This window comes from Triturus cristatus, chromosome 10 (genome assembly GCF_964204655.1).
Source record: "Triturus cristatus chromosome 10, aTriCri1.1, whole genome shotgun sequence".
Classification (NCBI taxonomy): domain Eukaryota; kingdom Metazoa; phylum Chordata; class Amphibia; order Caudata; family Salamandridae; genus Triturus; species Triturus cristatus.
In genome coordinates, this window is record NC_140593.1 from 712,414,187 (window position 1) to 712,486,275 (window position 72,089).

The window sequence follows — 72,089 nt, forward strand, 5'->3', positions numbered from 1 at the left end:
GGATGGGCACTGGTACCTCATTATTTGTACAGGCGCACCTTGGCAGTTTGGCGTACACTCTTGCTTTTTGCCTGCCCCTGTGTGTATCAGCCAGACTATGAGATGTTGGTGCCACCTGTGTCTCAACAATTTGCCTCGTGTAGGGTCTTGTTGGTGCAGGCAATGCCTATGTGTTAAATCCTGATTTCTACTTGCTGGGTCTGGGCAGTGTGTGATGTGTCTGGACACACACGCAATGTGCAGTGACCGAGTCATGTTGGGCATGTTTTCAGCATTACCTATGCAGCATGTGTCTCAAGTTCATGGATATGGTCCCTGGTCATCGGTATTTTCGCCAACGCTGTGTGGTGCAGATGCAGTGCTGGATTGTCCCCAGGGCCTGGGTGCTATGTCAGACTCCGTTTCCTGTGTTTAGCTATTGTCTCATGCTCTCCATGGTATTTCAGTGGCATGGTGGCTCAACCAACTGTGTGTTTCATGCCCTACATCGGTACCTTGTTTAGTAGATGTTAGGGATCTTCCTTTTCAGGCTATGCAGTGTTACCTATGTCGATTGGACTCATGTGACTGATGTGTACAGCTGTCTGATTAATTTCTGTCTCTCCACCCTGCCCACAGCATCGTCGGGGGACACAGAGGGAGACATGGACACAGGCAAGGCGGAGGGACCGAGCACCAGTGCCAGCCGTGACATCGGGGCTGGCACATCGAGTGGGACAGAGGTGGAGGATAGTGCGGCCGAGGACCTGTCGACTGGCACGTCAGAATACGAAGCTGACAGGTCCGAGGAGGATGTCTCCGAGTGGGCGGTGGCTGCACCAGCAGCTGACAGCGGAACAACACCTCGCACCGCCCCCTCAGTTCCCACCAGCCGCCTCCCACTTGCTCGTGTCCCTTCCCAGCGTGCCCGGTCACAGCATGTCTCCTTCCTGCCAGGCACCGCACCCCCTGCCCCTGTCTCCACTGCTGCCGCCAATGCAGAGTCTGTGGACATCCAGCGGTGTTAGAAAGGGTAGACGGACCGGGAGGGTCGGCCGGGGTCAGGAGGAGAGGTCTCCGGGGAGAGCCGTCTCCAGCGATCGTACAGACAAGTAACTTCCCCCCCACAGACAGATACCACACACGGATAAGGTTCAGTGTTTTTTATAAGCACTTCTTAAGGTACGGTTGAATGGTACAAGGAGGTCTGGACTCAGGGGTCCCCTCGATTCAAGTCTCTCAAAGCAGGGTAAGGGGTAGCGGGACAGTCTGTCTACCAGTCAGGTAGTTCGGATGAGATGATGACTAGCTCACAATCCTCGAGCTTGGTGGTTTAGTTGGTACGGGCCGCGGCAGCGCCAGCAGGTCCCGGTTGAGATGGTCGGTACACGGTCCGCGGCAGCAGGTCCCGGAAAGATGGTCGATGTACGGTCCGCGGCAGCGCCAGCAGGTCCCGGTGAGGATGGTCGTTACAACGGGCCGCGGCAGCGCCAGCAGGTCCCGATGAGGATGGTCGTTACAACGGGCCGCGGCAGCGCCAGCAGGTCCCGACGAGGATGGATGTTGCAGAAGGCCGCGGCAGCGCCAGCAGGCAGGACGATGGTTCACAAGAGCGGGCTACGGCAGCGCCAGTAGTCCGTCTAGGCTGAGTTCTCTCGGTGTCTCTCGACTCCAGGATACAACTGCCTTCCTGCTCCGGAGTTGCCCCAGTTATAGGGCAGGCGCCCTTTGATGTCCGGACCCTCGCACTTGGAGGTCGGAGGGCCCGGGATGAAGGTGTCCAGACACCCAGCAGGGGGTGGAGCCAGCGCCTGGGGGAGCTGGAGGCGATCGGCACCTGGCGGGGGAAGAGCTCTTGACACTTCGTTCTCCCATTGACCTGCCAAGTGGTCCGCTCACCTCCTGGGTGGAGGGTGGTGCCGGGATGTCGGAGCCGGCCAGGCCCGGGGTTAGGGTCGGGCCGAGGCCACGCGGCCTCGTGGTGCAGGGCCCAAGATGGCGGCTTGAACCGGCCGGGGGAGCCGGTGGGGCTGGGCCCCGTGATGAGTAGAGGTCCGAGGGCAGAAGATCCGTCGGGAGCCGGGGTACAGGTGCTTTTCGTGGGTTATGCCTGGTGGGCCGGAGCTCGGGCCCTGTCATGCGGGGAGGGAGCAAGCCCTTCGTGTGGCCTGTCCAACATGCGTCCCCCCCAGCTGAAGGCGGGGAGAGTCACCCATCTCCTTGGGGACTCTCTTCGTCGAGGCGGAAAAAGCGGGACAGGCCATCCGCGTTGGCGTGGTCCTGGCCTGGTCGGTGCTCCACAGTGAAGTCCATTCCCTGCAGGGAAATGGACCAGCGCAAGAGTTTTGGGTTCTCCCCCCGCATCTGCATCAGCCACTGCAGGGGTCGATGGTCGGTTTGTACCCGGAAGTGGGTACCGAAGAGATAGGGCCGGAGCTTTTTGAGGGCCCACACCACTGCGAAGGCCTCCCTCTCGATGGTGCTCCAGCGCTGTTCTCGGGCCAGGAGACGTCGACTGATGAAGGCCACCGGCTGGTCATGACCCTCGGGGTTTAACTGAGAAAGGACGGCTCCGATGCCGTGGTCGGAGGCGTCGGTCTGTACCACGAATTCCCGACTGTAATCGGGGGCCTGGAGCACAGGGGCGGTGCACAGGGCGGCCTTCAGCTTCTCGAAGGCCGCTTGACAATCGGGGGTCCAGTTAACCCGCTTCGGCTGGTTCTTGGACGTGAGACCCGTGAGGGGCCCCACGATGCTGCCGTAGTCTTTCACGAACCGCCGGTAGTAGCCGGTGAGCCCCAAGAAGGCTCGGACCTCGGTCTGGGTGACGGGGGGCTGCCAGGACTGGATGGCAGCAATCTTAAGTTGCAGCGGGGCCACCAGCCCGCTTCCCACTTGGTGCCCAAGGTAGGTCACAGACCCTTGGCCAATTTGGCACTTGCCGGCCTTAATTGTGAGGCCGGCCCGCTGGAGGGCCTGTAGGACCTCTTGGAGGTGACGGAGGTGGTCGGGCCAGTGGCGGCTGTATACAGCGATATCGTCCAGGTAGGCAGCGCTGAACTCTTCGAGCCCCGCCAAGACCTGGTTCACGAGGCGTTGAAACGTGGCGGGGGCATTCTTCATGCCGAAGGGCATGACCTTGAATTGGTAGTGGCCATCGGGGGTAGAGAAGGCTGACCGTTCCTGAGCCCTGGGTGTGAGGCCGATCTGCCAGTAGCCCGCTGTTAGGTCGAAGATACTAAGGTAGCGGGCGGCCCCCAGCCGGTCGATCAGCTCGTCTGCTCGGGGAATCGGATGAGCGTCGGTCCGGGTGACAGCGTTCAAGCCCCGGTAGTCGACGCAGAATCTCAGTTCAGGTGCGGTGCCGGGGGCAGCGGCTTTGGGAACCAATACAACCGGACTGGCCCAGGGACTGTCCGAGGGCTCGATGACCCCGATTGTGAGCATCTTGGCCACTTCCTCCTGTATGCAGGCCCGTACCCGATCTGGTACGCGGTAGGCCCGGTGTCGGACAGGGGGACTGTCCCCGGTGTCCACGTCGTGCAAACACCAAGGGGTGACCCCGGGGGTGAGGGAGAACAGGGTAGCGAACTGCAGCAGGAGGTTCCGGCAGCTCTGGCGTTGCTCCGAAGTGAGGGCGTCAGAGAGCCGGACCCCGTCCACGGAGCCGTCATTCTCCTGAGTTTTCAGAAGATCCGGGAGGGGTTCGGAGTCTTCCTCTGCCCCACTGTCCGTAGCCATCAGGAGGCTGAGTTCTGAGCGCACAAAGTGTGGTTTGAGTCGGTTGGTGTGGAGGACCCGGAGGGGGTTCCGGGAGGTCCCCAGGTCGATGAGGTAAGTGACGGGGCTTTTGCGCTCGACCACTTTGAAGGGCCCCGTCCACTTATCTTGCAAGGCACATGGTTCGGTGGGGGACATCACCCATACTTGTTGTCCAGGCTCGAACTCAACGGAGGAGGCATTGTGATCATACCACCTCTTCATGTCCTCCTGGCTGGCCTCGAGGTTCACCTTGGCCATCTCTCTGAAGCGCCGGGTCTGATTGCGTAGGGCCAGGATGTATTTGAAGACGTCTGGAGGGGTCTTTAGGGGGGCCATCTCCCAACCTTCTTTTACTAGGCTGAGGGGCCCTCGCACAGGGTGCCCGAACAGGAGTTCGAAAGGGCTAAAACTGAGGGACTTCTGGGGAACTTCTCGGTAGGCGAAGAGGAGGCACGGGAGTAGTACATCCCACTGGCGACGGAGGGGTCTTCCAATCCCCCAATAATCCCCTTGAGAGTGCGGTTAAAACGCTCCACTAGTCCGTTCCCTTGGGGGTGATAGGGGGTCGTGAATCTGTAGGTGACCCCGCATTGTTGCCAGAGGGACTTCATGTATTTGGATATAAAGTTCGTGCCTCGGTCGCTGACGACTTCTCGGGGGAAGCCTACCCGGGAGAAGATCCCCATTAGGGCCCGGCCAACCACCGGAGCTGTCACGGTCCGTAGGGGCACCGCCTCGGGGTAGCGGGTGGCATGGTCCACCAGTACTAAGATGAACCTGTGTCCTTGTGCCGTGCGGGGGTCCAGAGGCCCCACAATGTCTATCCCCACCCTCTCGAACGGAGTGGTGACCACAGGGAAGGGTTGCAGAGGGGCTTTCAGCTTCCGACCACTCTTCCCGCTGGCTTGGCATGTGGGGCAAGATCGGCAGTGGTTCAGGACGTCGTTCCTCATTTTCGGCCAGAAAAAGTGGGTCACTAGGCGGCTGTACGTTTTGTCCTGGCCCAGGTGTCCAGCCAGGGGGACATCGTGGGCCAGGTTGAGCAGAAAGTCTCTGAAGCGGAGAGGTACCACCAGTACTCGACCGGCCCCCAGCTCGGCGATTCTTTGCTCGCTGTATAGCAGGTCGTTATCCCAGTAGACCCAGTGAGTTCCGGTGGGGTCCCCTGCGTTCTGGGCGCTGGCTTGTTGGCGGAGTCCCTCGAGGGAGGGACAGGTCTTTTGTTCCTGGCGGAACTGTTCTTGAGTGGGCCCCCCTTCTTGACGCCACTGAGCCAGGTCAGGAAGGTCCTGGGGTTGCGCGTCCCCTTCGGTCGTCGGGTCTGGGAGGCTGGCCTCGTCGTTGTCTTCTACTGGGGCGACCGGGGGTGGAGGTGCTGGCCATTCCGGTTCTTCTGATCGAGGGACGGCACGGGCGGCCATGGACCGGGTGGTTATGCAGGCCCAGTCCGGGAGGCCCAGCATCCCCAGGTGCTCTCTTCTCTCAACGGTGGCCCACGGGGAACTCTCGAGGTCATTCCCCAGGAGGCAGTCCACGGGGGCATCGTCCCGGACCGTCACCTTCAACAGGCCGGAGACCCCTCCCCATTCGAATGGGACGCAGGCCATTTGACACATACTTTCAGAGTTGTCTGCCGAGCGGACGGGGCAGAGAATGTTCGGCAGGATCTGCTCGGGCTTCACCAGGTGACAGCGGACGGCCGTCACACTGGCGCCTGTGTCACGCAAGGCCTCGGCTCGCTGTCCATTAATGGTCACCCACTGACCGTATTTCCTGGTGTTAGCGGGTAGGGGAGCCCGCGGGACCATGTCTCTTCCCCCTAAGCACGCCAGGACCATGGCGGCTGGTTCCCACTCTTGCTGGGCCGGCTCATACTCTTCTGGTTCCTCCGATGATCGCTCTTCCCCCAGGGCGGCGGCAGCTACCTGGCGGGGCTTGGGTGTTTGGTTCTGCGGGCAGCTCGGGTCATTGGCGTAGTGGCCGACTCGCTGGCATCGGTGGCACGTGACGTTGGCTCGGACCCCAGGACGCCACGGGGGGTTGCCCCGGCCGGCCGGAGGCGGGGTGCTGGCCACGGGTGTTGCTGGCAAGGCGTCTCTCCCTCGCCCCTGGCCCCCTCCTCCTCCCCGAGGACGGTGCTGGCCTTGGTTGCTTCTGTTCTGTTCGTGTGGCCCCCTCCGGCCCACTCGGGTGCTTTCCCATCGGTCAGCTTCGGCGGCGAGCTGCCGGGGGTCAGTCAGCTTACTGTCGAGGAGGTGCTGCCTGAGCTCGACGAAACAGTTGTTCGACAGGTGCTCCCATACCATAAGGTTAAAGAGTTGTTCGTAGGTGGTGACATGGCTCCCCTTTATCCAACCCTCGAAGGCACGGCTGAAATAGTTCACGTATTCTACCCAAGTTGTACCTGGGATCCGGGTGCAATCTCTGAACCTCTGGCGGTACATCTCGGGTGTGATGCCGTAGCGGGTGAGGAGGGCAGCCTTCATGTGGTCGTAGGACGACATTTGGTGATCTGGGAGCTGCAGTAGGGCATCGCGACCCTCGTTGATAAACCTCCCCCAAAGTCCGGCTCCCCAATCACTCCGGTCGATCCGGTGGGAGGTCATGGCGATCTCGTAGGCTTTAAACCACTGTTGTATGTCGTCTTCTCGGACATACTCGCGGACAACATCCTTGGGGATGTGGACTTTTTTCTCGATTGGCCCCGGGGTGTGTGGTCGCTCAGGCACCCCCAGTTCTTTATTCTGTTTCCGAAGTTCTATCTCCGCTAGTTGGCGCTCGTGCTCGAGCGTTATTTTTTTCTCCTCCAGCTCTCTCTGTCTCTGCTTCTCTTCTCGTTCATCTCGGAGCCGCATATGCTCGAGGTTGAGTTTCTGTTCAGCTAACTTGAGTTCCCCATCCATCTTGAGTCGTGCCATTTCCAACTCGTGCAATCTGGTTCTTTCTCTTTCTCGGATCTCCTCCTGCGAGAGGCCCGTTCCCCGCTCCTCGGGAGCCGTGGCGTTCCCCTCTGGTGTGATGCTGCTTTGGTCGGAGGGTCCGGCGACCCCAGTTTCTGTCCACGACTCTAGGGCATGCTTTAGATCATCCTTGGTACTCAGGCCGGTGGTAGCAATGCCAAGTTCTATGCAGAATTGTCTCAGTTCGCGGTGGTTGTATTCTTCTAATTTATCCATTTGGAATTTCTCGGTGGAGCTGCTATCTTTGGCTGACATCGTGTTTTTGTCGTGGGGTGAGCTACTCTCTGTACGATTACGCGTTGATTCGGATCGCGCCGCTGGCCACCAATGTTAGAAAGGGTAGACGGACCGGGAGGGTCGGCCGGGGTCAGGAGGAGAGGTCTCCGGGGAGAGCCGTCTCCAGCGATCGTACAGACAAGTAACTTCCCCCCCACAGACAGATACCACACACGGATAAGGTTCAGTGTTTTTTATAAGCACTTCTTAAGGTACGGTTGAATGGTACAAGGAGGTCTGGACTCAGGGGTCCCCTCGATTCAAGTCTCTCAAAGCAGGGTAAGGGGTAGCGGGACAGTCTGTCTACCAGTCAGGTAGTTCGGATGAGATGATGACTAGCTCACAATCCTCGAGCTTGGTGGTTTAGTTGGTACGGGCCGCGGCAGCGCCAGCAGGTCCCGGTTGAGATGGTCGGTACACGGTCCGCGGCAGCGCCAGCAGGTCCCGGAAAGATGGTCGATGTACGGTCCGCGGCAGCGCCAGCAGGTCCCGGTGAGGATGGTCGTTACAACGGGCCGCGGCAGCGCCAGCAGGTCCCGACGAGGATGGTCGTTACAACGGGCCGCGGCAGCGCCAGCAGGTCCCGACGAGGATGGATGTTGCAGAAGGCCGCGGCAGCGCCAGCAGGCAGGACGATGGTTCACAAGAGCGGGCTACGGCAGCGCCAGTAGTCCGTCTAGGCTGAGTTCTCTCGGTGTCTCTCAACTCCAGGATACAACTGCCTTCCTGCTCCGGAGTTGCCCCAGTTATAGGGCAGGCGCCCTTTGATGTCCGGACCCTCGCACTTGGAGGTCGGAGGGCCCGGGATGAAGGTGTCCAGACATCCAGCAGGGAGTGGAGCCAGCGCCTGGGGGAGCTGGAGGCGATCGGCACCTGGCGGGGGAAGAGCTCTTGACACTTCGTTCTCCCATTGACCTGCCAAGTGGTCCGCTCACCTCCTGGGTGGAGGGTGGTGCCGGGATGTCGGGGCCGGCCAGGCCCGGGGTTAGGGTCGGGCCGAGGCCACGCGGCCTCGTGGTGCAGGGCCCAAGATGGCGGCTTGAACCGGCCGGGGGAGCCGGTGGGGCTGGGCCCCGTGATGAGTAGAGGTCCGAGGGCAGAAGATCCGTCGGGAGCCGGGGTACAGGTGCTTTTCGTGGGTTATGCCTGGTGGGCCGGAGCTCGGGCCCTGTCGTGCGGGGAGGGAGCAAGCCCTTCGTGTGGCCTGTCCAACAAGCGGCACCTGCAGGTTGGTCAGGCTGCGATCCTTAATGTCCTCCATGCCCACGGCAAAACCCTCACCAACATCGAGGCTTTCTTGGAGGGCATTCATTCATCGCAGGCTGACCAACGCAACTTGCTGAGGTCCATCGACTCCACACTGACTGCAGCAGTGGGTCTCCTGCAGCGCGACCTCCCCCCACCTACCCCTGCCCCATCCACACTTCCCACTCCCATGCCTGTCCCACGTACACCCAGACGTCGGCATGCACCCACATCAACGGACACGGGCACCACACCAGCAGGGATGGTCCACCGCACTCCTCCTGACACGCACACACAGGGTGAGGTAGGCACACCCACTGGGTCGGGGGGCAAACGTGTGACACGCAGCCATAGTGGGAGTCCGCATTCCACCCAGTCCACTCCCTCCAAATCCCCTCCCCTCAGCTCTCCTGGCCACATCTCCCCCAAGGACTCCTTCATGGCCGCTCTGTCCCTGAGCCCCACAGTTACACCACCACGCAAGCGGTCAAGGAGGTCCACGGTCAGGGTGGTTGAGTCTCCCCCCCTGTCTCCACCCTCCCCCGGTGGCGCTGCGACCCATCCCTCTGACCCCCCCCCTCCTTGGGGCCTGAGGTCCCTTCGGGTGCAGGGGACTCCCTGGAGGACCTTGCAAAGGTGTGTAGTGCCATCCTGGCCTCCGCCTTTGGCACTGACCCACCCCCTGTGGTGGAGTCCTCCATCCCTGCACCCACAACGCCGCCCCTTTGCCCTGATGTCCCTGCGGTGCCTGTTGCTTCCCCCCCCCTGATGCCCTCACCAGTGTGGAAGACGATGCCATTTGACTGTGCAGGCAAGGTAGGGGACACGCATCCCACTGTGTCCCCCATCCAGCTGAGAATCATTGACTGCCCTATGGGCTTTGTGAAGATTGAACTGCCTGCGATCCACGGACATTGTGCTCATGCTGAATAAAGCTTAATTTTGTTTTCATTATCACACTACTGCTATGCTGGATTTGGTGTTGGTGGGGCTGCTACATGGTTTTGGGTGGTGTGTAAGGGTTTGGGTGTGTGGGATATGTAGTAGTGTACTGCTCATTGGTGGGACCCTGGGATCTGTGTGCCATCACAAGGTGTTGGCTAACTTTCTTTGTTCATGTAAGCAGTTACTGCATGGGGCACTTGTCCCAGGGTGTATTCCTTTGTCTGTGTACCCAGCTTTCTTCCCTGCAGGGTGTTCCCAATGTTTAGCGCAGAGCTGTGTCTACATGAGCTGTGTGTGTGACGGAGCCCTTCTACTTTGGCCATGCATGCAGGGCCATGTCTCCACCTGCAACAATCGTGGCATCCTTGATGATCACTGTACTTGTGTGTGGAGTCTGTTGACATGAGTTCATGGGGACATGTTCCCTTGTAGCCAGTATGCATGTGGATAATTCTGGCCTCACACACATGTGTTACACCCCTCCTGTCTCAGGGCACTGGTGGGAGGACTCCACACCCACCCCTCCTGTCTCAGGGCACTGATGGGAGTGATAGGCACCCACCCCTCCTGTCTCAGGGCACTGCTGGGAGGACTCTGCACACACCCCTCCTGTCTCAGGGCACTGCTGGGAGTGATAGGCACCCACCCCTCCTGTCTCAGGGCACTGCTGGGAGGACTCTGCACCCACCCCTCCTGTCTCAGGGCACTGCTGGGAGTGATAGGCACCCACCCCTCCTGTCTCAGGGCACTGCTGGGAGGACTCTGCACACACCCCTCCTGTCTCAGGGCACTGCTGGGAGGACTCTGCACACACCCCTCCTGTCTCAGGGCACTGCTGGGAGGACTCCACACCCACCCCTCCTGTCTCAGGGCACAGCTGGGAGGACTCCACACCCACCCCTCCTGTCTCAGGGCACAGCTGGGAGGACTCCACACCCACCCCTCCTGTCTCAGGGCACTGCTGGGAGTGATAGGCACCCACCCCTCCTGTCTCAGGGCACTGCTGGGAGTGATAGGCACCCACCCCTCCTGTCTCAGGGCACTGCTGGGTGGACTCTGCACACACACCTCCGATTTCAGGATATGTACGCTTGGCACATACACGGTGGGGGTACGCTCAATGCATTCGAGGTGAGGGTACGAGTCTACTTACACTGGTGTGGTGGGGGTACGCTCCATGCATACGCGGGTGAGGGTACGGGTCGAACTTACACTGTTGGGGAGGGGGTACGCTCCGTACGTCCGCGGGTGGGGGTACGGGTCGTACTTACACTGTTGGCATGGGGGGTACGCTCCTTGCATACGCGGGTGGGGGTACGGGTCGTACTTTCACTGTTGGGGTGGGGGTACGGTCCGTGAGTCCGCGGGTGGGGGTACGGGTCGTACTTACACTGTTGGGCTGGGGGGTACGCTCCTTGCATACGCGGGTGAGGGTTCGCATCGTACTTGCACTGTTGGCATGGGGGGTACGCTCCATGCATACGCGGGTGGGGGTACGGGTCATACTTGCACTGTTGGCATGGGGGTACGCTCCTTGCATAAGCGGGTGGGGGTACGGGTCGTACTTACACTGTTGGGCTGGGGGGTACGCTCCTTGCATTCGCGGGTGGGGGTACGGGTCGTACTTACACTGTTGGGCTGGGGGATACGCTCCTTGCATTCGCGGGTGGGGTACGGGTCGTACTTACACTGTTGGGCTGGGGGGTACGCTCCTTGCATTCGCGGGTGGGGGTACGGGTCATACTTACACTGTTGGGGTGGGGGTACGGTCCGTGAGTCCGCGGGTGGGGGTACGGGTCGTACTTACACTGTTGGGCTGGGGGGTACGCTCCTTGCATACGCGGGTGAGGGTTCGCGTCGTACTTGCACTGTTGGCATGGGGGGTACGCTCCATGCATACGCGGGTGGGGGTACGGGTCATACTTGCACTGTTGGCATGGGGGTACGCTCCATGCATACGCGGGTAGGGGTACGGGTCGTACTTACACTGTTGGGCTGGGGGGTACGCTCCTTGCATACGCGGGTGAGGGTTCGAGTCGTACTTACACTGTTGGCATGGGGGGTACGCTCCATGCATACGCGGGTGAGGGTACGGGTCGAACTTACACTGTTGGGGTGGGGGTACGCTCCGTACGTCCGCGGGTGGGGGTACGGGTCGTACTAACACTGTTGGCATGGGGGGTACGCTCCTTGCATACGCGGGTGGGGGTACGGGTCGTACTTACACTGTTGGGCTGGGGGGTACGCTCCTTGCATACGCGGGTGAGGGTTCGCGTCGTACTTGCACTGTTGGCATGGGGGGTACGCTCCATGCATACGCGGGTGGGGGTACGGGTCGTACTTGCACTGTTGGGCTGGGGGTACGCTCCTTGCATACGGGGTGGGGGTAGGGTCCGTACATATCCGTCCCCACGCTATGTGATGTTTGTGCGGCCCGTACCCAGGCCTTTGCCACGTGGGTGCGATCCGTCCCGCCATTGTTGGGGTGACGTGTGTGGGCGTGGTCCGACTCGTACCCACGCTCTTCAGGCGTGGGTACGGGACGTACTTGTCTGGTTGTGTTGCCGGTTCGCGTGGTGACGACTTCCGTTGTGGCGGTCGCTGGCTTATCAGGACACGCCCCCACCCCCTCGTGCTGACCAGGGCATGGGAGTCAGGTATGTCCAGGCCATGTGTGGTGTGTGACTTATGTGGTTGTTTTGTGGCCTGCCCTGGTCCTGCCACCCCCACCCCACCCCACTTTCCCCCCTCCCTTAGTTATTCTGACCTTCTGCGGCGTCTGCGTCGTAACCTGTAGAGGAGGTGTACTGCTATGAGGGCAGGGATGACTCGTAGGTTCGGGTCCATGTCTGTCCGTCGCGTACTGGTACTCCTTGCTCGCGTCGTCCTGTCGCGTACGGGTCCTCCTTGATCGCGTCGTCCTGTCGCATACGGGTCCTCCTTGGTGGCGTCGTCCTGTGTGTCCGTTAGGTACTGGTCCTCCTTGTTCGCGTCGTCGTCTGTCCGTCGCGTACTGGTGGTCCTTGTTCGCGTCGTCCTGATTTCCCGGCAGTTTTTGGCTGCCGCAAAATATTCACCGTGCGGGGTGACGTCGGTGCGAATCGTGATTCCTGGGTCGTGAATGGCTGGCTGCGAGCGTCCCGACGTCAGGTCGGCGCTTTCCCGGATCGCATTGGTAGGTGTTTTTTTGTTCGGTCGGGCTTTTTTACGATTCGTACGGTAATGGTGTACCCGTGCGAATCGTAATTCCTTGTTGGTGAAAATTGACGACCGGGTACGCGTCGGGCGGAGATTGTGCTCCGTCCGACGGTTCGTACCCGGTTTTTGCAGGATCGTGATCGGCACCTAAGTGTAGAATATGCCACTAACATAAGTTTTGCACATCAAATAAAACTTCTAACAGCCCTAGCTTATGTACCAACCACAGATGTTGCAGAACATTACAATCTTTTATTAGAAAGTCCATTCTACAAACAAAATGAAGTAAAGTTATCTCCCCTCTTAGATTATTTTGAGGATACCTGGGTGGGGAGACTACACAGATCAGGCCATAGACGTCAGCCCAAGTTCCAAATACCTTGGTGGAATGTATATGTAAGTACACTCAACCAACAAGCCAAAACTAACAACGCCGTCGAGGGCTGGCATAATGCATTCCTAACTTCTACTGGGAGAAGAACTCCAACACTACAAAAACTACTAATTGCCATACAAAAGGAACAAAGTTTCCAAGAATTAAGAATGCAACAATCTGTCCTACAATTAAAACCAAAACAATCTAGACAAACTACTCAAATGCATAATTACCTACAACAACAGGTACAGCTATACCCATCCACAAGAGGACTTGAGTACTTAAATATAATAGCTCAAACTCTCTTCTAAACCCTTTCCTAAATATTAACCCACAATTCTACTAAAACAACTATCACAACATAAAGAAACCACTTTATTATATCACATATTTAATTATGTGGTCTAAAATATATAAATCAATTACATCGACATATATTTAGACAACATAATTAAACAAACCAAGTACACAACAACAATATTAAATATATAAGATTTTGCCACCAACAATTAAAATATTTAAATGAACTTACCTGTGTAGTTGCTCCAATGGGATAATAACATTCCTTCCAAATAAATCCAGGTAGTTCAAAATCCATAGGTATCAAAACAAAATCCAAATAAAATGTAAAAATACAACTGTTTATCGAAAACAACGTGAACGCAAAAAAACGACTATCCATTAACCATAAAAATCCCGAAAAATATTAAAAAGGTAAATAACCGCTCCTGGAAACCCGAACAATAAAGGAAGTGTAAAATAAAGATTAGTAAACACAACTAATACACACTTCCTTTAAAATAAATAAGGTGTTTGAAACCGACGAAAATATCTTCTCTGTAAAACCTACAAAAGAGAAACAAACATTCCCACCCACACACAAACACACATAAGGCACCTAAAAACATCACTACAAACGTTATTCAAACACTATAAAACTTTAACACACCGAAATAATAAAACACTAACAAAGCCACAAACACGGAACACAACGTAAATTATAAAACCGTATACAAACTATTACTAACACCCTAACTTCTAAAACATCAATCCATACACACTTATTACAACATTACTACTTCCACAAAACACTTAAAACTATTTAATAATAAAGAAAATAACTCTTACCTTCTCAAACGCGAAACAGCTCCCGACCGCGACCTGGATTCGACCAAAATAACCCAAAACAACAGCGAGCGGTTACAAAATAAAAGACCCAAACAAACATAACAACTAAAACAATACCAATAAATGCCCTAACTATTTATTTAACATTACACATTACTTTAAAAATTAGTAAAACATTAGAATAAAATACTCAAAAAGAATACCTATTTTTTTTATCTATGTGAAAATATTTAACGTATAATAATAAATATAATAAATAAAATATTTTTATTAATATAATAATAAAACAGTATATATTACCAAAATAAATTGATGAACATGATATAATTAATATATTTTATCTACAACATACCAAAAAAAATAAAAAAATACATATTCTAAAATGTAAACAATTTCAATATTAATTATGTAATATAAATATTAATAATTAAAATATATTAATCATGTATTTAAAAACATACAATTTCTTATAAATTCAAATATATTCTAAAAATTTTGAGAGTACACAATATAAATTTTAAAATATTAAACAGCTATACAAATCATATTTTTTTATTTTTATTTATTTTGTGTGTTCATATATTCATGTCCAAAATATACATTAAACAAATATATATCCATTATAAAAAAATTATGACTATAATACAAATGTTAAATATTAATTATTTTATTACATGTTTATTTCAATGATTTAATTATTAGAATATGCGTAATAATAAACAATATTTTCTCTCTAATGAATATACATTCCAACAACTATAAAACAAATCTTATTTTCCTTTCTACTATTTTATAAAAAAAATTGGAATTTGCATTCTGATATAACTTCTATCTTTTATCCAACCAAAACTAAAATCTACAGATTTTTTGTAAATTAAAACAAATTAATTTAACTGTTCCTATTCAACTCTATATTTAATTCTAATATTTGCTATTTACCAAACTTAATTAACATACTACTCCTACTACAGACTGAACTTAATTAATTTACTATTCTCACTCCAACCTATATTAAATTATAGTAGGTGCTGGACACTGAACTAAATTAATTTACTATTCCCACTCCAGTCTATATTTAATTAAGATAAGTGCTGGACACTGAACTTAATTAATTTACTATTCTCACTCCAACCTATATTACATTAGAGTAGGGGCTGGACACTGAACTTAATTAATTAACTATTCCCACTCCAGTCTATATTTAATTAAGATAAGTGCTGGACACTGAACTTAATTAATTTACTATTCTCACTCCAACCTATATTAAATTAGGGTAGGTGCTGGACACTGAACTAAAATATTTACTATTCCCACTCCAGTCTATATTAAATTAAGATAAGTGCTGGACACTGAACTTAATAAATTTACTATTCTCACTCCAACCTATATTTAATTAGAGTATGTGCTGGACACCGAACTGAATTAATTTACTATTCCCACTCCAGTCTATATTTAATTAAGATAAGTGCTGGACACTGAACTAAATTAATTTACTATTCCCACTCCAGTCTATATTTAATTAAGATAAGTGCTGGACACTGAACTTAATTAATTTACTATTCTAACTCCAACCTATATTACATTAGAGTAGGTGCTGGACACTGAACTTAATTAATTAACTATTCCCACTCCAGTCTATATTTAATTAAGATAACTGCTGGACACTGAACTTAATTAATTTACTATTCTCACTCCAACCTATATTAAATTAGGGTAGGTGCTGGACACTGAACTAAAATAATTTACTATTCCCACTACAGTCTATATTAAATTAAGATAAGTGCTGGACACTGAACTTAATAAGTTTACTATTCTCACGCCAACCTATATTTAATTAGAGTATGTGCTGGACACTGAACTGAATTAATTTACTATTTCCACTCCAGTCTATATTTAATTAAGATAAGTGCTGGACACTGAACTAAATTAATTAACTATTCCCACTCCAGTCTATATTTAATTAAGATAAGTGCTGGACACTGAACTTAATTAATTTACTATTCTCACTCCAACCTATATTACATTAGAGTAGATGCTGGACACTGAACTTAATTAATTAACTATTCCCACTCCAGTCTATATTTAATTAAGATAAGTGCTGGACACTGAACTTAATTAATTTACTATTCTCACTCCAACCTATATTAAATTAGGGTAGGTGCTGGACACTGAACTCAAATAATTTACTATTCCCACTCCAGTCTATATTAAATTAAGATAAGTGCTGGACACTGAACTTAATAAATTTACTATTCTCACTCCAACCTATATTTAATTAGAGTATGTGCTGGACACTGAACTGAATTAATTTACTATTCCCACTCCAGTCTATATTTAATTAAGATAAGTGCTGGACACTGAACTAAATTAATTTACTATTCCCACTCCAGTCTATATTTAATTAAGATAAGTGCTGGACACTGAACTTAATTAATTTACTATTCTCACTCCAACCTATATTAAATTAGGGTAGGTGCTGGACACTGAACTCAAATAATTTACTATTCCCACTCCAGTCTATATTAAATTAAGATAAGTGCTGGACACTGAACTTAATAAATTTACTATTCTCACTCCAACCTATATTACATTAGAGTAGGTGCTGGACACTGAACTTAATGAATTAACTATTCCCCCTCCAGTCTATATTTAATTAAGATAACTGCTGGACACTGAACTTAATTAATTTACTATTCTCACTCCAACCTATATTAAATTAGGGTAGGTACTGGACACTGAACTAAAAAAATTTACTATTCCCACTCCAGTCTATATTAAATTTAGATAAGTGCTGGACACTGAACTTAATAAATTTACTATTCTCACTCCAACCTATATTTATTTGGAGTATGTGCTGGACACTGAACTGAATTAATTTACTATTCCCACTCCAGTCTATATTTAATTAAGATAAGTGCTGGACACTGAACTTAATTAATTTACTATTCTCACTCCAACCTATATTACATTAGAGTAGGTGCTGGACACTGAACTTAATTAATTAACTATTCCCACTCCAGTCTATATTTAATTAAGATAAGTGCTGGACACTGAACCCAATTAATTTACTATTCTCACTCCAACCTATATTACATTAGAGTAGGTGCTGGACACTGAACTTAATTAATTAACTATTCCCACTCCAGTCTATATTTAATTAAGATAAGTGCTGGACACTGAACTTAATTAATTTACTATTCTCACTCCAACCTATATTTTATTAGAGTATGTGCTGGACACAGAACTTAATTAATTTACTATTCCCACTCCAATCTATATTTAATTAAGATAAGTGCTGGACACTGAACTTAATTAATGTACTATTCTCACTCCAATCTATATTTAATTAGGGTAGATGCTGGACACTGAACTTAATTAATTTACTATTCCCACTCTAGTCTATATTTAATTAAGATAAGTGCTGGACACTGAACATAATTAATTTACTATTCTCACTCCAACCTATATTAAATTAGAGTAGGTGCTGGACACTGAACTTAATTAATTTACTATTCCCACTCCACTCTATATTTAATTAAGATAACTGCTGGACACTGAACTTAATTAATTTATTATTCTCACTCCAACCTATATTAAATTAGGGTAGGTGCTGGACACTGAACTAAATTAATTTACTATTCCCACTCCAGTCTATATTAAATTAAAATAGGTGCTGGACACTGAACTTAATTAATGTCCTATTTTCACTCCAACCTATATTTAATTATAGTATGTGCTGGACACTGAACTTAATTAATTTACTATTCCCACTCCAGTCTATATTTAATTAAGATAAGTGCTGGACACTGAACTTAATTAATTTACTATTCGGACTCAAATCTATATTTAATTATGGGATTTGTAAAATTCTAAATTATATTTAAATTTTCTAATTAATTATTTTTTTAAATTAAAAAATATATAAACATTTTTATTTAACTTCCCACCTTTATCCCCTATAACCCAACATTCCGCTCCTAAAATTATTTGTAAAATTCTAAATTTAATTTACAATTTCTAAATAATTTTTATAAAAAATTAACAAATATATAAACATTTTTAAAACACTTCCCACCCTTATCCCCTATAAACCAACATCCCGCTCCTAAAATTATTTGTAAAAATCGAAATTTAACTTACAATTTCTAAATAAATTTTTACAAAATTTAAACAATATATAAACATTTTTAAAACACTTCCCACCCTTATCCCCTATAAACCAACATCCCGCTCCTAAAAATATTTGTAAGAATCGAAATTTAATTTAAAATTTCTAAATAATATTAATAAAAAATTAACAAATATATAAACATTTTTTAAACACTTCCCACCCTTATCCCCTATAAACCAACATCCCGCTCCTAAAATTATTTGTAAAAATCTAAATTTAATTTACAATTTCTAAATAAATTCTTTAAAAATGTAAACAATATATAAACATTTTTAAAACACTTCCCACCCTTATCCCCTATAAACCAACATCCCACTCCTAAAAAAATTTGTAAAATTCTAAATTTAATTTACAATTTCTAAATAATTTTTTTTTTTAATTAACAAATATGTAAACATTTTTAAAACACTTCCCACCCTTATCCCCTATAAACCAACATCCCGCTCCTAAAATTATTTGTAAAATTCTAAATTTAATTTACAATTTCTAAATTATTTTTTTTTTTAAATTAAACAATATATAAACATTTGTAAAACACTTCCCACCCTTATCCCCTATAAACCAACATCCCGCTCCTAAAATTAAATATACATTTCACATTTTAACTTAAATTTACTAATTAAATTTTACAATATATTAAAAAAATAAATTAACTTTTTTAAAACACTCCCCACCCTTATCCCCTATAACCCAACATCCCGCCCCTAAAACAATATAAATATTTCTCATATTATATACATTTTAACTATTTATACAAACAACTTCAAAATATTTACTAAACACACAATGACGATATTTTCACATGTCGATATTATTACTAACGATATTACTTACATCGACATATAAGTAAAAAAAAACCGATATTTTTCACATTGATATTATCTATTTCAATATTTTGTACATTCGATATTTTTGTCTCGATATTTATGTCCCTCGATATTAAAAAGTCGATATATAGACTGCTTACCAGGACCCACACCACAGCAAAGGCCTCCCTCTCTATAGCTGACCAACGTTTCTCTCTAGGGGTCAGCCTTCTGCTTATGAAAGCTACTGGCTGGTCTTCACCTTCATCATTAAGTTGAGACAGTACAGTTCCCACACCCAGCTCTGAAGCATCTGTTTGGACAATGAACTTCTTTTTGTAATCTGGACTCTGCAAGATGGGGCAGTGCACATTGCCTGCTTGAGGTCATCAAATGCCTTTTGACAGCTAGCTGTCCACTGAACCTTTTTTGGCATTTTCTTGGAGGTCAGATCATTTAAGGGGGTCACTATAGATCCATATCCCTTAACAAACCTCCTGCAATACCCAGTCAGGCCCAAGAAGGCTCTCACCTGTGTCTGGGTGGTAGGAGCTACCCAGTCCATTATGGTCTGGATCTTGCTCTGCAATGGATGAACCTGGCCTCCACCTACAAGGTGGCCCAGGTACACAACCTGACTCTGCCCTATCTGGCACTTAGTGGCCTTGACAGTGAGACCTGCTTTCTGCAGGGCCTCCAGTACATTTCTGAGGTGGACCAGGTGATCCTGCCAGGTGGAACTAAAGACAGCAATATCATCAAGATATGCTGAGCAATAGGTTTCCATACCAGTCAGAACTTTATTCACCAACCTCTGAAATGTGGCAGGTGCATTCTTCAAACCAAAGGGCATTACCACAAAGTGATAGTGCCCACCAGGGGTCGAAAATGCTGTTTTAGCCTTGGCATCATCAGCTAACTTGGTTTGCCAATAGCCTGCTGTAAGGTCAAATGTACTGAGATACTTGGCTGAGGCCAAAGTGTCTATTAGTTCATCTGCCCTTGGTATTGGGTAGGCATCAGTCCTGGTGACTGCATTGAGGCCCCTGTAGTCAACACAAAACCTCATCTCTTTCTTACCGCCCTGGGTGTGAGGTTTTGGGACAAGTACTACTGGGCTAGCCCAAGGGCTATCTGAGGGCTCAATAACACCTAGCTCCAACATTTTCTGGACTTCAGTCCTGATACAGTCCCTGACATGGTCAGGTTGCCTGTAGATTTTACTCTTTACAGGCAGACTGTCTCCAGTGTCCACCTCATGGGTGCACCAGGAAGTCTGACTTGGGGTCAGGCTAAACATATGTCTAAACTGCTGTAGCACTTGTCTACATTCAGTTTGTTGATGTTCAGTGAGGCTGCTTGCCAAAGCAACACCATCAACTGACCCATCTTCAGGGTTCTGTGAGAGCAGGTCAGGGAGAGGGTCACTCTCCTCCTCCTGGTCCTCATCAGTTGCCATGAGCAAGCTCATGTCAGCCCTGTCCACATATGCCTTAAGTCTGTTGACATGGAGCACCATAAGGGGGCTCCTGGGAGTGCCAAGATCTACCAAGTAGGTGACCTCTCCCTTCTTTTCAACAATTGAATGGGGGCCACTCCATTTGTCCTGGAGAGCTGCTGGGGCCACAGGCTCCAACACCCACACTTTCTGGCCTGGCTGGTAAACAGTCAAGACAGCCTTTTGGTCATGCCAAGCTTTTTGAGGTTCTTGGCTTGCCTCAAGGTTTTTACTGGCCTTCTTCATGTACTCTGCCATCCTGGAGCGGAGACCAAGTACATAGTCCACTACATCTTGTTTGGGAGGTTTGAGAGGTAACTCCCATCCCTCCTTCACCAGACATAATGGTCCTCTAACAGGGTGCCCAAACAGAAGTTCAAAAGGGCTGTAGCCAACCCCCTTCTGAGGAACCTCCCTGTATGCAAACAGAAGGCAGGGAAGTAAAAGGTCCCATTTTTGCCTAAGCTTCTCTGGGAGTCCTTTAATCATTCCCTTTAGGGTTTTGTTGAATCTCTCAACTAACCCATTGCATTGTGGGTGATAGGGGGTAGTGAATTTGTAGTTTACACCACACTCCTTCCACATTGCAGTTAGATATCCTGACATAAAGTCAGAACCTCTGTCAGAGATGACCTCCTTAGGGAAACCCACTCTGGAGAAGACTCCAATGAGGGCTCTTGCTACCACAGGAGCTGTGGTAGTCCTTAGGGGTATAGCTTTTGGATACCTGGTGGCATGATCCACTACCACCAGTAGAAATCTGTGCCCAGATGCTGTTGGTGGGTCAAGGGGACCAAAAATGTCAATCCCTACCCTTTTAAAGGGAACCCCCACCACAGGTAGTGGTATCAGGGGGGCCTTTGTTGTGCCACCTGTCTTACCACTGGCTTGACAAGTGACACAGGAGCGACAAATCTCCTTTGTGTCTTCAGACATGTGTGGCCAATGAAAATGTGGTACAAGCCTGTCCCTGGTCTTGTTTTGGCCCAAGGATCCTGCCAATGGGATATCATGTGCTAGGGTCAAGAGGAACCCCCTAAACTTCTGAGGCATTACCAACCTCCTGGTGGCTCCAGGGGTAGGATCTCTAGCCTCAGAATATAGGAGCCCCTCATCCCAATAAACCTTATGGGACCCACTAGCACTCCCAGTAGCCTCAGCAGCAGCCAGCTGTCTGAGGGGTTCAAGAGTGGGGCAGCACTGTTGCTCTTGGCTCAGATCTTCCCTGGAAGGTCCCCCTGCCCCCAAGAACTCAACCTGACCAGGCTCAAGTTCCTCTGGGGCAGTTCCTTCTTCAGGCTCTGCTTATCCTCCCTCAGGAGGGGAATCTGAGATCTGAGACAGAGGGGAAGGCTCAGCCTGAACCCTACTGCTCCTCCTCTTGGGTAGCACCTGGTCCAAAGTTTCAGGATCCAGAGCTGGTTCAGCTTTATGCATTTTGGCTTGCGACCGGGTCACAGCAAATACCTCTGCAGGTATGCCCAACATCTCAGCATGAGTCCATAATTCTACTTCAGACCAGGCTGAAGTCTCCAGATCATTACCCAACAAACATTCGACAGGGAGGTCTGCACTGACTACTAGCTTTTTGAGGCCAGTTGCCCCTCCCCAGGAGAAATTCACAACTGCCAGGCAATGGTTGGTCCTGGTGTTGCTTGCATTGGTTACCTGGTACATTTCACCCAGGATGATCTGTGTAGGGTCCACTAGGTCCTCTGCCACCAAGGTGACACTAGCACCTGTGTCCCTAAATGCCAAAGCCTGTTTGCCATTTATGATAGGCTGCTGTTTGTATTTGACCATATTACTGGGGCTCACTAGGAAGGACATATCAAGGTCTCCCTCACAAACTAGCATTGCCTGTGTTGGTACTCTGACTGGGCCAGAGTCCACATCAGAACCCAGGGTCAACCCTACTACACCCTTATTCTGAGTATTACCTCCACCACTTGCTGCACTAGGGGAAACAGTTGCCTTAGGGCTGGAGTGGTGGTGGTTTGGTCTTTGGACTTTGTACATTCAGAAGTCCAGTGCCCTTTCTGTTTACAGAATATGCACCAGGGCTTCTTTTGGCCTTTTCCCTTTGCAGATTGTGACTCCCCACCAGTTTCAGATTTTTGGGGCCCTTGTGAAGACTTCTGATCTTTAGATTTATCCCCACTTTTCTCTGAGCCTTTAGGATCTTGCTTCTTAGTGTCACCACCTTGGTTCTGGTTTTTCTGCCTCACCCTGGTTCTGGCCCATTTGTCTGCCTTCTTTCCCAATTCTTGGGGAGAGGTCAGATCAGAGTCCACCAGGTACTGATGCAACAACTGGTTCTGGCAGTTATTAAGGATCTGTTCTCTCATTATAAGATTATACAATCCCTTAAAATCAGTTACTCTACTACCCACCAGCCAACCTTCTAGAGCCTTGGTTGCACAATCAACAAAGTCAGTCCAATCCTGAGTCTGTGCTTTTTGGGTGTCTCTGAACTTCAACCTGTACTGTTCAGTGGTTAAGCCAAACCCATCTTTTAAAGCAAACTTCAGGGCTTCATAATCATTAGCATCCTCTTCTCTAACAGTGAGGAGCTTGTCTCTCCCTTTGTCTGAAAAGGAGAGCCACAAGATTGCTGCCCACTGTTTCTGGGGGACCTGTTGAACTTTACAGGCCCTCTCCATAGCAGTTATCCATTTGTGGATATCATCCCCACTCTGGTAGGGAGGAACAACCTTGGACAGGTTCCTATGATCTGGCATGTAATCTCTGCCTCTAGGGACACTGTTGCTGCCACCAGGGGTATCTAACCCCTCCTTCTTAGAAGCTCTTTGGAGCTCGAAGGCTTCCCTATCTGAGGCCAATTGCTTGGTTCTGAGAGCAAGCCTAGCTTCCTCATACTGGAGCATCTTGAACCTTGTTTCAGAGGAGGACTCCCTGGGATATTTGGAGTCCCTCTGTGGAACAGATTCTCTTCCAGAGTGGTATGAATGGTCAGAGTCCCTTGACAGGGACCTAGGCCTTTCCCCCACTTTGTTAGTTCTCTTAGGGAGAATTCCTCTGTTCTTTTCAGACCCTTCTGGGTCTGGCCCTTCAATCACAGACTCCAGGTCATCATGATCTTCATCATCAGACCCAGATACTATGTTTGACCCACCCCCTGATGCAGACCCACCTTCTCCTAGAGCTTGTCTCAGGTCATCTGCTACTAACAGATCTATCAGGTGTTGTGATGAGGGACTCCTGCTCCCCCTCAGTTCTCTTTCAAAGCATAAGGCCTTCAGTTCAGTGTAGGCTATATCTTTGTACTGAGATGGTGTGGACCCACTGGCTCCACCATGGTGAGACATACTAGTGTTGTGCAGTGATGTACTACCTACACTAGTTGTGGCCTACTGAACCTAGCTTGAGCTGTAGCAAGGGTGTGCGTATCCCTTCACAAGCAGCTCTAAGTTCAGTAGAACTTATTGATACTAGCTTGACTTTATATGTACCTTGAGTACCTTTAGTGGTTTTCAGTTAGTAATTCAAATAGAGATTTTCTGGTAAAACAATGGCAAGCTTGAATCCCACCATTGCCACCAATGTGAGAAGTTGGCCTGGCATATGCTGGTCACTAGTTATAGTGGCCACCTTGCACCAGTCCAAATCGACTCTTGGTAGATAGGTTTAAAGACAACCTTTTAAAGAAAGCTATCCTAGTGGTAGCTGTGGAGAGCAGCCTTCAGGCTAAGTGTCTGAGGAATGTAAAGCAGCTTGTTTTACCTTATAATCTCTTGAATTACCAAATGAAAAGACACCACACAGTATATATATCAAATATATATGTTTTTATTTCTAAATATACACTACTAATCTCTTTATGAGATTAGAGCCAGGTAAACATTCAAAAGATCAACAGTTCTCAATAAATTACGCACAAATATGGCTGTAGCCCTAGGGGCGTACCAGACCATATACTAAAAAAATGGTGTAACAAACTCGACTTGCAAAATGAAGAGGCCTAGGACCTTGGGAATCGCTGGGGCTTCACTTCTGCAGTGTGAGCAGATAAGTAATCAGCCCACAGGAGGCGCGTGCAGTGTCTAAACACACACGCGGGTTTTCAATACGTTTCAATGGCAAATGTCGCGGTTTGTATTTTACAGTTCTAGGGCACTTCGCAAACGTCAACAAGCAAGCAACTTACAGGGTAAGTATTTCGAGGGCCAACACACACTTGGGCACCGGAGTGCACGAGTTACCTCACCCAGGGAAGCCAGGTGCATCGGTGTCCTTTGGTGTCGGGTCGCGATGCTGTTTTCAATGGAGATCCTTGAAGACTTGCTGCTTGTGACGACTGGAGAGGTGTCTGTTCGAATCCGACGATGGATTGGAGTTGCAGAAGACCTAGACATTGAGGGGACAGAGTTCAGAGTCACTTGCCAGTGACCGGTGGCCAGCAAGATGGATGACCACAGCTGTCGCGTCTCTTTAGGTCAACGATGGTGTTTTGTCTCTTTGCTCACGAGGACCAGGAGGGATCGAAGATGACCAGCAGCTGGATTCTGAGGTTGCCACAATGTCTGCAGCAGATGACAGTGTCGGCACCCAGATTGGAGCCAACAAGCCTTGGCAACTGCAAGTCTTGTGTAGAGTGAAGATTGGCAATGGTGCAGATCAGCAAGGTCTGATGGACTTACCCAGCAAAGGTAAGTGAGGGCAGTCCCAGAGCAGCCTGGCAAGTCCTTGAAGTTGATGTGGGAGTCTTCTGGAGAGTTAGTAGCCAACGGGCAAGCAACCGCAAAGATGCCTTTGCAGGAAAAGTTTACCAACAGTCCACGGTCACTCTGGAAAAGGTAGGCCGCTGATCTTCAGGACTAGACTTGCTCAGGACATGGACAACAAGTGGTCCAAAGCACAACTTCGTAGGACGAAGATTAGGGCTTGCACTCGAAATCATGCACGGTTCCCTGGTATTGCTGTTCCTCGTCACTCGTGGGGTCCAGATGCCACAGCTTCGCTGGGAACTCAAAATGGCCGACGAGAGGTCAGGACATCTGCTTCAGGGGACACAGGGACTTCGGGCTCCGGCGGGAGCAGTAAAGTCACTCCTTGACTCCAAGGGAGATCCTTCGGTCTTCTAGAGATAGTAGAACGTTGAACGGCCAGGATTCTTCTTCGTAGAGCGTCGTCCAGGTGTAATCTAAATTGCATTGGCAATGTTTGTTATCTTATAGTGAAAAGATGGGAGGGACTAGCTCTATGACCACTCCTCTAGGAGGGTCAGGGTAGTGGGTGGTTACACCCACTTCCCTTTGTCCAGTTTCACGCCAGGACAGGGGCAGGCAGCCCCTGAACCGGTTTGAGCTGGCATATGCACAGAGGAGCCTACAGCTCCCCCAGTGCAGGACTTCAAAGCACTCTAAGAGTGCACCCACCCAGCTCCAATAAACTAAATCATGTCTGGGAGGTGGTGACACCTCCCTGTGACAGGAAACCTTTTGTTGGGCTCCCTAAACTGCGAGTTTCGGTCAGCAGCAGGAGGGCAGCCCGGTGTCTGTGCTGGTGGCATCCATTTTGTGATGCCAGGGCTCTAGAAGATTTCTACCGTGTAGTACAGTGGGTACATGTCCCCTCTAGAAGGGTGGGATCCTACTCCCACACCAGTTACTGGTGTGGGGGTAGGATTCCAAGTTGTTTGACACCAAACACAACATGTTTTGATGCAGTCATTCCAAAGTTAGCATTTACCGCAAGGTTATAATGTACTTAAGAGTATATGGTTTAACCGCATCCACAAACAGCAGTAGAGAATAGACTCTGCTAGCTGCAGAGGGGTCCTGCTCAGGCAGAAGCACCCCCTCACATAGTAAACCAAGCACCCTGCCCTTGGGATTGATTGTGCCTACCATAGGGGTGACTGATACGTTTATTTGTGTGTGTATGGTGAGATAAAGGAACCTATACCTCAGTGAGGAGTGCTAACACTACCTCACACAGGCTGCAGTAGCAGGCCTGTGGTGTCAGATTGTGAATGCTTCCCAGGGGTGGCATAATACATGCTGCAGCCCCTGGTAGGCCTGTGAAGTACTAATGCCCTAGGTACCTAAGGTACCATATAATAGGGGCTCACAAGGCACCACAGTATCCAATCTCTAGTGCATCTAATATGCACACCAAGTTGTTTAGAGAGATCAGTGAGACTGGGGCCCTGATTAGCAGGGACCCAGCCAGACTATAGTCAGAAACCAGTGTATACATCAGAAAAAAAGTGGGGGCAACATGAGTGCAGATCCTACTCTCCTACAACAAGTCTCTATGGTAGCGGAATTCTTATATGTGGTGCTGCGTAGAGCACATGCCATCAAGAAATTTGGGCATCAGGTGTTTTTTCCCTCTCCTTCAACCCCAGGCAGCTTTGTGATAAAATGGATGCCACCATGTAAATGGTTTCATACCATCCTCATTAAAAAGGTTTCTTCTCATTCTAATCTTGGGATCCAGAGCAGCTTGCTGCTTGCCAAATAAAAGGTCTTCAATGCCACGTCAGCAGTCGTAAGCGCTACTTTTTTTTTTTTTGGTTAGAATTCTTTATTTTATGATTACCTAAAATCATTTACAAATGCGATACATATTACGTTGATAATTTTAAAAAAGTTGGGTTGGGTTAGAAAGAGAAAATCTAAAAGGGTTGTAAAAACAGCTGATGGCTTTTACATCGTAAAACAGTGCAATGTTAATAATACATCTAAAAGATAAATCATAGTGCAAAGTGATACATTAATCAAGAGGATTATGAAAAAAGCTGACGGCTTTTACGTCGTGAATCAGTGCAATGTTATTAGTACATCTAAAAGGTAAGACATAATGCAAAATACAACAGTAATGATAGTAGAGTTGTAATGCACACCTGCAGGAGTTGTGTGGCCAGTGTGTTATTTTGCTATTGTCTTTTGTTCTTGCGTTTGGCATAGAGTCTTTCCAGCTACCGCAAAGAACTTCCCAAATCGTGCGAGTTGCATTGGCACTGTGGTAGTATAGATAAACATTAGAGCCTCCTTGCATGTTTTGGATGAACATAGTTCTTAGATACAGGCGCCTTGGGCTTAAAAAAACTGGACAACAGCAGATGACATGCTCTGCGGATTGTGTGTGATATTGGCACAAGCGACATCCACTGCTTCCTGTTGGTGTGATTTTCCAGTGTGCCCTGTAGTCCTGTATTGGTAGAGTTAGTAGCCTGGTCCTCAAAACATTCCGAAGAGCTTGTCTGCCCAGACCTGCTTTCAGGTATGGATGGCATAGAGTAGCTTTGTGTGAGTGGACAAGGCCATCTGTGCCACAAATGGGTCTGATCCTTTCGATGTCCTGTTGTCTTGAAATGATCTTTCCCTGTTTTTTTAGCAGGATTTTAGGTCTCGCTAGCGTAAGCTGTGCACATGCGCAGTCTCGCAGGTGAGATTTAACGTTTTGGGGATTTTTTAGTGAAGGGCTTTAGACCCTGCCCCTCTTTCCCATTGGCCGGCTTCACCATTTATGCTAAACGGCAGCCAGCCATTGGGAAAGAGCTGTTGGTGACGTTTTCGCTCCTTTTTTTCTGCTGTCCCACTTGGACGGCCTCACCTGCTTTCCTTCTGAAGTAAAAGGTTTCTTATCTTAATGGGGCCAAACACATGGTCCCATAAAGATAAGAAACCTGTTAGCAGGCGAGGCCGTCCAAGTGGACAGCAGAAAAAGGCAAACGAAAACGTCATGGCGAGCGCATGTTTTCAGTAAGGTGCAGACTACGTTCTCTCACGGAGGTGTTGGAGTTCTCTTAATTTATGCCCTGTTATCTCGTGTTTAAATCTCTGAATGATGAGAGGGGCCATGAGAGGGACCTCAGGTGGCATCCATGCCTGCTTGTTCCGCCAGCTCGGCAGAACCCTCTGATCAGTGTGAATGTCACAGCTGCTGGCGTGTCCCACCGCCAAACCTTGTCACCTGGCCAAGAGACCTGCCTGCAAGCAACCGACGCGAGCCGCCCTGCTGTGAACAATGCGTGCAAGCACGCAGCCAACCCATCTATTTTTACACGTCCTTGAAGCCAGCTCCCTGCTCCGGCAGAACCCAGGCCACGCAGCACATCTGTTCGCCCCTTTATAAATAATAATCTCCGAAGGGGACATGATGGAAATAATATCCCTTCCTTACATTCTCCTACGCGTGTGAACAAAACTAACACTCCACCCGAACACGAGGCTGAAACTGCCTTGCGCTACTGCGATGAATTATTCCTTACTGGGTCGCCATTCGGGGGGTACAACGGACCCCGCCACTGGGGTCCAATTCAGAAGGAGTGAGTATGACACGTGCCCCGTGGGATTATTTGGACTATTTTGTGATTCTCAACATTTCCAACTGTACCCGGAAGCGATAATAGCCATCGCTTTTTTGCAGTGATGAGATGTATTAATATTAACAATGCAGAATTTATACCAGGTGTACACTTCCACAAGAGAAAGGCAACACAAATTTGCATAATTAACTTTTTTTTGGTTTCCACATGGGAAGAACATTTCTGCTGATGGAGAACGTTCTCCGACACCCTGATTAAATGTTGGCGTGCTCTTTTCAAACTCCCAACCCGGAAGCACAGCAATTGTCCCTGGCAGCCTGGAGGCAGAGATAGAGTCCTGTCAAAACAGGCCCAGATACCTGGGAAACGAAATCGCTTAGGACTGTCCATAGGTACCCCAAAAAGGCTGATCCTTTGAACCCTGATTCTCCTGCCTCCCCCTAGCCCTTGCAGAAACAGAATTGTAGGTGTGCAACCAGAAGTTCCCTAGGACCTAACCACTCTGCCAAACTCTGGGCTCAGCAGGTGAATGTATGGGTGAGGAAGCAGAAGGGTCATATGCCTGTGGCACTCTAAGCCAGAGTTCTGGGAACATGGCCACACTGGAGCGGAGAAGATCGGGACCGAGACCCAGCAAACAGAGGACATGAGCACTGGAGATGTGGGGCACTGATACTCACACCACACCCGAAACACAAGATCACTGGTTTGATGAAAGGGCAAGGCCCCAGGACATGGGCACACCAGTGGGATAAACCACACGGGTTGTGATAAGTGAGATAACAGAGAGTTTGTAACTAATTTTCTCCCTTGAAGTGGCTGATTTGTATAAAGTAAAACCAGAAAAACTGGATCCATTGCAGCTTCCCCACTTAAATTGTGTGATCTTAAGCACATATTTTACTTCACCAAAATTCGTTTTTCGTCATTACCCTGTGTGAAAGCACTTTCACATATGTACGTTCAGAATAAGAATACCAGCTGAACGAAAACATATTGAAACCTTGAGACCCTTATGGGTGAGCAGTCGTGCTTAACAAACAATTGATTGATTGATTGATTGCGTTTGATTTATTAGACTTTAATGTTGCTCTGGCTCCCATACTGGGTTCACATAACATCTGTCTTGCTTCTTAGTTCCAGTTTTAATAAGTATTTCGCAGTGTAATGTGACTTATTAATGCCAAAGCTTCCACATGTTACAGGAATAAACGTATTTGACTTTTGAAGTGCTCGGCTCATGCACGGGCTCGAAGAGCCAAACCGACCCTTGGCTTGGCTCTCCTCGTTAACTTGTTAGCTCGCCCGCTTCTACTTATCACAGAGCACTTTCCCACACGCACTTTGTAGCTCTTATTGAACACACATGGCACTAACCGGCACAGACCCCCCTGCTTGTGAGCACCCCACACACACACACAGATCTGCCCTAGCGCACCTTCTCCCGCTCCACCAACAAGAAATAACAAATCAACCAGCAGGGGTGGGGGCTCGGGGGCCTCGCCCCATCCCACAACACAGAGATGGGAGATAAGGTGAACCCCGCCCCCCGCTCTAAACAGACACCCCACCTGATGGAGTGGCGGGAAGTAACCCGCCACCCAGAGACCCCTCTACAACTGCCCCCGCACCCTCCCCCACCTGCTGCCGGCATCCCACGCACAGGACAAGGTACTTCCTGGCTCCTTCTTCAAGGGGGTTTCTCTTCCATCAGTTAGACTCGCCCAGCCACCCACCTTGGGTGCCCCCTCCTATTTAATGCGTTCACAAGCTGAGGCGCTTTGAGGCCCATTAAAGCGCTGCTGGTGGCTTTGTATCACAGGCCTCTGTGCACGTGCAAATCCAATATATTTATTTATTTAAGGACTTTTATAAAGAGGGCATGTCTCCAACAAGTATTTGCAATGCAATAGGTTTCGCATTTATGCGAATATAAGCTATTAGCATTGTAAATGACAATGCCTTTTATTTATGTTTTAAAAACGAAAACAAAAATAAAAGGCATTGTTATTTGCAATGTCAATAGCTCAAACTTGCGTTAATGCAAGACCTATTGCATTGCAAATGCTTGTTTAAGCTGGCTGTTGTCGGTTGGGTGTGCGTTGGAAAGTCAGCTGGCAGGCACAGTGTATTATTGGCTGACACAAGATACCTTGCCCAACGACTAGTATTGTTGGTGAAGACTATTCGAAGTGCTTCCCTGAAGTACCAGGGCTTGCCTTAGTCACATGATGATGTAATTTCACGATATCTTTTTTGCATACTATGTCCATTGCTGTTAAATTAAACTCTAGTCGAATCATTTTGCGCCTTGTTAAGTGTGGCAACCTAAAAACCTAAGCGCTAGATAAATTCATTTGCAATTACAATTTTGAGCTTAATGAGGAGCCAAAACAAAATAAACATTGATGTGCATTGCCCGGCACCATTTGCTGATGATCCAGGGTCACACATTCAGTCACTCTAACTAAAGTGCCATTAAGTGACACACACAAACCGGCATGACACCTAGAGCCTTTTTCCCCCCTGCGACCAATCGGACCCCGGCCCCGTCGCCCATGCAGCCCTTAATTGCTTTAGATGGCCACCACCAACGTAATCACATGGAACATACGGGGTATGCACACGCCAGCGCGTCGCTTTTCCATTTTTGCTTATCTGCAGAGACATAAGGCGGCCATAGCCCTCCTCCAAGAGACTCACATGACACAGCCTGAAATTGACCGGCTGCATGCCCGTTGGAGGGGTCAGCTCTTCGGGACCACATACTCTGCACACGCCCGAGGCACATTGATCTGGGTGAGGGCGGGCACACCATTTACATGCACTGATGCAGTAGGTGACCCAGCAGGGCGATACACCTTAGCTCGCGGGAGGCTTAATGGCCAACACATATTATTAGGCGCCTTATACGCCCTGAACGTCGAGCAACCATCATTTCTTGCCCACTTGTCCACGGTGTTGGCACCATATGCGGGTCTTCCCTGGCTACTGGGTGGGGACTTCAACTCAGTCCTTGACACACACCTCGATAGGTCCTTTCCGCCTCTCCGCAACACACAGGCGGTTTTGAACGCGTGGACCCTCACCGACTGGATGTCGCACTGGGCATTATTTGATATGTGCGCAGCTTGCATCCTGATGACCGCATCTACTCGTACTACTCAGCGGTGCACGGCCTTCATGTGTGTCTCGACAGGGTGGTGGGATCCCATTCTATGACCCCCCTGATAGACCAGGCAGAATATCTGGGTCGGACCCACTCTTACCCTAACCCTCTCAGACTGCTTCTCAGATGGAACCCCGGCCACCGCCCAACCCCACGTGGCGCCTCCAACCGGCTGCCCTGGAGAATGCAGAATTTCATGCATCCCTAGGCACAACGATCGAGCAGTTCTTTGAACTGAATGAGGGGACAACGGGCAGTGAACTGACAGAGTGGGACGCCCATAAGTCCACTATCAGGGGGCATTGTCTGGGCGCGACGAGGAACATTCGCAAGCGGCTTGCACTGTCGCTCGCTAGCCTGGAATCTCGCCTACTCTTGTGCGAACATGGCGAGGGCAGAGGTCGAGATTCTGCCCGGCTGGCGCGGCTTCAGGAGCGCCATGCTGAGCTGCTGGAGCGCTTGCGTTGTCACAGCTATGCGGCTCACTGGGCCCGAGTCCATGCCACGTCAGACAGGGCAGACAGGGGTGCCCGCTCTCACCCCTCCCGTTTGCGCTAGCAATAGAGCCCCTAGCCGCCATGCTCCGCAGGGTGCTGACTGACGGCATCCCTCTGGGCGACGCGATGCATCAAGTATCGCTTTATGCGGATGACCTTCTGGTCTTCATCAGAGATGTGGCTCATATCCCGGCCGAATTGAAGCGCATTCTACTCGACTTCGCTGCTCTCTCAGGCCTCCGGGTGAATGCTGCTAAGTCCTGCCTATACGCGTTTTGAGCTGACACTCAAGATCCAAACTATCTTGGGGGCGTGCAGGTCCAATGGAGGCCGGATACCTTCCGTTACCTGGGTATCCAGATATATTGTCAGCCGGCAGATCTCGTGGAAGGCAGGGCCGTGGCAGCAGTCAAGACACAGATGCGGTTTTGGGGTACCCTCCCCCTCACGGTCACGGGGCGAGTCGCCTTAATCAAAATGGTGATCCTACCCCGACTCCTGTACTACTTCGCCAACCTACCCATTTATATACCGGCATCCTTCTTCACAGCCCTTGCGCGGTCACTTCGGGACTTCATATGGGGTAATGCACACCACAGAGTTGCATTGCCCAAGCTGTACCTCCCCACCGAGCAGGGGGGACTTGCGATGCCGTTCTTTGAGCATCATTAACTGGCTGCGCAGTTACAATGGATAGCCCGGTGGTTGGCAGACAGAGGGCGTGATGATACTGTGACTGCTGCACCCCCCCTCTCTTTAGTTGACATCATCAAGCTATTCCACCCGGCCACGAACATGTCGAGGACTGTGCCCCTCCTCGTGGTGGTGGCCTACAAATGCTACCACCATAGCCTGTACCTCACCCGGGCCCGGACTCCTCACGCCCCGGCCATACCGCTCTAGGGTTCTCCTAGCGGGCAGGGGGTGCTTAGTGCTTTGGAACTTGTGGACTGGAGCGCGGTAGACATACAAGCGCTGGGGGATCTTTACCAGGAGGGTGCCCTCCTCTCGTTCACCTCTCTAGCGGAGGAGACGGGCTGGCTCTCGGCCACTTTCTGCGTCACCGGTCTTTGATGGCGACGCTCACGAGCCGTTGGGGAGATCTCAGGGAGGAACCGGAACAACATCTTACGATGCAATATCTCCATGTAATGGGACGGGGGAGGCATCTGGTTCGGTGGTTTGCGGCCTCCCTGAGCACACATGCGGCGATCAGTCTGGCCTCGCTGTGTCATAAGTGGGAGGCGGACTTGGCCCGGCCCATGGCCGACAAGGAATGGGACAGGGTGCTGCAGGGCCCGACGAAGATTCCTAGGAACATGTGTTTCCGCCAAATACAATTCTTCATCTTACATAGAGCGTACCTCACATCCGAATCCATCAGCAGATACTTCCATCGTACAGATGCGGGCTGCTCTCGCTGTGCGGAGCTAGATGCCGGACTAATCCACATGTTGTGGAGCTGTCCCGCATTGTGTTCGTATTGGCAGACAGTGCGAGAGGCGCTCCGCGCGTGCACAGGTCACAATATCCCGTTTGAATGGCCAGCCTACCTGTTACACCTCTTCCACAGAACTCCATCCATGAAAGTCACCTCTCGGTTTATCGACCTGAGGTTAGTGGTGGCAAAGCGGCTGCTCACTTAACGCTGGAAAGCGGCTGATTCACCACACGCATGGGCATGGTGGGGTTCACTCCTGGTGTGGGCTAAGGCGGAGGGCACGGCTCTCTTGAGGGATGAAACACTAGGCCTCAGGAAGACGCCCATAGCAACCCAGTGAGAGGCACTTTTGCAGACCATGATGCGATTAGATGGGGATCCTGTAGTGATTTGTCAGGTGCGCGACGTGGGCGCTCCCCTAGGGGGGCCTGGCACCAGTCAACCCAGATGAGAGGCATGGCGTACTGTAGCGAGGGCATAGCTGACTAGGTGGTGCACAAAAGCAAATGTGATATTGTCTGCAAAGCAGTTTGTATGAGGGGCACCGGGATGGGGGGATGGACTAAGGGACATGGATAGGCGATATTAGAACACAGGTCGGACTATGCTGCTGTTGTTGTTTTGGTTAGGCACTTGAAGTTCTGCCCCTGTTATTCCATGATTTGCTAACTGTTTATGGAGACACACTGGGAAAGAGTGGGTGGAGTGCTAGCATTCTTCTATCGGGGTCGTCTCTCTGTGGTATTATACCAAAAGTGACTTTATAGTTACCACCACAGTTGAGAGGCCTCCTATGTCGGCATGAGACAAGGAGGTGTATCCACTCCTCATCAATCAATGTACACTTGCCTAGGGTAAATATCAACGGTACACACACTAATGTAAGTTGTTCTGGCTTCATAATGTACTGTAAGCTTCATTAAACTTCAATAAACATATTTATAAATAAAATACAGCCAGATAGTCACATTATTTCGCCCTTACTTCCTCAGGGTTGTAATTCACAAAATTACATAACATTAAAATACAAAAGTATTTACACATTAAAACTAAAGTAGGAATAATCTACCCCAATAATCAAATCTGAACTTAAATCAAAGAGTATGAAACACATTTTAACTGGCAGATTGAAACTAAACAATTAATTTAAGTTGTACAGAGAAGAGAATACATTGACTAGTTATTTACTGTGTACTAACCAATTTGAGCCTAATGCAAAGTAGTTGCAGACTCAAGTCAATCTAATAATACACCAAAAGTAACACTCAATCTAATTGTGAACTCAAAGTAAGACAATTTAAATGATGTATTTCAGAAATGTCACAGGATGCATACTAATGCAATATAGTCATGCAAGACACCTTAATTTTCCACAATCCCTCGTTAATTGTATTGACCCTAATGATATTTTGCCCAAAACCATGCCCACATACTGATTAAACCCAACATATTTTATAACAGAGTGGACACGCAATAGACAAAGACTGGTAGTTCCAGCGCTAACTTGTATCGAAGCAGAATTCCTCCTGAAGGGAGGGGAATGATTTGATGGTCCATATGTGAAGCAGTTGGTCTAATATAAGGATCCCTTTGGTGATCCAGGTCTTCCAGTAAATTGGCCCTTCACAAATTGGAAGTGCTTTGTTATCCCATATGAGAGCCTTCTAGTGCAACTAGGTATGTTGTTTATGGGTCATGTCCCAGGCCTGGACTGTCATCTATAATAGAGGCTTTGAGGCACATTTGAAAATGAGGGTTAATCAGGCCATGCTATACAGTAGATCAGGGATAATCCAGCCTCTCCTGTTCTATCAGTGCCCAGTCTGGGGTTTCTAGGTCTCTTGCAAAGAAATGGGCAAGGTGGGATAATTGGTGGGCTCTATAGTACAGGGACATGTCCGGCAGGCATTAGCCTCCTGATTCTTTAACAGCGTTCAGTTTGGAAAGGGGTTTCTGTCTGTCCCAGACATAAGCCTTGGTCATCTTGGTGAATTTCAACAGTAGACATCACGGGATACCCACTGGGATTATGCTGAATAAGTAGTTTATCATGGCACTGCGACCACCTTGGCATCTGGGTGTGGCCCCATAGGGAAAAGCATAGGTCGGACCATTTCTGAATGTTCAGGGCAGCCTTCATGAGTCAAGACAGACACAGACCATCGAAATAAGTGTGTTTAACTTGGAAGACTTCCCCCTTCATACAGATTGTATAGAGATCTTATAAAAGGTGAGAAATTCTTATGAGATATGCTGGGGTGGGTGAGGATGCCTCTAGTTGTCCTGATGGCTGGAATAGGCCTATGGGAATGCTCCTGTTTAAGCTGGTGTACAGCTTCAATCAAATGAACTGTCAAGAAAACTGATTATAAGGAAATACCCCTCACACCTAGTAAATAGGGTAAGGAAAAGAGCAGTTAACAACCATAGAGAGACGCTTCTTGAAACTTGCCAAGAAGAAAAATCTGTGACTGACAAGAGACTTATCTGTATCACCACGTTTAATGTAGAGTCAGACAAGGTGGCCAAAATTGTGAAGAAACATTGGCGCACTTTGAACAGTGGAAATTTGGACATTACGAGACCAATGTTCTCCCACAGGAAAGGGAAAAACCTGAAAAACATCCTTGTGCGTACACGCCCGAAAACAACAACTCACAACGGGGGAAACCAGAGGGTTTTACAGACCTTACCCAACTGACACTACCTGTGCAATAACTGCAGCGTATGACACCTGACATCACCCACCAAGAGTGTGGTACTAAACAACAACATTGTCTGGGAACTTCGAAAATTCTCAAATTGCAACACCACAGGGGTAGTCTATTTGATAACTTGCACATGCAACCTTCACTACATGGGCATGACCACGAGGAAGGTTAGCACAAGGATAGTTGAACATAGTAGTAATATCAGGTGCACGCGGGCAACCACAAAATATGACCACACACTTCATTGAAAAAACAACACACCCCCAATGATCTCAGATGGGTGGAGTTGCAACACATAAAACAAACACAAACTCCTAGAAAAGGAACAGCGCTGGGTCTTTAAACTACGCACGGACACCCAGGGTTTGAACGACAACTTCCTTTGGGGGCAATTCACAAAATGGAGAAATGCCTGAGCGACATGGGTCAAATCTGAAAGTCACAAGATACTACACATGGCTGACCAACCTACACAATACTTCTCTATTAACCGAGTGAGTCGGCGCACATAGGTTCATAAGTGCCCAAAACATTGTCAATAAAAAGATGCACACTGTATCAGTAGCAGATCTCTGAAGCCATGTGACCAGGCCACTTTGACGTCCCTAAACAATACCTATTTCGCAAGGTGTGGGTACGTGGGGTGTTACCCCTGCACTAACGATATATGTACTTACAACGGTGACGTAAACACTTTATGTATCCGTTTTTTTCATTCTACTAAATCAGAGGATTAAACAGAAAAAACACATAGATCGCGCTACCCACGTGACCACGCTGCCGTACTTCAGGACACGGACACTACTGTACTTTAGTTATATCGCCCCTCATGGAAGTAACCATCACCCAAGGGGGGTAATACCACCCAAAGTAATATTTCTCTAATAATGAAATAAGTCCCACTCGATTCTGTCGACAATGATTAAATATGTTCCACTCCATTCTCCCAACATTGCCGCCGGTTTTGCAAAACTCGGGCGGTCATCGTTGGTTCAGTTACAGCTCTAGCATCCACCTGATGACTAGGTGGAACTAGCACTACTTAACCAGGTACCCGTGGAGAGATGCGTTAATATGCGTTCTCCAGGGTTACGAGTAGGTGAATCACCGGCGAGGCGTGCTCAGCTCCAGTAAGTGCCACGATTTTTTTCTCCCAACAGCGCAGCCACAACAGATCCTTTCTGGCGGCAAAAACGCCAACACCAGGCAACCGCGTCTCCTGTTTTCTCAATGTTTAAAGAGTCGCCACCAGCCTAATACTTACCATATCTTACCATCCTTTCAGAGTGTGACTATGAGCCCCTCAACCCCTACAGACCATGGGGCAATTCTGAACCTCATTTAAAGTATGTAATTGCACCACACGCATCAACTTTTATGTCGTTTTTATATGTGGTTTGTCACCTGGTGTCTATGTCTGTGTTTTTAACACTTATAATTTATTTAGGATCTCCCTAGGAGACGATACGCACACGTTAATTTCAATGATAAGGCACAATGGAATAGATGACAACGATGTTATTTCACCTACAACGGACGATGTCTGAGTGTGATCCAGACGCACTGTGTTGCATGCAGGATGACACCTGCCAGTGCCCTGGCATTCAAGTGTATTTCTAACATTGCTCTGTTTTACCTTCTACACATACTACGATCCATTGAGTAAATCGTATGTATTATAGTGCACACACAGTGGATGTGGCACATCACTTACCACTAATTATTTATTCACCTCACTTTTTAGGTCACTTAGGAGTGGAACGCACAGGGCTGGCCCTTGTGTGGTACTGAGGAAGAGCCCTGGGGAGGCTCGAAACATGTTGACCAGCACTAGAGGCTTTTAACTCATCATGGTTACGTTGTTCACTAGTATCCCTGCTTTTAATATACCGACTAGGAGCTAGAATAAAATATTTTGCCCACTAGCTAGGTATTTTTAATTTTCCATCCACTTCACTAACACTGCACGACACATTGTGTCATATTAGTGCTCCTACGTAATTTTGCAAGTCATAGCACGCCTCAATCCGCAGCAGGTTGAGAGGACCACAATGATGAAGCTTGTCACCAGTGGGAAACCCTGGTGAGTGAGGGGACTCAAGAAAGCAATTGTTCTTTCTTGTCTGAAACCAGACCTTCCAACTCAACTTGATTTGGGGTCATACACCACCCAAGCCAGGTTCCATACCCGGTATTGCGTTTTTTCTGTGTATATGATTGAAAGGAGGGCAGACCTAGCCTAATATCCTCTACCTCCCCCTTATTTTGAAGTATGCTGGTGCACCAACAGTTGTCCGGATTTCTCTCAAAAATTGTATTGAATTGTGCTTTTCGATTCGGGCTATTCCTTTTTCGACAATGGAAGTATACCTTGAGTTCAAATCTAGCTTGGCCTGTGTCAATTGTTGGAAGAGTTCCTGTATTGGACATGCCTGGTAGGATGCCTGCCGAGAAACTGTTAGCCTGTCAGCCTGGGGGTATATTTACCCCAAACTTTTTGTCTTACTCCTCCATTTTAGCTGATCTTGTTTTTGTAGGCCTTAGGTCTCTCTGCACTTTACCACCGCTGACTAGTGCTAATGTGCTTGTGCTCACTCCCTAAGACATGATAGCATTTGGTTTACACCCAAGTAGCTCATTTAATTTACTTGGAAGTCCCTAGTAAAGTGGTACTACCTGTACCCAGGTTCTGTAGAATTAAATGCTACTAGTGGGCCTGCAGCACTTATTGTGCCACCCATTGAAGTAGCCTTTTGAATATGTCTCAGGCCTGCATTTGCAGCAAGTAGGTGCAGATTTTAAACTACCATTTCGACCTGGCAAAATAAACTTTTTGCCAGGCCTAAACCTTTCTTTTTAATACATATAAGTCACCCCTAATGTATGACCTAATGTGGAGTGTATTTAAAGAGTTGGACGTGTACTTTTAACTTTTGCATGTCCTGGTAGTGAAAAACTCTTACATTTGTTTTTCCCTCCGGCAAGTCCTGCCTCTTCCATAGGATAACATTGGGTTACCTTATTTAATTTAATAAGTGATAACTTTCAATTGGGAGCAGGTAGGAAAATTGAGGTTGGACTCTAAAGTTTTGTAATTTAAAAACCTCTTTAGTCAAAATTCTGAAAATAACACTTTTAGAAAGTTGGTATTTGCTTGTCCTAACCATTTGGTGCTTGCAATCTGTATTTTGGGCCACATGACTAGGGGTAGCTGGCTAGGTGTAGCTGTCAGTTGGTCTTTGTGTATTACTCCCAGACAGTGAGACAAAAGGGAAATAGGTGTTGGCAGGATTGACTATCTCTGACTTTATAGGGGGAGGAGGTGTTACCTACCACACTTACAAATCACAAAGGCTCTGCCTCTGTACACTAACAAAGGGTTTAACACTAGTACTTTGTTCCCTAAGACAAGGTGGGGCCAGGTCAGGAAGGCTGAACATTCAAAACACCTTTGGGGGTAGAAACCTAGTGAACCTTCTCCTACTTCAAAGCTGGCACCAAGTATAATTATTGGACCCTCATAACCAACTCTTCAGTAGCCCTCCGGACCTGTGGAAGACTCAGAAGGACTGCTGTGCTGCTCTGCTTCAAGAAGGACTCATACTCTGCTGCCCTGATGCCTGAGTAAGGAGAACTGGGGTTGCATATTAAACCAAGGAACAGCAGAGGGACTCCAAGTTCTAGTTGGCTGGCTTCCTGATCAGAGATTCAGGGACAGAAAAGGCTTCAACCACCTTGAACCCAGAACCTGGACTCTGCCTGATGTGAGTCTTGCTCCTCAAGTGGTGCCACTCCAGTCCTGGATACTTGGAAGTAGGCCTGAAGGTGCTCTGCCAGCCTAGCTTTAGTCTTTTGGGCAGAACCAATGCAGAGCGGTGAATCTCCTCGCAGCTCCACATCGGAACCACCACTGCATTATGCATCTCTGACGCAGAATCTTGCATTGCAGCCAGCAGCTTCTTTTGAACCATGCTGCCTGATGCAGCCTCGATGCAGGAGTTCACAGTGCTCCACAACCAGGATTTAAGGTACTTTGTTTAGCTTAGCTTGGTCCTTGTACCAGGCCCATGCTACATCGTAGTTGGTCTGAACTTGTGACTTTGTCCTGATCCGGTGCGACCAGATAACCATAGTTGGCGGTGTATGCTTCTAGGCACTATTTTTACTTAAAACTGTACAATCACATGTATCCGGTTCTACTAATTAGATTTTTGTTGTTTTGGTATCAAATCATTCATTTATTTTACTCTATTTATCTATGTTTTCTAAATTGGTTTGTGATTTTTCTTGCGATGTGTTTTCACCTTATAAATGTTTGAAGTGCTGCATAAATACTTTACACATTGCCTCTACGTTAAGCCTGACAGCTTTGTGCCAAGCTACCAGATGGTTAAGCACATTTAAATTTGGGGTTTGTGTATATTTTCCCCAACAAAAATTTTGGTTGCCACTTGAGTAGGGTTTCACCCACCTCAACCAGTAACCACATTTTCTACAACCAGCCTCCTGATCCTCGTTGTCTATCTCCTGACAGATCCCATAACCTGGTTAAGTCTGTCATAGGCATTCCAACAATGAACAGCAATGCTAGATAAAGGATTACCTGCGCTTACAAATCTCTGATAAGCTGGCAACCCTGAGCAGCCCTGCCTATACCACTTGTACAGCAGCCGGGAATTGTTTGCTTCAGGACAATGACTACGTGTCCTGCACAAGCAATACTCCCCAGACACAGGCTTCAGCACTGTAGAATCACTACTGGTGAGATGTAATAGGTGTGTACAAATTGAAGGTAAGCGCACCAACTTTTGATGCAAGACTGGTTAGAAAGATAGGACACTGTGCTGCCTCATTGACCTTCCTAAGCAGCCTCTCTAGAGGATTCACAGTTTGTGAGTTCAGAAGTTTTTTTGTTTTTTTTAAGGTTAGTAAGATTTTAGACTTTTTGGGACTTTGGAACCACAGGCATATTGTTAAGATTCACAAATTTGCTCTCCGTGAGCATTGTGAAGAGGCCTAGGTGTTCATGCGTTGCTTTATAACACAATCATACAATAATATAATCCAAATGATGATCAGTTACCAAGGCAATTAATTGGAAACTGAAATTGTGGATGTATTTTCAATCTAAGCTACAACCAGGGCCATGTAGTATTGTGCTAATAATGGTGTAAGGAAACGACAGAATGGAGACCAAAGGAGGTAGTACTGTTGCCACATTAAAAAACATACATGACTGACATTAATTTGTATTTTAAAGGGACAAACACACATAGCCTATTTGACATGGAACATATGACTACATTTACAATGTTGCAGGTTTAAAACCAACTCCAACAGCATTAAGACATAACGAGAGCATTTTCTTCTAGCATTTCTCAAAACAATCACCTAATAACAGAAAAAAACAGAAAATACAATAGTTAGGGGATTTTCCCTCTCTTTATGTCACTGTTAAAAATGTAAAGACATTGGTCTGTGACTCTAATATAGTGCTGCAGATTTATCAAAATCTCTTGTCAGTGCAAACTGATGCAAATTGTTGCAAACACAGCACAAAGTCTTAATAAAGTGTTTACTTTCCAGAGCAAAACCTTTTTTCTCCTTGAAAGTTACAGAAAAAGTAATTACCTTAATTTGTATCAAGGGAACGCTCAATGACCAGGGCAGTCTCACTCTACCGTCAATAGTTTTTGATACAAAGCTCTGTCTACTAAAATTAGTAGACTTGGCTTTGCCTGTAAAAATAATGCCTCCTCGCTTTAACAAGGAAAAAAGCTTTCGTTTCTCCTAACTTTTCGCACATTGCTTGTATGCTATGTGTATGCTGCACTGTGCAGCACATTTCCAACAAGTGAAAAGTTTTAAAGTTAATGTAAGCATTTTGTACTGAAAGGTTACCTTTCCTCTATAAAGCCTATGCTAGACATCAAGAACTCCCTTTTGCACTAATGTGCAAAGGGATTTTCGTGACATTAAGCAGCCTGTTTGTTCACCACGGCCCTATCTTAATACTGGCTAATGAACATTTCTTGTGAGGAGGAAACAGACCCAATCAATGTCTTTGTAAATCATCAGCGCATTCCTCCTATTCCAGATAGTGCCCACATAGTTAAAGCACTACGTTTTACATGTTACATTTTTTAGTAAACGCAAGTACATAACAGGAATAGAATGCAGCAAACACAAAAAGATGATGGACGGGGCACTGAAACTTTTCAGACACTCACCCCCAGTCACAGATCTGGGTTGAATCCATGATCGTTTTTTAGCTCGCTTCGCCACCCCAGTTCAGACCCATCCAAATGCAAATCAGTCTTGAGCCTATTCCTCATGGGAATAGTCCAGCCCAAACTGCCAAGCCAGGTCTACCCTGGACCGGAAACAAGCATCCTGGGACCGGTTTTGGGTTAACACAACTCATCAGCCAGGCTAGCTTGAATCCAGTGGCAAAGTGAGCACAATGGAATGCCCTCATGTGCACCTAACTCAGTCCTCTGCCTGAAGGAGAAGCTCATATAACATTTCCTTTATTTGTCAATGACTACATAGCATTTTTTTTTACTAGTATTTCTTTGTCATAGAACACTCATGATACAACACCTTTTAATACAACTATACCGGTACATCATTCAAAACAGCACATACTAGCAATAAATACAGTTTACTTCACGTATTTAGCTCCTCTGTATAAATGGAGCAGATTACAGGTGAGCTGGACGTAGAATCCCTACTTGGAGGGCTAGGCCTCAATTTTACTTTCATTTTTAGATATGCCATAAAGACAACTTTGTACACACTGCAGAAGGAATTAGAGGAATTTAAGCAGCCTAATGTTGTATCAGCTCCATATCATAACATAATCAAAACAAATGGCCTAGAGGTCTCTATTGGGATACAAAGTATAAACAGATATTGGAAAGTAAACAGCGAATCTACATACATTGTAGCCTGTGATAGGGCCCAAAGACGATGAAAACATTCGGCAAAGTATCTTGGCTAAAACAATTCACAACTCTTGAAAGTGGCGATCTAAGATGATTGGAAGCGCAGAAGCGAATTTCCTCTGCTCGAGAAGGGCTTCAAAGTTGACCTCAAGCAAAATGAACTAGTAGCACTCCACTAAGCGGTATGATTTTCACGTATCTGCTGGAAAGTTAATTGTTTTGCAACACAGAACATGATTTCACAAAAGGTCATTCCTGTCAGGCCAATTTATAGGGAGTTGCTGGAAGGTCAGTGCCAGGAAAGGAGAGATGAATTGCCGCCTTCTCTCAAGGTCTGCAGTTAGGGCTTCGGCTGCTTAACATTTTACCAATAACCTTGCGTGTTCTGCTGATGACTACAAAGACGCAAAAAGAGTGGCCAGAGGGCGAGGAAAAGCTGAATTGCACGCAGGAGTAGACTGATAACTATTAGAGGAAAAATCCTGCATGCTCTGTGTTTACAATGCTCGGGCAAGGCTCCTGGGTCATTGGGAACAACAGTAACTTCAGTTTTATCCGTTTTGTGAACATCTTTCACCTGCATGTGCAATACTGTCAATCGATAAAACCTGCCACGAAATGTACCGTAAAGAGAGAACATTAACGTGCTGTTCCCATCACGGAAAAGAAGAAAATTATAAAAGTTTTATGACAACATTGTTTCTAAAGAAGTATCAATTTACAAGGCCAGAGATCTGGAATGTCATTTTCCAGACTGTGGTTTAATCTGAACCTATGTTGGAACAGTCCACGTTGATGCTATTAATTTGGGATATAGAGGTTTCTGGCTTGTAAGTCATGTGACCCTATGTTTGCTGTGAAACCTCCGGTCTGTTAACCACACCCAGTCAATATTCGTGACCTGGACTGGTTTTGATCTGTTTTGGGGGAGCGGGTGATGGCATTGTGTCGAGTTACACTATATGTCAATGCTATATAAGGGAATGTTAGACCAGCTATGTGGATCAAACAGCTTCACTGGATAATGTTCAGAAAATTGGTAGTGAGAAAACACCAATTCAAATCACGAAATCTTTGCCCCTTTCCCCTTCTGAATTCATAGTCCATGAGGTGTGAACACAGACACTTTTCTTGAGCCACCCTTCTTTAAAATGATTTTTTCTCCGCCGTCCTCGAATAGAAGGTGGTGAAAGGAGTTATGGGCATAGGGCATGGTGGGCTAAAGGGAGCAGTCTGCTGCAGTGCTTACATTTGAATAAAGAAAGTGCCAGGGTCCTATGTAACTCTCAGTAGTCATGAACCACCCATAGCCCTTGCCAGTACAGACATATGCCAGTACCAATGCTATCCAGTAGGCATCACACTTATACGAAGGTTACAGTTTTGACTGTTCAAGGTCACCCAAATCTGTAAAAATGGCCTGGATGCACTACTATTGCTTTTCCAATGTATCAAATTATTAAGTACTCGACGTTCTCAATTTTTTAAATGTACTATAATGAGTTATAGTTGCCTGCTCTAACTATAACGGGGGAATTTCATTGGTTTTTTTACGAGTGAAATGTCCGGCTAACTATAACATGTGTGAAACCTAAGGTTTTTTAAATGAATTTGCAAGGTTTTTTAAATGCTAATTCGTAACTATAACGTGTGTGAAACCAATGGTTTTTTCAGTGAATTTGTATGGTTTTTTAAATGCTAAGTTATTTATTTATTAAATTTTTCTTTTTCAGGTTTTTCACCTTGCGCGCACCGTGAAATATATTTTTTTTGTTTTTAAATTGCGAGGTGCGCGCACCGTGTGCGCACGGTGCGCTTCACGCACCGTGCGAGCTTCACGCACCGTGCGCGCTCTGTGGGTCCTCGGTGCACTTCGCGCACCGAGCGCCCACGGGTCATAGTCCGTGCCGTGCGCGCTAAGTGCGCGCACCTCGCGATTTTTAAACTAAATAAAAAAAATGTTTTTTTCTCCCTTGGGGGTCCTTCTATGACCCCATGACCAAGGCTAGGGGGTCAGGAACTGTCCACTCTGCCCCCTTTTCACGTTCACCACCTTTTTTTTTCACCCCCTCAGACTGCGAGAGACAAAATGGCAGCCGACACTTCCTGGTTTTGACCGATTCGAATGTTTACCGACATCTAACAACCAATCAGAATTGCGCTCACGCACGGCAGGGTGCGCGCACAGTGCGCGCACGGTGCGCGCGTATAGATATTGATATGCTTTTAAATGCTATTTTCTCAGGAAATACTGAACAGATTTACACCAGACCTGCAAAAGGCACTTCCTTGGCCTTATGGCTACCTCTCTGCCAAATTTCAAGTAACTCTGTTCAGCCGTTCGGACTGTAGCTGTGTCTAAAGGTCCTATGGAAAAATGCAAGGGGAAAACACGTTGGGGCCCCCCTTTTTTCTCGGCCCCCGCTTGACGAATCACCCCGAGACTTTCAGGGTAGGAGCTGAATGGAGCGCCCCTTTAGTTTTGAAAATTTCGCGAGGATCCGTCAACCGGCGCCAAAGTTATTCAAAATAGAATTTTGAGATTTCCTATGGAAACTAGGTTGTAACTATAACTATCTACTGGCGACTGCCAGTAGATAATATATATATATTTATATATATATATATATATATATTACCTACTGGCAGTCGCCAGTAGGTAGATATAGTTAGGACCTATTTTCCATAGGAAATCCGCAACATTCTATTTGGAATAACGTTGGCGCCGATTGACGAATCTTCGCAAAATTTTCCAAACTTTTGGCCAGCTCCAGTCCGCTCCTATCCTCAAAATTTCACGGTGATTCGTCAAGCGGGGGCCGAGAAAAAAGGTGGGTCCCAAAATGCGTTTTCCCCATGCATTTTCCCATAGGACATTTTGACGCAGCTATAGCTCGAACTGCTGAACGGAATTACACCAAATTTGGCAAAGAGGTAGTCCTCAGTTCAGACTTGTGCCTTTTGCTTAAATGGTGTAAATCCGTTCAGTAGTTCCTGAGAAAATTAGAGGTAAATGTACATATATATCTATGGCCTCGGAGGATCCGCGCACCCTCCCTGCACCCTCCCGAGCACGAGCTGTATTCTAATTGGCTGTCAACACTCCAAATCAGGAAGTGTTGGCAGCCATCTTGTGCCTCGGTAGAACCGAGGCACAAGAAACCTAAAAAACAAACGCGAAAAGGGGACAGGGTAAAAACACCCTGACCCCCTAGGCCTGCTCAGGGGGTCCCACAAGGACCCCCAGGGCCAAAAAAAGCATTTTTAAAAAACAAAATCGGCAAGATTCGCGCACCCAGCGCGAATTTTGGCCGAAAGTAATAGAAGCGCGGGGATCCCGTACTTCTTTGGTAATTAAAAAAAGAAGTGTGGGGGGTCCCAATCCCCCCACACTGCCCCAGGGACCGCCACCCCTGGGGCTCGAAGATAGTATCTGCGGGAGCTCATGGCCCCCCAGCCCCGGAAACCGCCACCCAATGGAGCTTCTTGAAAATGGGTGGGGGGGCTCACAGCCCCCCCAGCCCCGGGGACCGCCACCCCCCGGGGCTTGAAATAATTTGGGATGGGGGGCTCTCAGGCCCCTCAGCCCCGAGGACCGCCACCCCCCGGGGCAACTTTTCAATGTGGGAGGGGGGCCACGCGGCCCACCTCCTGGAGCCTTGAATAGGCCCTGGGGACCGCCACCCCCCAGGGACGGCTCCTGCAGTGTCCCAGGGTGACCACCCCCGGGACACTGCTGTTTGCAATGACAGGGCGGGAGCCTTGCGGCTCCCGCCCTGTCATTGCAAACTGCTTTGCTTCATTGAAGCAAGAGCAGAGAAACCTGCTCTCGCTTCAATGAAGCAAAGCTGATTGCTTTTCCACATGGGGAGCAGCAGTTAGCTGCTCCCTATGTGGAAAAGCAATGCCGGATCCCGCAGGATGCGGGGAGCCGGCTGGGACCGTGGGGAGATTGGGGACCCCCCACGGCCCCCAACGGAGGCCAGGCCCCGGGGGATGGGGTCCCCGGGGCACATTATGGCCTCGGGAGGGGGGCCACGTGGCCCCGTTCCAGATTTTTTTTTTTATACATAAAAATTGGGGGCAGGCCCAGGGGGATGGGGTCCCCAGGGCCAAAAAAATGGAAAAAGAAGGAGAGCTACACAGCCCCCCTTCTAAAAAACAAAGAAGAACAAAAAAAAGACCAGGATCGGGCCGGAGGCCATGCCCCCTCCTTACACCACTCTGCAAACTCGCCCCCTCGCGCATTTGCAGAGGGGGAACTAATTCCTCTGGAATACTGGGGGTCCCTGGGGGCCAACTAGCCCACCAGGAACCTCCAGTATGCACCAGGGGGCTGCGTTGCAGAGAGGTGTAATGAGGTCACGCCCCTTTTTACACCTCTCTGTAACGCAGCTACGTGGCGCTTACTGGAGGTACCTGGTGGCCTAGTTGGCCGCCAGGGGACCTCAGGATTCAAGGGGATTAATCCCCCAACATAAAATGCGCCACGGGGTGCGTGTGCACAGTGGTGAAGGTCGGGGGCGGGGCCTGAGGTGATACTGTGTAAACACGCCCTGTGGCGCGTTTTCAGTTTGGGAATTCATCCCTCTTCAATCCAGAGGTCACCTAGGGGCCAACTAGCCCACCAGGTATCTCCAGTAAGCACCACGGAGCTGCTTTGCAGAGTGTTTTAAAAAGTGGCGTGGCCTCTGAACACCTCTCTGCAATGCAGCTCCCTGGCGCATACTGGATGTACCTGGTGGGCTAGTTGGCCGCCAGGGGACCTCAGGATTCAAGGGGACTTAATCCCCCAAATTAAAACGCGCCACGGGGCGTGTGTGCACTGTGGTGAAGGTAGAGGGAGGGGCCTGAGGTGATACTGTGCAAACACGCCCTGTGGCGCGTTTTAAGTTGGGGAATTCATCCCTCTTCAATCCAGAGGTCCCCTAGGGGCCAACTATCCCACCAGGTACCTCCAGTAAGCGCCACGGAGCTGCGTTGCAGAGTGTTGTAAAAAGGGGCGTGGCCTCTGAACACCTCTCTGCAACGCAGCTCCCTGGCGCATACTGGAGGTACCTGGTGGGCTAGTTGGCCCCCAGGGGACCTCTGGATTGAAGAGGAATTAATTCCCCAACTTAAAACGCGCCACAGGGCATGTTTGCACACGTCACCTCAGGCCCCGCCCCCTTTCTTCACCATTGTACAAATATTCCTCTAAAATCAGTTGAACTACGAATTCCGATTTACTCACCTGTTATCAGGAGAGAACCCAGGGCTGCATCTTTTAGCCCAGCACTGACCCTGAAAAGTAATTCTAAGCGTACTTACCAGTAACTTGTATTTCCTTCCATAGGAATCCATTGTGTGGTTTTCACCAGAAAAGTTTCTAAGTGTTTATTTTCACAAGCTAAAAATATTCCTAAAATATCGTCTGGATGACTTAAACACATTCGTTCAACTGTTTATAGGAGATTGGCTAGTGCTGGATCCAGGATCCACCACTGAGTAAGAAAAAGTAACAATACCACTACTTACTTGCTAAATGAATTTTCTGCCATAGGATAACATTGGTGATTCTATGTGAAAGAATGTCGAAGTGTCAACTTTTAAAATATAATAATATTCCTTAAAAATCACTACTGTAACAAAAAGGCTTTTACTCAACTGTTTACAGGAGATGTCCAATGACTGAATCTAGGATCCATTCCTGTGGTTAGATCCATAAAGTAACTAATTGCATTTGACTAGAAATTCACATTGAGCTCAATGTTGCATTGTGTTTGAAATTGTGTTGCCCGTTGCAACAACTGTAACTACTGTACTTAAAAGTCTATTGCCTATTTGCAAAGTATTTAAACTAAAGTAATTCATTCTGAAAAAGTATATTTTGTATTGTAATGTATAATGTAATTAAAAAATATATATATCTAAAAACAAACAGTTTACAAAATGTAGTAAATCAAAATAATCAGTATAACAATTAATACAATAAAAATTGTCATTTACAAAACCTTTGAAATTCACTGAAAAAACCATAGGTTTCAGGCCTGATATAGTTAGGAATTAGCATTTAAAAAACCTCAGAAATTCACTGAAAAAACAATAGGTTTTAGGGGTGTTATAGCTAGCTGGACATTTCACTCGAACAAAACCATTGAAATCCCTCCGATATAGTTAGTTGTACTAACTACATCTCGCGCGCCCGCAATCCACTGCTGATGATGTCACATATTGCATCATTCATGACATGCTCAGTGACATCACTGATGACATCTCAAATGACGTCACTGATGACATCACTGATGACATCATCCACGTGACAATCAGATACACCTCATCATACACTAGTATAACCTTTCATCACTCACTGTAAAATACAGTGACAGATTTTAAACAATTGACACACCAATACAAGTTTCTAAACACCCACTCAGTGATTCCTAGATCTATACACACATGTAATCACTTATCTATAGATTCACTCATACATGCTGTCAATGATCAATAGAACACTATCAAATATGCTTATACACCTATATCGACATTATACACCAGCACACATCCTAATCACTTATGAATTCATCCTGCTCACTTATGCAAACAATGTATCATACTTACTTTTACTTAGCAATACACTTATAAAAACACCACTTCATCTATTCATATAGATAATAACTCATACTTGGTGTGTTATAAAAACACTATTACAAGTATACAGTTATCTATACAGTCACTCATACAATCACTGAGTCTTATGTATACTTATTTATTTACAACAACTGACACATACACTGGCTTTTATTTTTCTAGTTTGTTGGACATGTACCATTGAGACATATATTTGCTCACCGTCACACCCATAAAGATATTCACTCACCCAAACAACTGTTATAACATGTAGTTTTAACTTCATATACCTACTGAATCAACTATTCACACATCTTTGGGCAGTCACACACCCCCCACCGAACCTCACACACATTCACTCTCCCATACAAATACTCAGTTAACTAATCAATAAATATTATAGACTTTAATGTAGCTAGTAACCAGCTAGTGCAGCAGTTTACACAACAACTGACAAAGTGATACAGATATTCACACAGTTTAGTCACTATCCAATATATTTAGTGAGACACTATAAATTAGTCAAGTAAACAGTCAATCACACTGCTACTAAATCCTCCATCCAGATATATATATTTATATATCCACTCATTCTTCAATGCAAATTGCTAGATATATAATACATATTTAAATAACAAACTAAACCACATTCACTGGATGATGTCATCAGTGATGTCATTTGAGATGTCATCAGTGATGTCACTGACCATGTCATGAATGATGTAATATGTGACATCATCAGCAGTGGATTGCGGGCGCGCGAGATGTAGTTAGTACAACTAACTATATCAGAGGAATTTCAATGGTTTTATTCAAGTGAAATGTCCAGCTAGCTATAACACCACTAAAACCTATTGATTTTTCAGTGGATTTCTAAGGTTTTTTAAATGCTACTTCCTAACTATATCAGGCCTGAAACCTATCGTTTTTCAGTGAATATATCTATATATATATATATATATATATATATATATATATATATATACTGAAAAAACCATAGGTTTCACACACATTATAGTTAGGAATTAGCATTTAAAAAACCTTGCAAATTCAGTGAAAAAACCATAGGTTTCACACATGTTATGGTTAGCTGGACATTTTACTGATAAAAAACCAATGAAATTCCCCCGTTATAGTTAGTGCAGGCAACTATAACTCACGTGACCGCAATCCTCTGCTGATGACATATGTGTCTTTATGAAAAAAAAATATTTGTAATATATGTATAGCTAAAAATTTATGGAAGAAGACATGGGTAAATAAGTGTCTAAATACAGTATTAGCATCAGCAGAGGATTGCGGTCGCGCCCACTTTACGCAGTTAGTGCCGTGCACGCACGGTGGCCACGCGGCGCGCTACGCGCACCGCGTGCCCACGTTACGCTAGATGGGCCATGTACGCACGATGCGCTTCGCGCACCGTGCGCACATGGAGGACATATGATGCGCTTCGTTGTGAAAGGTAATATTTTAATTTTTCACGTGTGTTGCAAGCCATGCACAAATGGTGCCCTTCGGGCACCATTTGCCCATGGGGTGGGGAGATTATGGATATTTTTTTTTTTTTATAATTTTTACCGTACGCGTACGGTAACCTTAATCGCCGAAATCATCAAAAAAATTATAATTCCGTTTTTGGCCTTAGGGGATCTTTGGGGACTCCCTCAACATGGCTAGGTGCTTAGGAGCTGTCTAAACAGCCCCTTTACATGTTTTTGCCCTTTGTTTTTTAACCCCCTCTCAGAGTGCGAGAGAGAAAATGGCGGCCGCCACTTCCTGGTTTCGACCGATTCGAATGTTTACTAAGATCTAACAGCCAATCAGATTCGCACTCGCGCACGTCACCGTACGCGTACGGTAAGCTTACTGTAAGCGCACGGTAAGCGCACCGTAAGCTGGCTCAGATATATATATTGATTTAAAGGCTATTTTCTCAGGAACTACTGAACAGATTTACACCAGACCTACAAAAGGCACTTCCTTGACCTGAGGACTACCTCTCTGCCAAATTTCAAGTAACTCTGTTCAGCCGTTCGGGCTGTAGCTGTGTCTAAAGGTCCTATGGAAAAATGCATGGGAAAAACGCGTTTTGGGACCCCCCTTTTATCTCATCCCCCGCTTGACGAATCCCCCCGAGACTTTCAGGGTAGGAGCGGAGCGTAGCGCCCCACCTATTTTGAAAATTTCGCGAGGATTCGTCGACCGGCGCCAAAGTTATTCCAAATAGAATGTTGCGGTTTTCCTATGGAAACAGGGTCCTAACTATAACTACCTACTGGCGACCGCCAGTAGGTAATATATATATATATATATATATATATATATATATATTATCTACTGGCGGTCGCCAGTAGATAGTTATAGTTAGGACCGAGTTCCCATAGGAAATCTGAAAATTCTATTTTGAATAACTTTGACGCCGGTTGACTTATCTTCGTGAAATTTTCAAAACTAATGGGGCGCTCCGCTCAGCTCCTACCCTGAAAGTCTCGGGGTGATTCGTCAAGCGGGGGCTGAGAAAAACGCGTTTTCCCCATGCATTTTCCCATAGGACATTTAGTCGAAGGTACAGCCCGAACGGCTGAACAGAATTACTTGAAATTTGTCAAAGAGGTAGTCCTCAGGTCAGGCATGTGCCTTTTGCAGATATGGTGTCAATCTGTTCAGTAGTTCCTGAGAAAATCAAAAGTAAAATCACATCTATATCTGGGCGGAGCCTAACCACACATCTCATCGTGAGATCTGATTGGCTGTCAGTACTTCATCCAAGAAGTGTTGGCAGCCATCTTGGGACCAATATACATGATAGCACCTCATTAAAAAGCATTGCAGTTAATAGAAGGTTTTAAGACTTTAGTTACATTATAAATCATTTGTTGATGGTACCATACTCATTTTAGGAATTGTGGTATGTTCTAAGGTGATTTTACCATGTGATTTTACCATGTGAAAAAGCCTTCTGCTGTGATATCATGAACAATGTTTGAGAGAAAACTATTTTCTCATGCTTTTCCCACAGAGGTTTGGAAGGTGATCTATAAGCTAAACTGAGAGCATTTTTTCTGTAAATTCACATTATCTTTCTCAGTCATGTAAGAATGAAGTCTGACATTCTCAGTAAAACATGTACATCCGACAAGGGCAGAGACTGTCAGTTGATTCCTTTGTGTTCTACTGCAGCTTCCCAGAGTGCTCTAAAGAACAACTAGAGCGCTAACAGTCTTACTTATGACAAAAGTATAGCATACCTGAAGCCATCTTGATTGGAATAAAGTGGTAACACTTAAAACATTTAATTTACAAAGGAACAAAATGAGGGGGTTCATTTTGCCATATAAATTATGATTAGTGCTGCAGAAAGAAAAACTAGGGCACATTTTGACTTCTGAAATCCTCTTTTATTTCATAAAAAAATTCTGACATGCAGACTGAAACATGCACTTTGAATACCAGCAGCAGACTTGCCTGGTGAGCAGTAGCTTTACTACAGTGATCTAATGAGCAACTAGAGTGCTAACATTCAGAATTTATGGAAAATGTGTGACACATCTGAAAGCCTTCTTGATGGAATCAAAGTAAAAAATTGAAAGTATTTCCTACTGAGGAGACTGCAGTAAATGAGGAAATTAGGAAACTTCATAACAAATAAATCTCCCAAGATGGCCACCAGAGACAAAAGAGCCCAAATGTAGCCCAAATATCACCCAGATGTAGCCCAAGTATAGCCCAATAACAGAATGTCCCAGAGTGTTCTTAAGAACAACTAGAGCGCTCACTGTCTTACTTATGACAAAAGTATGGCACAACTGAAGCCATCTTGATTGGAATAAACTGGTAACACTTAAAACATTTAATTTAAAAAGGAACACAATGAGGGGGTTCATTTTGCCATAGAAATTATGATTAGTGCTGAAGAAAGAGAAATTAGGGCACATTTTGAGTGACTTCTCAAATCCTCTTCTATTTCATTAAAAAATTCTGATATGCAGACTGAAACATGCACTTCTAATACTAGCAGCAGTCTTCCGTGGTGAGCAGTAGCTTTACTACAGTGATCTAATGAGCAACTAGAGTGCTAACATTGAGAATTTATGGCAAATGTGTGACATATCTGAATACCTTCTTGATGGAATCAAAGTAAAAAACGGAAAGCATTTCCTACTGAGGGGACTGCAGTAAATGAGGAAATTAGGAAACTTCATAACAAATAAATCTCCTAAAATGGCCACCAGAAACAAAAGAGCCCAAATGTAGCCCAAATGTAGCCCAAATATCACCCAGATGTAGCCCAAATGTAGCCCAATGACAGAAGTGTGCAAAACACTTATTTTTTGTGTATTTGCAGTTTTATATAGTGTAGACTTGTAAGGTATTGGAGTGCTTTACATGAGCATTGGTTACATCACACAAGATCAAATTCATTTTGGTTGTAGACATGGGGAGATTAAGTGATTTGACCAGAATCACAGAATGTTGAGCTGAAGCAGAAACTCCAACCTGGTTCCCCAGTTGCAAAGTCTGCAGCTCTGGAAGTAACACCATACCCTCTCTCCTTGGATGCAACATTTAATCAAGTGGTCAACTGGATAAAAAAACTAAGATTACAAATAATTTAAAAGTTCTTTGTCGCTATTTGAAAACTCAGAAAATCTGTCCTCATTTTAGTTTTTTAGAACACTAACCATAATTTTGATGCAAATAAGACCCTCTCATATATGTAATTTCTAAAGGAATTGCTCTATGCATTACAGTTTTGATTACATCAAGATGACGTCAGGCGTTCCACACTTTTGTAATAAATATAGAATCTTAGAAATCTAGTTGTTCATTGGGATACTGTTGAGAGGCAGAGGCCACGTTCATGGACTCTGAAAATTGAAGGCAGGTAGGAAAGTGCAGAGGCAACAATTTGACCACACTAGGCAGGCAGGAAGGGCAGTGGCAGCACAACAGACTATGGAGGGCAGTGGAAAGGGGGGCAGGGGCAACAAACCACAAACCAGGACTGGCAACAGAGGCTGTGGCAATATAATAGACCATTGTGGGCAGAAGGAAGAGGCAGTGGTCATACAACCATACATGCCAACAGACCCGTTTCAGCCAGGAAACGTCCAATGTTTTTAAGCTCAAATGGGCTTTACTTGATCTGTTTCCTGTCTACAATCTTCTCTTTTTCAATGTAACTCAAAGGGGAAAGTCAATACCCCAGTTTTATTTCAAAATCTCCCTCTTACCAAGTTCAAAATGTTCGCAAGTATGGTACATTGGATCATGGTAGGCAGGAGGAATTGGGGTAGGGACATGGACTCGGATAACAGAGGACAGGAGGGATATTGAGAGGTGCACCAAACTGACCCTACAGGGCAGGCATCAGGGTTTGCAGCAGCACAATACACCACACAGGGCATGCGGGACGGGAGTGCAGCACAACAATCCATAGAAAGCAATAGGGAGGGGACAGGACCATGCACATGGACAACAGACAACAGAGGGGAAAGAGGCAATGGTAGCTAGCTGACCATAATGGACAGACAGGAGAGAAAGCTGCAGCATAACAGACCATAAAGGGCAGGAGGGATGGATCAGGGGCATTACAATGGAACCGACAAGCCAGGAGGGAGGGATTAGGGGTCTGCACATGGAAACAGAGGGCTGGGGGCAAGGGGGCAGGGTAGGAGCAGCAAGATGACCATGGAGGTCAGGAAGGATGGGCACTAGAAACAAGACACACCATGGAGAGCAACAGTGAGACTATGATGGCACACACACAGACCATGGAGGGAAGGTGGGAGGGGGTCAGGACGGAGCAGCTAGCTGACCACACAGGGAAGGTGGGAGGGGCCATGGCAGCACAGAAGACCATGCACGGGAAGCGGGAGGGTTAGTGGCAGCACAATGGCTATGATGGGCAAGAGGAGGGTGCAGGGGCATGCACAAAGGACCATGGAGGATAGAAGGGAGGGTCAGGACCTGGGCACAGACAAGAGAGTTCAGGGGAAGGGGCCTCACAACAGACCGCGCGGGGCAGGCAAGAGGAGCAGTTGCAGCACAACAGACCAGGGAGGGCAGAAGGGTGTGGCAGTAAAATGGACCCTGGAGGACAGGAGGAAGGGGATAGGGGCTTGGCATGTGGACAGGCAGGGTGGAGGTGGCAGGGACAGGTTACAGTCATCTGACAATGCTAGGCAGGTGGGAGGGGAGTGGCAGCTCAACAGAACACTCAGAGTAGATAGGAGTGGCAGGTCCATCGAACATGGTGGTCAAAAAGGATGGAGCAGGGGCATGCACAAAGACATCGGAGGGCAGGGGAAGGAGAATAGGGGCAGCAAGCTAAGCACAGAGGCTAAGCAGGAGGTCAATGATGGGCCATAGAATTGGGCAATGGAGGGCAGGAGGAGTGGACTGGTACATCATGCTAAATGGAGGGCAGTGGCAGCACATCAGACCATGCATGGCAGGAGGGAGGAGGCTTGTCCATGGATTCAGACAACAGAGGATAGGGAGGAGGTGGATGGGGCAGCAAGCTAACTGTTCATAGAAGGTGGGTATTAGGAACGTTATTGTTTTTAAAATGTGTGTCTGTGCGAACTACTTAAAATATGAACAAGTATGCAGCATAATCTCACTTTTATTCAGGAAGAAGAGGACGTTTGGGACTGTTACTCCGGGCTCATTTGGCAGAAACATCCCCTGACCCTCCACCCCCATCGCAAAATGTAATGCCCGTGAACAGGGTAGGTGGACGCAGTGTTATATAGAACATAGTCCTGAGAGCACGATTGAAAATGAAAATTAGATGTAGTATATGGTATAAACTATGCACCAAAAAGTGTGATATAAGATGAACCGGGGTGTGAAATATAATATGCAATACATTGTGCGCAATGACAGATTCATTGGAGAGCGCGAGATAGCACAGGCACTAGCGCTTGCTATGTGATATGTGCCTTGGAGTGTAATATGCACAGGGCAGTGTTGTGTAACCTAAGTAGTCTCTAAAGTTGTAATATAAAATATGTGCTGGGTAGTGTAACATTTCATATGCACTGTGACAAACATATGGATCCCAGATTGTAATATGTATGGCATAGCGCTGTGCTTTATAACATAGGCATCGAGGAAGGCACGTTAGATGGGGCAATATAACCCGTGCGAAGGCAAGTGTGGCATGACATATTCACGGGGTGGTGTTACAGTGCACATGAGAGTGTCATAGCATACGCACTAGCTGGTAGAATACAACACAGAGGTGTGTGGCACTTGGCGGTCACTGGTGGGTGTAACACAGCATTGGGCTCAGCCAGGAGCACGCTGTGACTCTCAAGTGAGGTTTGTCTCCTTTCCAGAGAGTAAAATAAAAAGTATTACACATCCGGCGGTGGATGTGTGTTTTATTAACCGTGAGGGGGTTTCTTGCATAGTTTGGTCGAATTTTTGTCGAATCCCCTTTGAATGGCTTGGTGTGCATGTGTATTAAATGTGCCCGTTAATAGCTACCCATATTTGTGTAAATAAACGACAAGGGTGTCTACTTGGAGAGTACCCACCAGCGGGGGCGCCGGGATTAGGCACGGTAGGGTGTCAGACATGTCAGAGCTTCACTAGCGGTGTGAATACATTCTACGTGGATTCATTGTATGCATAGTCGCCTTTTAATGAATATCACGCAAATCGTCATGGTGATAGGTACATACGGTTTGTCCAGCATGTCATAGGTGTTTCTATAAATATATATTTTAAAAAAATAATAAAAAACAAAGGCCGGCCCCGGGGGATGGGGTCCCCGGGGCCATAAGTGGCCTGTGGAGGGGGGCAACACCGCCCCCCTCCTAAAGAATAAAAAAAAAAAAAAGGCCACGACCCGGGGTTTGGGGTCCCCGGGGCCGATTAAGGCCTTGGGAGGGCCAAATTAATTTTTTTCAACAAAAAAAATTAGGGTGCAGGCCCTGGGGGATGGGGTCCCCAGGGCTAATAAATTAGAAAAAGAAAGGGGGCCACACAGCCCTCCTTCTTAAAAAAAAAAAAAAAAGACCGGCATCGCGCCGGAGGCCACGCCCCCTCCTTGCAGCACTCTGCAAACGCGCCCCCTGGCCAGTTGTAAGTTGAGGAATTAATTCTCCTTCAATACTGAGGGTCCCTGAGGGCCAACTAGCCCAACAGGTATCTCCAGTATGCGCCAGGGAGCTGCGTTGCAGACAGGTGTTCTGAGGCCACGCCCCTTTTTACACCTCCATGCAACGCAGCTCTGTGGCGCTTACTGGAGGTACCTAGTGGGCTAGTTTGACCCTAGGGACCCTTAGGATTCAAGGGGACTTAATCTCTCAACTCAGAACGGCCACAGGGCACGTTTACACAGTGGTGAATGGAGGGACGGGGCCTGAGGTGACGTGTGTAAACACGCCCTGTGGCGCGTTTTTAAGTTGGGGAAATAATTCCCTTTCAATCCTGAGGGACCCTGGGGTCCAACTAGCCCACCAGGTGCTTCCAGTAAGCACCACTGCTCTGCGTAGCAGAGAGGTGGTGCAGGCCGTGCCACTTTTTACACCTCTCTGCAACGCAGCTCTGTGACGCTTACTGGAGGTACCTAGTGGTCTAGTTGGACCCTAGGGACTTAATCTCCCAACTTAAAACGGCTACAGGGCGTGTTTACACAGTGGGGAAGGGAGGGGACGGGGCATGAGGTGACGTGTTCAAACACGCCCTGTGGTGCGTTTTAAGAGGTAGTTTTAATCCCCTGCCCTATTATATACTAGGGGCTTACAGAGGAGGTCATGCTAATCACAGGGGGACCCCAACGCATAGTGTGCCCTAGTGTATGTAGGTGTTTTCACTGTATTCTGAGTGTCTTTTAACATAGCACTGGCTCTAGGACTGGTTAGTCAGACTCAGTTACCACCAGTATCCGTCTGAAAAAGTTGAGGGTACAGGATTATTTTGCAACAAGGCTTGTTTCTGCTCTTCTGTTTGTTCTTTCTGCACGTTATACTTCTTCCTGCACTTTTCTTCGTCTTTGAGGACTTCTATTGCTTCTTTCTGCATTTCTTTTTTTTCTTTCTGTGCGTTTTTCCGTCTTTCTTCACATGTCCTATCTCTGTAGGCATAGCTATAAATTAGCATTTAAAAAACCTTTGAAATTCACTGAAAAAACCATAGGTTTCAGGGGCGTTATAGTTAGCTGCACTTTTCACTTGTACAAAACCATAGAAATTCCCCCGTTATAGTTAGTTCAGCTAACTATAACTCGTGCGCCCGCAATGCACTGCTGATGACGTCACATATTACATCACTCATGACATGGTAAATAAATTAGCATTAAAAAAAACGTACAAATTCACTGAAAAAAACATAGGTTTCACACACGTTATAGTTAGGAATTAGCATTTAAAAAACCTTGCAAATTCACTTAAAAAACCATAGGTTTCACACATGTTATAGTTAGGTGGATATTTCACTCGTAAAAAACCAATGAAATTCCCCCGTTATAGTTAGTTCAGATAACTATAATTCGTGCGCCCGCAATCCACTGCTCATGATGTCACATATTACATCACTCATGACATGTTCAGTGGCATCACTCATGACATCACTCATGACATCATCCTTGTGATAGAGTGGTGGTCGCGTTTTAAGTTGGGGAATAAATTCCTCTTCAATCCAGAGGTCCCCTGGTGGCCAAGTAGCCCACCAGGAACCTCCAGTATGCGCCAGGGGGCTGCATTGCAAAGAGGTGTAATGAGGCCACGCCCCTTTTTACACCTCTCTGCAACGCAGCTCCGTGGGGCTTACTGGAGGTACCTGGTGGCCTAGTTGGCCGCCAGGGGACCTCAGGATTCAAGGGGACTTAATCCCCCAACTTAAAATGTGCCATGGGGCGCGTTTGCACAGTGGTGAAGGTAGGGGGTGGGGCCTAAGGTGATACTGTGCAAACAACCCTGTGGCTCGTTTTAAGTTGGGGAATTCATCCTCCTTCAATCCAGAGGTCCCCTAGGGGCCAACTAGCCCACCAGGTACCTCCAGTAAGCGCCACGGAGCTGCTTTGCAGAGTGTTGTAAAAAGGGGTGTGGCCTCTGAACACCTCTCTGCAATGCAGCTCCCTGGACATACTGGAGGTACCTGGTTGGCTAGGTGGCCACCAGGGGACCTCAGGATTCAAGGGGACTTAATCCCCCAAATTAAAACATGCCACGGGGCGCGTTTGCACAGTGCTGAAGGTAGGGGGTGGGGCCTGAGGTGATATGTGTGCAAACACGCCCTGTGGCGCGTTGTAAGGTGGGGAATTAATTCCTCTTCAATCCAGAGGTCCCCTAGGGGCCAACTATCCCACCAGGTACCTCCAGTAAGCGCCACGAAGCTGCGTTGCAGAGTGTTGTAAAAAGGGTCGTGGCCTCTGAACACCTCTCTGCAACGCAGCTCCCTGGCACATACTGGAGGTACCTGGTGGGCTACTTGACCACCAGGGGACCTCTGGATTGAAGAGAAATTTATTCCCCAACTTAAAACGCGCCACAGGGTGTGTTTGCACACGTCACCTCAGGCCCCGCCCCCTTTCTTCAGCATTGTACAATATTCCTCTAAAATCAGCCGAACTACGAATTTCGATTTACTCACCTGTTATCCGGAGAGAACCCAGTGCTGCATCTTTTAGCCCAGCACTGACTCTGAAAAGTAATTCTAAGCGTACGTACCAGTAGCTTGTATTTCATTCCATAGGAATCCATTGTGTGGTTTTCACCAGAAAAGTTTGTGTCCATTTTTGAAACTTACAAATATTCCTCTAAAATCAGTTGAACTACGCATTCTGATTTACTCACCTGTTATCAGGAGAGAACCCAGGGCTGCATCATTTAGCCCAGCACTGACCCTGAAAAGTTATTCTAAGCGTACTTACCAGTAACTTGTATTTCCTTCCATAGGAGTCCATTGTGTGGTTTTCACCAGAAAAGTTTCCAAGTGTCCAATTTGGAAACGTACAAATATTCCTCTAAAATCAGCCAAACTACGAATTCCGATTTACTCACCTGTTATCAAGAGAGAACCCAGTGCTGCATCTTTTAGACCAGCACTGACCATGAAAATTAATTCTAAACGTACTTACCAGTAACTTGTATTTCCTTCCACAGGAATCATTGTGTGGTTTTCACCAGAAAAGTTTGTGTCCATTTTTGAAATTTACAAATATTCCTCTAAAATCAGCCGAACTACGATTTCTGATTTACTCACCTGTTATCAGGAGAGAACCCAGGCCTGCATCTTTTAGCACAGCACTGACCCTGAAAAGTAATTCTAAGCAGTAATTTGGATTTCCTTCCATAGGAATCCATTGTGTGGTTTTCACCAGAAAAGTTTGTAAGTGTCAATTTTTGAAACTTACATTTATTCCTCTAAAATCAGTTGAACTACGAATTCCGATTTACTCACCTGTTATCAGGAGAGAACCCAGGGCTGCATCATTAAGCCCAGCACTCACCCTGAAAAGTAATTCTAAGCGTACTTACCAGTAACTTGTATTTCCTTCCATAAGAATCCATTGTGCGGTTTTCACCAGAAAAGTTTCTGTGTCCATTTTTGAAACTCACAAATATTCCTCTAAAATCAGTTGAACTACGAATTCCGATTTACTCACCTGTTATCAGGAGAGAACCCAGGGCTGCATCTTTTTGCCCAGCACTGACCCTGAAAAGTAATTCTAAGCGTACTTACCAATAACTTGTATTTACTTCCATAGGAATCCATTGTGTGGTTTTCACCAGAAAAGTTTCTAAGTGTCTATGTTCACAAACTAAAAATATTCCTAAAAAATCGTCTGTATGACTTAAACATATTCTGTCAACTGTTTACAGGAGATTGGCCAGTGCTGGATCCAGGATCCACCACTGAGTAATAAAAAGTAAAGATAACACTACTTACCTGCTAAGTGAATTTACTGCCATAGGATAACATTGGTGATTATATGTGAAAACGTTTCTAAGTATAAACTTTTAAAATACAATAATATTCCTTAAAAATCACTACTGTAACCAAAAGGCTTTTACTCAACTGTTTACAGGAGATGTCCAAGGACTGAATCTAGGATCCAGTCCTGTGGTTAGAAAAGTAATCCATAAAGTAACTAATTGAATTTGACTAGAAATTCACATTCAGCTCAATGTTGCATTGTGTTTGAAATTGAGTTACCCATTGCAGCAACTGTAACTACTGTACTTAAAAGTCTATTGCCTATTTGCAAAGTATTTAAACTAAAGTAATTCATTCTGAGAAAGTATATTTTGTATTTTAATGTATAATGTAATTAAAAAAATAAAATATCTAAAAATAAACAGTTTACAAAATGTAGTAAATCAGTATCAAAATAATCAGTATAAAAATTAATACATTAAAAACTGTCATTTACAAAACATTTGAAATTCACTGAAAAAGCCATAGGTTTCAGGCCTGATATAGTTACGAATTAGCATTTAAAAAACCTTTGAAATTCACTGAAAAAGCCATAGGTTTCAGGCCTGATATAGTTAGGAATTAGCATTAAAAAAATTTCACTGAAAAAAACAATAGGTTTTAGGGGTGTTATAGCTAGCTGGACATTTCACCATACAAAGAACTCATTGGCTGTTTCAAACCACTCTACACTAAAAACTAGGCTGTATGTTTACATTTATAAAAGCATGTTTTGTATTGGTTCAGAAAAATGTGTTCCCACAGAACATTACTTTGGATTTGCTGTTAGGTTTGAAAAGTCAAGCACTCTTGCTCTTTGGATTTGAAACATTGTGTGCTGAACTTCTGACCTCTCTGCTCACACCAGTCTCCCATGACCTGTTGCTATGGTAGCAGGCAGAAGTCATGTGGGGGGTAGGGATCATTTGGAAAGGGTTGGAATTTGCAACCAATAGAAATGTGTGTTTCCATTTGAAGTTAACATGTATATGTGTGAAAAAAGAGAGGGAAACTGTGCCATTTACTGGTTCTGGTGAGAGGAGTACAGTTCAGATATTCTGGCTCTGCTAATCTGCTGTGTGATTGCCACATTTCTTTCTCAACTAACTACTTTTAAAGGTGAGTTATGAATTTGAGAGGGGATGTATATGTTGCATTTTGATATAAATAATAGAAATTTGATTCTTCTTTTAAAGTTGTGTTTTAAATTTTTTGTTTTGGAAGATATTTAACTGCCTTGAACTTGTAAGATAATATGGAGTAGATCTTCACCATAAATTAAGGTGTATTGGTATCACCTAGGAATACTCTTTTGTGCCTAGAATCACACCATGAGTCTGTGTGCACACAGGAATTGTTGTCAGAGATTTAATTTGTGTTGCTGTTGTTCGGTAAGACTTGCAGTTGTAGGAAAGGGGCAGCTTTTTTTTACTGTGATGGTTAGCATTCAGCACAAATCACTATCTCACAAATGAGAGGGAAATGCTAACACATTTGAAATCAACGTGGTAGATTTTCCTTCCACTCCTGCAATGGGTGAGATAGTTTTTACATGTTGAAAAATCCATTTAACCCTTACCACACATGTACTCTTACATATATGTCTGCAGTCTTGATGCAGTTGTGCTGAAATTGCCAATCAAAAATTGTTTTCTGCCTAGAATCACACCATGAGTCTGTGTGCACACAGGAATTGTTGTCAGAGATTTAATTTGTGTTGCTGTTGTTCTGTAAGATTTGCACTCGCTGGAAAGGGGCAGCTTGTTTTGTTGAACTGTGATGGTTAGCACTCAACAGAAATCACTATCTCACAAATGAGTGGCAAATGCTAACACATTTGAAATCAACATTGTAGATTTTTCTTCCACTCCTGCAATGGGTGAGGTAGTTTTTACATGTTGAAAATTCCAACTAACCCTTACCACACATGTGCTCTTACATATATGTCTGCAGTCTTCATGCAGTTGTGCTGAAATTGCCAATCAAAAATCGTTTTCTGCCTAGAATCACACCATGAGTCTGTGTGCACACAGGAATTGTTGTCAGAGATTTAATTTGTGTTGCTGTTCTTCTGAAAGATTTGCACTCGCAGGAAAGGGGCAGCTTGTTTTCTTCAACTGTGATGGTTAGTACTCAGCAGAAATCACTATCTCACAAATGAGAGGCAAATGCTAACAGATTTGAAATCAACATGGTAGATTTTCCTTCCACTCCTGCAACGGTTGAGGTAGTTTTTACATGTTCAAAACTCCAATTAACCCTTACCACACATGTACTCTTACACACATGTCTGCAGTCTTCATGCAGTTGTGCAAGCGTCCATGCAGATCTCTCTTGCACCTGACAAAACACAGTCTCCAGAAACACACTCTTAGTACACAGGCAGCAGCTTCTCCTACACTCCCATGCTTACTACTCAGCACTGTGTGGTATTTCAGATAGCACTGTGTAACGCTAAGACATTCAACGACACCAAGGCTCATTTCCTTTGCTCTTCTCTAATCACTCACCCTGTAACACATGCTGATGGTCTCAAGTGGCTGTTAGGACATGTGCTCTTTTCTGCCTCTCTAAAATATAAGAGAAAATGTGTCAGGCTGCCACAGTAATTATCACTTACTCTACCACAGTAGTAAATGTGCTGTGAAATTGACAATCAAAAAATCGTTTTCTGAAAAGAATCACCCCATGAGTCTGTGTGCACACAGGAATTGTTGTCAGAGATTTAATTTGTGTTGCTGTTGTTCTGTATGATTTGCACTCGCAGGAAAGGGGCAGCTTGTTTTCTTCAACTGTAATGGTTAGCACTCAGCAGAAATCACTATCTCACAAATGAGCGGCAAATGCTAACACATTTGAAATCAACATGGTAGATTTTTATTCCACTCCGGAAATTGGTGAGGTAGTTTTTACATGTTCAAATCTCCAATTAACCCATACCACACATGTACTCTTGCATACATGTCTGCAGTCTTCATGCAGTTGTGCAAGCGTCCATGCAGATCTCTCTTGCACCTGACAAAACACAGTCTCCAGAAACACACTCTTAGTACACAGGCAGCAGTTTCTCCTACACTCCCATGCTTATTACTCAGCACTGTGTGGTATTTCAGATAGCATTGTGTAACGCTAAGACATTCAACGTCACCAAGGCACATTTCCTTTGCTCTACTCTAATCACTCACCCTGTAACACATGCTGACGGTCTCAAGTGGCTGCTAGGATATGTGCTCTTTTCTGCATCTCTAAAATATAAGAGAAAACGTGTCAGGCTGCCACAGTAATTATCACTTACTCTACCACAGAAGTAAATGTGCTTTGAAATTGACAATCAAAAAATCGTTTTCTGCCTAGAATCACACCATGAGTCTGTGTGCACACAGGAATTGTTGTCAGAGATTTAATTTGTGTTGCTGTTGTTCTGTATGATTTGCACTCGCAGGAAAGGGGCAGCTTGTTTTCTTCAACTGTAATGGTTAGCACTCAGCAGAAATCACTATCTCACAAATGAGCGGCAAATGCTAACACATTTGAAATCAACATGGTAGATTTTTATTCCACTCCGGAAATTGGTGAGGTAGTTTTTACATGTTCAAATCTCCAATTAACCCATACCACACATGTACTCTTGCATACATGTCTGCAGTCTTCATGCAGTTGTGCAAGCGTCCATGCAGATCTCTCTTGCACCTGACAAAACACAGTCTCCAGAAACACACTCTTAGTACACAGGCAGCAGTTTCTCCTACACTCCCATGCTTATTACTCAGCACTGTGTGGTATTTCAGATAGCATTGTGTAACGCTAAGACATTCAACGTCACCAAGGCACATTTCCTTTGCTCTACTCTAATCACTCACCCTGTAACACATGCTGACGGTCTCAAGTGGCTGCTAGGATATGTGCTCTTTTCTGCATCTCTAAAATATAAGAGAAAACGTGTCAGGCTGCCACAGTAATTATCACTTACTCTACCACAGAAGTAAATGTGCTTTGAAATTGACAATCAAAAAATCGTTTTCTGCCTAGAATCACACCATGAGTCTGTGTGCACACAGGAATTGTTGTCAGAGATTTAATTTGTGTTGCTGTTGTTCTGAAAGATTTGCAATCGCATGAAAGGGGCAGCTTGTTTTCTTCAACTGTGATGGTTAGCAGTCAGCAGAAATCACTATCTCACAACTTTTTTTTTTTTTTTTTTTAAAGGTTTTGTAAAGCGCGTAGTAACCCAATGAGCATCCCAGCGCTAACCTACATCTCCAGGGGTTTCAGCCGTCTAAAGAATTATGTTTGAGGGAAGAGGAGAGTCTTTAATGATCTCCTGAACTGGAGGTGATTCGATTCTGTCCTCAGTCTTCGTGGGAGGTGATTCCAGTATTTGGCCGTGTGGACCGAGAAACGACGGCCACCGGTCTTGGCTTTTTTGACTCTGGGGACTGAGATGAAATTTTCTCCGCTGGACCGGAGATCTCTTTCCACCTTGTAGGGGATTAAGAGTTCCTTGAGAAGGGGGGGGCCGTTATTGTTGAGGGTTTTGTGGGCCAGAGAGAGGGCTTTGAAGGCGACCCTTTCTCTTACTGGAAGCCAGTGTAGAGATTTGAGAGCTGGCTTGGCAGAGGATCTAGCCGGTGTGCCCGGCAGCGGCGTTTTGAACTTTCTGCAACGTGTTAAGGGTGGCTTCAGGAGCTCCCAGATAGATGGCGTTGCAGTAGTCCAATCTCGCCAGGATGAGGCCCTGAATGAGGAGCTTCCTTGCGTTAGCGGGGAGCAGGGGGAAGATCTTCCTACAGGCTCTGAGGAGACCGAAGCATGTCCCTGTCGCCTTTTTTGCCTGGGTTTTGAAGCTCAGGTCCTTCTCGATCCACACGCCTAGGCTTTTGACCTCGTCCTTGGGAGCGAGAGGGTCACCCAAGCAATTGGGCCAGAGGTGAGGTGGCAGGGAGGGCCCCTTATGACCCAGCATGAGTATCTCGGTCTTTGACCCGTTCAGCTTTAACGATGAGAGATTCATCCATCGGTGGACTTCGGAGAGGCAGCTGTGGAGATCAGAGGGGGCGTGATGGGGATGTGAGAGAGTTACCACCAACTGGGTGTCGTCGGCGTAGTTGATAATTGAAACGCTGAACGAACTAACTCTCTTCTCCAGTGGGGCCATGTACACGTTGAATAACGTAGGGCTCAAAGATGAGCCCTGCGGCACTCCACAGCGGAGGGGGATGATAGGTGAGTGGCTGTCGTTCTCCCAAACCTGGAAGGAACGGCCTGATAAGAAAGATTTTAGCCACTTCAGGGCCATACCCCTTAATCCAATTTCGCCCAGTCGTTGGATTAGGGTGGGATGGTCTACAGTGTCGAAGGCCGCACTGAGGTCCAGGAGGATCACTGCCACTGATCCTCCCGTGTCCAAAATGCTTCTGGCCTTGTCCACTGCTGCCAGGAGGGCGATGTCAGTGCCCTGACCTGGACGGAACCCTGTCTGGGAGACCCCTAATAGGTTATTGCTCTCCAGGAAAAGTGACAGTTGTTTGTTCACTAACTTCTCAGCGATCTTACTGTTTCCTGGGAGAAGGGAGATGGGCCTGTAATTGGAGAGGTCCTGAGGGTCTAGAGAGGGTTTTTTTAGTAGACCTTTAACTGCTGCCGCTTTCCAGCTAGGGGGAACTGTGCCCTCCGAAAGGGAGGAGTTAATCAGAGCCGAGAGGGGGGGGATGATGGTGCTAGACACTTTTTTCAGGGAGCGGAGGGGTGCGGGGTCGAGGGGGGAACCACTTTTAATTGAGGCCAAAGTTGCCCCTACCTCTTCCGTTGTCACTGGGCCAAAGACATCCAGGGAGGGTCGAGGGATGTCAGACGGATGGGAGGGGTTAGTGGTAGAGATGGTAAGATCCCGATCCGTGTGAGCCGGTTATGGGGGGGGTATAGCCAGGAGAATTTTTTGGATCTTCTCGTCAAAGAAGGTGGCGAGATTGGAGCATTTGCTTTCTGCTTCTTTAGGATCGAGAGGTTTGAGTGGGGGATCAGGGGCGTGGAGGAGTTCTTTAAGAACGGAGTAGGTTTCGTGGGCCGAGCAGGCAGCATTTATGATTCTGCTTTCGTAGAAACCGATTTTGGTGTTGCGTAGCTCCTTTTTGTAAGATTTTACGGAGGTACGAAAAGTTTCTTTTTTCTCCTCTGTTTTTTCCTTCCTCCAGAGGCGTTCATTCCTTTTGCAAACCTTACGCAAAAGGTTGAGATCAGGGGTATACCAGGGTGAAGGGTTAACTCTCTTGGTGTGTTTCAGAGAGTTGATTTTAGGCAGGGTTGCGTCAAGCGATTGGGTGACCCAGGTGTTAAATTCCTTGTCCGCTGCTATGGTGTCTTGAGAGGGGTAGGGAATGTGTTCCCTTAGTTTGGCTGCCCATACGTCTGGTTCCAATTTCTGCCATCGTCTGGTATGAGTTCTGGTTTTGGGAGGTTGAGGGGGCGGAATGTTGATGTCCCATACGAAGGGGACCAGGAAGTGGTCAGTCCAGGGGAGGGGGATGTGATCAAGGGTTTTCAGGTCTGGGATGTTTGAGAAGATGGGATCGAGCAGTTGCCCTCTTTCATGAGTGGCCTGTGGGTTTTTTAGGTCAAGGCCGATGGAGGTGATGTCCTGTAGCAGTTCACAGGCCTGCTTGTCGACCGGGTCCAAGAAGTGTACATTGAAGTCTCCCAGTAGTAGGTAGTTGGTGGAAGACGTACATTTAATGGAGGTCTGCTCGATGATTTTGTTCGGAAAGTCTGCTAGATTGCCCGGGGGCGATATACCAGCGTTCCAGACAGCGAGGTAACTGGGGAAATTTGAATAGCGAAGTGACAGCTTTCGTGTCCCTTGATGTTGCCGTCAGATATTCTGCAGGTAAAGTCGTCCTTGAGGATTATTGCTAATCCACCTCCTCTACCCTCTGGTCTATTCAGCGAGCACATAAGGTACCTGGGGGGGAGTGCGAGGACGATATCGGGGCCACTGCTAGGGGTGAGCCAGGTTTCCGTGAGAAACAAGATGTCTAAGGCTTGGTTTGTGATTAAAAGGTTAATTTCGTGCGAGTGCTTCACAAGCGACCTGCAGTTGAGTAGGCCTAGGTGCAGGCCATTGTGTGCCGGGTCTTGATCTGCGGAGTTACAGGTAGTGCATCTTGTGAATTGGTTATCACCCTTCAGGATGCGCGTGCAGGAGGGATGTTTTTGGGTATTTAAGGCTAGAAGCTCCTCACGGGAGTAGGTCCGGTGGTTCCTGGCTAAAATGGGCAGAGTGGCTGGGCCTGGGGCCGGCTGGGCCCTGACGGGCCCAGACGGGCTTGCCTTTGGCGCGCCTTCGGCGCGCCCGCTGCGCCCGTCCGCTGCGCTTCCTGTGTTGACACATTTTAAGTAGAGAGGAGGGGCGTGGCCTGAGGAGTGGGCGTGGCCTCAGTGCTCGCCGAAGGCGTCGTCAATTTCCCTCCGTCAGCGCTAGATCCGCTGCGTGGGAGTGATCAGGGGGGCAGCAGGTGAGTAAAATATGCACAAAGCACAAGTTGCAAGTTTTTAAAATGAACACAGACAAACAAACAATCTCCCGGCTTCCGCCTCAGGAGTAGCAGTCTTCTGAGCGCGTATTGGTCAGCGTGCCTTTTAAACTATGAGCGGGGGGCGTGGCCTGAGGAGTGGGCGTGGCCTCAGTGCTCGCCGAAGGCGTCGTCAATTTCCCTCCGTCAGCGCTAGGTCCGCTGCGTGGGAGTGATCAGGGGGGCGGCAGGTGAGTAAAATATGCACAAAGCACAAGTTGCAAGTTTTTAAAATGAACACAGACAAACAAACAATCTCCCGGCTTCCGCCTCAGGAGTAGCAGTCTTCTGAGAGGCAAATGCTAACACATTTGAAATCAACATGGTAGATTTTCCTTCCACTCCTGCAATGGGTGAGGTAGTTTTTACATGTTCAAAACACCAATTAACCCTTACCTCACCCACTAATACACTCAGGCACCCATACAGATACTTAGACAACTAATGAATAACCCATATAGATACTCATACAGCTATTCACAAAACCATGCAGCCACTTATACACAAAAAACAGACACATACAGAGATTCACACAGTTTAGTCACTAGTATGCAGTAATATACATTTAATGACTCACATATAGACTCAGTTACGCACCTAGAAAATCATCCATTCACACACTTGTACATCCACTCATTTTTCAACATACCTTTCCCTATATATTTTAAACATATTAAAACTGTTCAGAAACACATAGTGAATGGATGATGTCATCAGTGATGTCATTTGAGATGTCATCAGTGATGTCATCAGTGATGTCACTGACCATGTCATGAGTGATGTAATATGTGACGTCATCAGCAGTGGATTGCGTGCGCCCAAGTTATAGTTAGCTGACCTAACTATAATGGGGGAATTTCAATGGTTTTGTACGAGTGAAATGTCCAGCTAACTATAACGTGTGTGAAACCTATGGTTTTTTCAGTGAATTTGCAAGGTTTTTTAAATGCTAATTCCTAACTATAACCTGTGTGAAACATATGGTTTTTTCAGTGAATTTCAAAGGTTTTTTAAATGTTAACTTATTAATTTTTTATTATATTTTTTATATATTTCTTTCACAACAAGGTACCTATGTATATATTTATAGATTATCTGTATCCTTTAATTTGGAATGGCTCAGCTTTTCTTTTTTAAATTTTGATAAAGTTGAACAGCATAGTTAATATCTTCTGTTAACTTATATACATTTTAATTCATTCTTTTATTTTTTTTAAAGCATTTTTTACCGTGCACGCTCTGTGCGCGCACCCAGTACGCATGCGTACGTTTTTTGTGTACACATGCATACGTTATCTAGGTACTCATGCGTACGTCATAGTGCGCGCTCGGTGCGTGAACTCAGTACGCATGCATACGTTCTTCACGTACGCATGCGTACGTCGTGCGTGCCCTGCGCGCTACGTTCGCGCATGCGCGCGTACTACGCGCGCTAAATACACGAATGCGCACGTTCTATGCGCGCTGAATTTGCGCATGCGCGCGTAGTACGTTCGCGCATGCGCATGTGCTCCGTATGCGCGCAACGTACGCGCGTAATTCCTACGCGCATGCGCGCGTAGTACGTTCGTGCATGCGCGTGTGCTTCGTATGCGCACTACGTACGCGCGTAATACATACACGCATGCGCGCGTACTCATTTGCGCATGCGTGCTTTTTCCACCGTGCGCGCACGGAGCGCGCACCCCAAGTCATGTGATTTAGAAACAACACTTTTCATGGTTCATAGTAGTTTCAGATTCCTCCAACACCACACCCACTCCCCTCATTATTACTTCTGATTCCCTAGGAGAAGGAGCTAATCTGTTTTTGAGATACAATGGCAGAGCAGCAGCCATCTTCTGAGAGTGAACAGGATACTCTTGTGAGACAGAGACAGTGGAAGCAGAAAGACTCCTTCATATGGCAGTATTTCACTTTTCCAGAAGGCCAAAAGAAGGTGAATGCACCATAAGTCACCTGCACTCTTTGTCACCGGACCTTATTGCGTGGAAATGCTAATAAGAAATACTCTTTTAGTATTCACACAATGTTAAGGCACGTTGAAAAAGTGCATCCTGTGACTTTTGCTCGAGCTGTTAGTGAAAACCCACCAACAGCTCAGCCGAGCACATCCGCAACAGCTCAGCCGAGCACACCATTGGCAGCTCAGCCGAGAACTTCTTTTGCGGTGGTGCCTTCTCCTACTTCTACACCTCTGGATATACGCCCTTCTTTTCGGAGGCTGTATACACGATGCATAGATTGTCATGCTCTTATTTCTTTTGGTGAGACCAGTATTGATCTCATTGAGAGGAAATTAGAGCAGCACTTATGCACTAGGCCATAGTTTTTTTCATTTTTTCGTTTTTCTCTTCCTCTGTCCCTACAAGGGCTCTTTTTAGAGCCACCTAAAATCTAAACACAAAAACTTTTTTTTAAAATCTATTTGTCAATTTTTTTTTTTTAGAGTGCGCGCACCCTATGATCTTTTTAAAAAAATAATCGTTTTTTTCACCCTTTGGGGAAGAAAAGGGAGGATGAAAGGGAAGGTATGAGAAATACAAATATTTTAAACTTACCTGACCAACAAA